Genomic DNA, 72,089 nt, shown 5'->3' with positions numbered 1-72,089 from the left:
AGATTGCGTTGGCGGAAGAAGGAAGAGGAGATCAAAGGTGGGTGATATTTTATTTATCTTTTTGTGATTTAAGGGCCACATATGTGGGACCTATCTTGATATATGCATGTGTAGGGAGGGCCCATAATAGCGGGGTCCCTCCTCTCTCACGATTCTCTCCCTCTCTCTCTCTCTCTTTCTCTCTCTTTTTCCTCTCCCTCTTGATGTGTGGCCCACCCGATACATGTGACATATCCATGTCATACATCACCGTGGAGCCCACCATGATGCGTGTGTTGCATCCAAACCATCCAACGGTGGGACCCAAACCAGCTGACTGACGTCAGTAAGTTTTGTGGGTCCCATGTGATACATGTGTTATATCTAAACCATCCAAATGGTGGGACCCATCTGCTGACGACAGTCAGCAAGTTTTGCGGGTCCCACCTAATTCTATGTGTTGTATTACCATGCTATCCAGCAGCTAAGGACCCCACTGTGATGTACGTGTATATCCACACTTTCCGTCCATTTTCCTCGGATGTGGGCCACCTCACACGCGTGGCTCGTGTGAGGGTGGGGCCCACCTACATGTATGTATTATATCCAGCTGTCCATCAAGGGATGCTGGACGTGGCTAACAGTGGCGTGCGTGAATTGGCAGTGGGTGTGGCTAACAGTGTAGTGTGAACTGACGGTGGAGTGTACTAGCAGGCTAATAAAAAGAAACAAAAATTAATATTGTATTAATGTATATGTATTATATACAATATATGGTGGTGGGCCCTACGTGGGACCCACCTGCACTGCCTGGCGTAGGCAGCTACTAGCTGCCATATTGACGTCAGTAGGGTCTGTGGGACCCCATCCTCATCGTCCACCCATTTGGATGGGCAACACGTGGGGACCCACCTGCTATGATATTATATATATATATAATATAATATATATAATACTATATATGGTGGGTCCCACATGGGGACCCACCTACAGCTGTGATATATATATATATAATGTAATATATATTACAAATATGAATGGTGTGGTGGGCCCTACGTGGGACCCACCTCTGCCCTTCATCTGCAGCAGGGCTGCACGTGTAGCAGCCGTATAACTGCACTCTATTGACGTCAGTAAGGTATGCAGGATCTGCTGCACGTGTGGGTGTAATCCACACCGTCCAGCTATGTGGACCCCACCGCTAGTTGTTGTAATTGGCAGCAAGTTCCGTGGGTCCCGCTATTCCATCCACACCATCTATCTATGGGACCCACCATGATGTATGTGTTGTATCCAACCGGCCAACCATTTGAGATATCATTTTATGGCATGAGTACAAGGATGAGTCACATCTAAAGTTCAAGTGAACCCCACCATTTAAATAGTGGATAGTCACATCCAGCGTCCAAACTTCTAAGGGCCACAGTGGTTTCCAATTAAGCTGATATTTATTTTCACTTCATTTATCTCTATGTTAACTTATAAATAGGTCGGATCTCAAAAAAATACATAAGGGTGGGCCCGATTTGATACATATGAGGCCTATTGGTGTGACCCGTTGATGCGGCCCACTTGATGTTTATGAGGCCCATTGGTGCAACCCGTTAATGTGGTCCACTTGATGTTTATGAGGCCCATTAGTGCGACTCGTTGATGCGGCCCACTTGACGTTTATGAGACCCATTGGTGCGACCCATTGATGTGGCCCACTTGATTTTATGAGGCCCATTGGTGCTACCCGTTGATGCGGCCCACTTGATGTTTATGAGGCCCATTGGTGCGACCAATTGATGCGACCCACTTGATGTATATGAGGCCTATTTGGTAAGGCCCATTGTGATATACTTCTGGCCCATATGATGAGGCCCATTGTGATGTATTTTCGGCCAATTTAGTAAGGCCCAATGAGATGTATTTTTTGGCCCATATATCGTGGCCCATTTGACACATATGGGGCCCATGTATTACGGCCCATTGTGATGTACATGAGGACCATGAGTGAGGCCTATGGCGATGTATATTAGGCCCTAATGTGACACCATGGGCCACTATTTGTATGGCGCTATGTGGGCCACTCCTTGGGAGCAATGTTGGTTAGATGTCCACATTGATGGGCAATGATGGTTGGATGTCCACATTGTGACCTTCCCTTAGGCCTTGTTAGGCCCATTCTCATCATTCTCTTAGTGGGTTAACCCTAATTAATGGGCCCCATTCACTATAGACAGATGGCTCCGTACTATCGGATTTGATATAACCACGACTGAGGGCCGATCTTTATATTATGATTAAACGATTGTTCATCTATTGACCCCGCCTTATTTATAGGACGATTGTGTAGGCTGATTCCGATTGTCGAGGCTGAGTGTCGGGGCCGATTCTGATTTGTTGAGGCCAATTGTATAGGCCGATTCTGATTTGTCGAGGCCGATTGTATAGGCTGATTCTGATTATTGAGGCCGAGTATTGAGACTGATTCTGATTTGTTGAGGTTGATTGTATAGCCTGATTTCGTTTGTCGAGGCCAAGTATCGGGGCCGATTATGATTTGTCGAGGCCGATTGTATAGGCCAATTCTGATTGTTGAGGCCAAGTATTGAGGCCAATTCTGATTTGTTAAGGCTGATTGTATAGGCCGATTATGATTTGTCGAGGTCGATTTTATAGGCCGATTCTGATTATCGAAGCCGAGTATCGAGGCCAATTCTGATTTATCAAGGCCGATTATATAAGCCAATTTCGATTGTCAAGGCCGAGTATTGAGGCCGATTCTGATTTGTCAATGCCAATTGTATAGGCCGATTCCGATTGTCAAGGCCAAGTATCAAGGCCGATTCTAATTGTCGAGGTCGAGTATCGAGACTGATTTCGATTGTCGATTTCGATTGTCGAGGTCGAGTATCGAGACCTATTCTGAGTGTCGATTCCGATTGTTGAGGCCGATTTCGATTGTCGAGGCCGATTTTGATTATCGAGGTTAATTGTCGAGACCTATGTGATGTATATGCGACCCGTGGTTGAGCCCATTGTGATGTGTATTCGGCCTGTGTGATGTATATGTGGCCTATATTTGAGGCCCATTGTGATGTGTATTCAGCTCGTGTTTAATGTGATGTATGTAAGGCCTATATGATGAGGCCCATTGTGATGCATTTGAGGGTTAGGCGATGGATCCCATTGTGATGTATGTTAGGCCCATGTGAAAGGCCCATCGTGATGTGTATTAAGCTCCTAAGTGAGGTCCATGGTGTTGTATATCAGGTCCTTTGTAAGGCTATGGGTCCACTAAATGTTTGACCCTATGTGGGCCACTCCTTGGGGGCAATGTTGGTTAAATGTCCACATTGTGGAGGCCGATTGTCGGTGTCAGTTATTGATACCGATTATGAGTATGTGATAGCATAGTATCACGATACATGCCCATATGCATCATCTGCATGTTTGTTATGGGATATAGTTGACCATTGCATATGTCATTAGGCATGTTGTTATGAGACTCCCTGATAGGTGGAGATTGTCTCACATGAGTGCACGGTATGCGCAGGATTGATGCATGACTGGATTGTATGACTCATGCATCTTGCATTGTGTGTTGTGATTACTGTATGCCCTAACGACATCACGGTCGTAGCCTCCACAGGTATTTCATGGATGGTTAGACGGGACACCAAAAATCTTTTCTACATGGGGTACTATAGATATCCCTGGGTGAAAGTCCTTAAACCCTCTTGGTTCTAGAGGTTGCTCCAACGTCTAGACCGAGTGGATGCATGAGTGCATGAGGGTCGCATACCGTTAGGCTGCATCTCCCACTATGTCATGGTCAGTTGGAAGGGGGTACGACCTTACCTGCTCGAGAGGAGGGGGCAATGCTAGGCTGAGTCTGACTAGCTCAAGGAATGGTTCCACTATTGACGAGCGAGGCCCGATATTGCTAGGTGGATAGTGAAGTCTCTTCCACTCACTTTGTTACGCGTGATCGGGCGGCAATCTGGTTTGGAGTGTAATAGACCCCGGTGATTTCCCAGAGAGGAACCGTACTGATATGTGGACTATTGAGTAGGAGTTGCATACTCATGCATTTATTTCATTGACTATCCACTCAAGCTGGTGGTGCACAACTAATTATTGTGTACCTTGCCAGGATTTTGGTTGGGCGCGCGACTAACCTGAGACCAGGAGTTTACCACATTGAGTCTGACTATCCAAATTTAGGTATGGGACTGGTTTGGATAGAAGTCCCTTGTGGTGGACCCCGTAGCCTACGATACTACGTACTATCATCCCGACTTCACACTCTAGCTTGGTCATTTCATTCGCATCACATATTGCATTACATCCTCAGCACATAGCATTTGGCTTACTATGTCTTCGCATTGCATAGCTGATCTACATTGCTTCCTCAGTATATGATAGTGGTTATTATATTTTTGCATCGCATAGCCTGGATAAGGCTAATGGTATTAATGGGCTATCAGCATGTTTTTGCATTATTCTGATTTTGTGTGATTTATGGGCCTGTCAGTATTTTCGCTTACTCTGATTACTCTGATATTACTTACTTGGCACTTACCTTGTGTACACACTTTCACCACCCACTAAGCTTTCTATAAGCTTATGCATGATAGATGCACGCAGGTGGCATTAGGTTGCAATAACATTAAGCTTGAAGCATGCAGCGGACTTATGGAGCTTTGATTTTTGACATATGTATTTCCCTTTCAGCATTGTATTCAACTATTTATATTAGTGGATATGTGATGATGATGTTGTCTTTATGATTTGGGTATACTTGTGGTTATGCTTATTACGAGATAAATGTACACTGAAAAATCCTCCTTGTAGTCCCAGGATCGGAATCTGGCGTATAGGTGTTGAGAGTCAAGAATGGGGTACTACGGAGGCTTGTCGGCACCGGATTCGATGATTGGGGTTCTTGTGAGTCCGATCTTCGGGTTTAAGGTGTGATAGAAGTTGGTATCAAAGTATAACTTGAAAATACTTGATGATAACATCACATATCTGCTGATAGCTATCCTGTACTCTATGATTGTTGAGAACTTAGAATGGTTAGATCCACGGTTCGAATAACCTAGAGGTTTTCTTATATAACTCCCTACTGTTGAGATTATGAGGCTGCATAGTATTCTAGCTTTGATAGTTTCTGATCCAGGATCCGAGGTTCAGTAGAGTCACCAAAGTGTTGATGATGCATCTTGGGAAGGCGAGGTGGATATTAGAGAGCGCTATCTTCATCTTTTTGTAAATTGATTGAGCCTTGACACAAGTACTTGATGATGTTTTATCTTCCCTTATCTGTTCTGTAAATTTTGAGGATGAAATTTTTATTAGGTGGGGAGAGCTGTAAGGCCTGTATCCTAGACTATACCATTCCGTAGGCTTTCGCAGTCCTTCCGGTCGAATTCCTGCGACCCACGATCTGTTACCGGTATTTATGCGTGATCGTAAGTCATGTCCTGTATATTAATGTCGACGTGACCCGAGACTTGTACCCTTGCGATCGCGCCGTCGCCGCGGTTTCGATGTCGTGTCTCGCGCGCTGAGGCGATACCTGGGCCAGAAGATGTGAGCCCGCATTAAGTTCGAGGAAAACACCACACATTCCAATCCCAAGAGAATATCCAATCAATAAATCCCATCATCACCTCTCATGTCAAATATAAAACCCCATCCCCAAGCAACCCCAAAGTCAAAGCAACCCATCCCTCACATGTCAAAGTACACATCACCCGTCACTCACCTTTTCACCCATCACCCTCTTACATTACTCACACCTCTCTCTCTCATCTCTCTCTCTCTCTCTCATTTCCTCCCAAGCAACCCACATCCAAGCAAGCTCCATGAGAGAGAGCTTTGTGTGGCCACTTTCTACCTCCCATCTCCACCATCCAAAGTCCATCTCAACCGTTAAATCGCACCCCTTTAAGCTCTAGATCACATTTACGGAAGAAGGAAGAGGAGATCAAAGGTGGGTGATCTTTTATTTGCCTTTTTGTGATTTAAGGGCCACATATGTGAGACCCATCTTGATATATGCATGTGTAGGGAGGCCCCATAGTGGCGGGGTCCCTCCCCTCTCACGATTGTCTCTCTCTCTCTCTCTCTCTCTCTCTCTCTCTCTCTCTCTCTCTCTCTCTCTTTTCCCTCTCCCTCTTGATGTGCGGCCCACCCGATGCATGTGACATATCCCCGCCATCCATCACCATGGAGCCCACCATGATACGTGTGTTGCATCCAAACCATCCAACTGTGGGACCCCAACCGGCTGACTGACATCAGTAAGTTTTGTGGGTCCCATGTGATACATGTGTTATATCTAAACCGTCCAAATGGTGGGACCCATCTGTTGACAACAGTCAGCAAGTTCTGTGGGTCCCACATGATTGTATGTGTTGTATTACCATGCTATCCAACAGTTGAGGACCCCACTGTGATGTATGTGTATATCCACACTTTTCGTCCATTTTCCTCGGACGTGGGCCACCTCACACATGTGGCTCGTGTGAGGGTGGGGCCCACCTACATGTATGTATTATATCTAGTCGTCCATCAAGGGAGGCTGGACGTGGCTAACAGTGGAGTGCGTGAACTGGCAGTGGGTGTGGCTAACAGTGTAGTGTGAACTGACGGTGGAGTGTACTAGCAGGCTAACAAAAAGAAACAAAAATTAATATTATATTAATGTATATATATATATATTATATACAATATATGGTGGTGGGCCCTACGTGGGAGCCACCTGCACTGCCTGATGTAGGCAGCTACTAGCTGCCATATTGACGTCAGCAGGGTCTGTGGGACCCCATCCTCATTGTCCACCCATTTGGATGGGCAACACCATGATGCATGTGTATGATCCAGGTTGTTCAAGGCCTGGATGTTGTTGGGACCCACCCCACATGTGGGGCCACACCTTGATGTACGTAACTGTCCAGGACATGGATGGCTTGGACGTTGATATTATAAATATATTATTATATTAATATATATATATATATAATAGTATATATGGTGGGTTCCCACGTGGGGACCCACCTGCTGTGGTATTATATATATATATATAATATAATATATATAATACTATATATGGTGGGTCCCACGTGGGGACCTGCCTGCTGCTGTGATATATATATATATATATATATATATATATATATATAATGTAATGTAATATATATTACAAATATAAATGGTGTGGTGGGCCCTACTTGGGACCCACCTCTGCCCTTCATCTACAGCATGTTGCACGTGCAGTAGCTATATAACTGCACTCTATTAACGTCAGCAAGGTCTGTAGGACCTGCTGCACGTGTGGGTGTAATCCACACTATCCAGCTTGTGGACCCCACCTCTAGCTGCTGTACATACGACAGTAAGTTCCGTGGGTCCCGCCTGTTCCATCCACGCTGTCTATCTATGGGACCCACCATGATGTTTTTGTTGTATCCAACCAGCCAACCATTTGAGATATCATTTTATGGCATGAGTATAAGGATGAGTCAGATCTAAAGTTCTAGTGGACCCCACCATTTAAATAGTGGATAGTCACATCCACCGTCCAAACTTCTAAGGGCCATAGTGGTTTCCAATTAAGCTGATAATTGTTTTCACTTCTTTTATATCTATGTTAACTTATGAATAGGTCGGATCCCCAAAAAATACATAAGGGTGGGCCCGATTTGATACATATGAGGCCTATTGGTGCGACCCATTGATGCAGCCCACTTGATGTTTATGAGGCCCATTGGTGCGACCCATTAATGTGGCCCACTTGATGTTTATGAGGCTCATTGGTGCGACCCGTTGATGCGGCCCACTTAACGTTTATGAGGCCCATTAGTGCGACCCGTTGATGCAGCCTACTTGATGTTTACGAGGCCCCTTGGTGCGACCCATTGATGCAGCCCACTTGATGTTTATGAGGCCCATTGGTACGACCCGTTGATGCAGCCCACTTGATGTATACGAGGCCCATTTGGTAAGGCCCATTATGATATACTTCTGGCCCATATGATGAGGCCCATTGTGAGGTATTTCTGGCCCACTTAGTAAGGCCTAATGAGATGTATTTTCTGGCCCATATATTGCAGCCCATTTGACACATACGAGGCCCATGTATTACGGCCCATTGTGATGTACATGAGGACCATGAGTGAGGCCCTTATGTGAGGCCCTTGAGTGAGGCCCATGGCGATGTATATTTGACGCCATGGGCCACTATTCGTATGGGTCTATGTGGGCCACTCCTTGAGAGCAATGTTAGTTAGATGTCCACATTAATAGGTAATGATGGTTGGATGTCAACATTGTGACCTTCCCTTAGGCCTTGTTAGGCCCATTCTCATCATTCTCTTAGTGGGGTAACCTTAATCAGTGGGCCCCATTCACTATAGATGGATGGCTCCGTGCTATCGGATTTGATATAACCACGGCAAAGGGCCGATCTTCATATTATGGTTGAACAACTGTTCATCTATTGACCCCGCCTTATTTATAGGCTGATTGTATAGGCTGATTCTGATTGTCGAGGCTGAGTATCGGGGCCGATTCTGATTTGTCGAGGCCGATTGTATAGGTCGATTCCGATTGTCGAGGCCGAGTATTAGGGCCGATTCTGATTTGTCAAGGCCAATTGTATAGGCCAGTTCCGATTGTCGAGGCCGATTGTATAGGCCGATTCCGATTGTCGAGGCCGAGTATTGGGGCCGATTCTAATTTGTCAAGGCCAATTGTATAAGCCGGTTCTGATTGTCGAGGCCGAGTATCAAGGCCGATTATGATTTGTCGAGGCTGATTGTATAGGCCGATTCCGATTGTCGAGGCCGAGTATGGAGGCCAATTCTGATTTGTTGAGGCTGATTATATAGGCCGATTCTGATTTGTCAAGGCCGATTGTATAGGCCGATTCCGATTGTCAAGGCCGAGTATCGAGGCTGATTTTGATTTGTTAAGGCTGATTATATAGGCCGATTCCGATTGTCGAGGCCAAGTATTGAGGCTGATTCTGATTTGTCGAGGCCGATTGTATAGGCCAATTCCGATTGTCGAGGCCGATTTTGAGTGTCGATTCCAATTGTCGAGGCCGATTTCGATTGCCGAGGCCGATTGTCGAGACCTATGTTATATATATGCGACCCATAGTTGAGGCCCATTGTGATGTGTATTCGGCCTGTGTGATGTATATGTGATCTGTATTTGAGGCCCATTGTGATGTGTATTTAGCCCGTGTTTAATGTGATGCATATGAGGCCTATGTGATGAGGCCCATTGTGATGTATGTTAGGCCCATCGTGATGTGTATTAAGCTTTTGAGTGAGGCACATGGTGTTGTATATCAGGCCCTTTGTAAGGCCATGGGTCCACTATATGTTTGACCCTATGTGAGCCACTCTTTGGGGGCAATGTTGGTTAAATGTCCACATTGTCGAGGCCGATTGTCGATGCAGATTATTAGTGCCTGTTATTGATACCGATTATGAGTATATGATAGCATAGCATCACGATACATGCCCATACGCATCATCTGCATGTTTGTTATGAGATGCGGTTGACCATTGCATATGTTATTGGGCATGTTGTTATGAGACTCCCTAATAGGCGGAGATTGTCTCACATGAGTATGCGGTATGCGCTGGATTGATGCATGACTGGATTGTATGACTTATGCATCTTGCATTGTATGTTGTGATTACTGTACGCCCTAGCGACATCAGGGTTGTAGCCTCTACAGGTAATTCATGGATAGCCAGACGGGATACCAAAAATTTGTTCTATATGGGGTGCTATAGATATCCTTGGGTGAAAGTCCCTAAACCCTCTTGGTTCCAGAGGTTGCTCCAACGTCTAGACCAAGTGAATGCATGAGCGTATGAGGGTCGCATACCATTAAGCCGCATCTCCCACTGTGTTGTGGTCGGTTGGAAGGGGGTACGACCTTACCTGCCCGAGAGGAGGGGGTAATGCAAGGCTGAGTTTGACCAACTCGAGGAATGGTTCCACTATCAACGAGATGGGCCCGATATTGGCAGGTGGATAGTGAGGTCTCTTCCACTCAACTGTTACGCGCGATGGGGCTGCAATCTGGTTTGGAGTGTAATAGACCCCGGTGATTTCCCAGAGAGGAACTGTACTGATATGTGGACTTATTGAGTAGGAGTTGCACACTTATGCATTTATTTCATTCACTATCCACACGGGCTAGTGGTGTGCAACTAATTGTTGTGTATCTTCGCATGGCCAGGATTTCGGTTGGGCAAGCGACTAACTTGAGACCAGGAGTTTACCACATTAAGTTTGAGTATCCAAATTTAGGTATGGGACTGGTTTGGATAGAAGTCCCTTGTGGTGGACCCTGTAGCCTGCAATACTACGTACTATCATCCCGACTTCACACTCTAGCTTGGTCATTTCATTCGCATCGCATATTGCATTGCATCCTTAGCACATAGCATTTGGCTTACTATGTCTTCGCATTGCATAGCTGATCTACATTGCTTCTTCAGTATATGATAGTGGTTATTATATTTTTGCATCGCATAGCCTGGATAAGGCTAATGGTATTTATGGGCTATCGGCATGTTTTCGCATTATTCTGATACTGTATGATTTATGGGCCTGTTAGTATTTCCACTTAATCTGATTACTCTGATATTACTTACTTGGCACTTACCTTGTGCACACACTTTCACCACCCACTAAGCTTTCTATAAGCTTATGCACGATAGATGCGTGCAAGTGGCGTTAGGTTGCAGCAACATTGAGCTTGGAGCGTGCAGCGAACTTATGGAGCTTTGATTTTTGACATATGTATTTTCCTTTCAGCACTGTATTCAACTGTTTATATTAGTAGATATGTGATGATGATGTTGCGTTTATGATTTGGGTATACTTATGGTTATGCTTATTAAGAGATAAATGTACACTAAAAAATCCTCCTTGTAGGATCCCAGGATCGGAATCTGGCGTATAGGCGCTGGGAGCGGAGAATGGGGTATTACAGAGGCTGTCGGCACCGGATTCGGCGATCGGGGTTCTTGTGAGTCCGATCTTCGGGTTTGGGGCGTGACAAAAACCATATAGAGTCTCTTATGGGAGCCGGTCCTTTTATAGGATTGTAAATGTCATGCCCCAAACTCGAAAACTGAGCTCATAGAATTTTTAATCGCCGAATCCGGCGCCGACAGCCTCCATAGTACCCCATTCTTGGCTTCCAAGGCCCATACGCTAGATTTCGATCATGGGATCTTACAAGGAGGATTTTTGGTTTGAATTTTTTTTTGTGTAAAGGATCATAACCACAAGCATAGCCAAGTCACAAATGGTAATGTAACGCCCTGAAATTTGGGGGTCGAGCATAACTCAGCTCCCGAGTTTCAAAACATCACTTATGCAACATATTTAATGATGGATGTATGTTGTCTGTATGAGTACATAAAACATGGAATAGATTAAGCTAAATTGCAAGCATAATTCAGGGATAAGTGAAGGAACGCCAGCGGAAGACTTAAAGAAACATATGTGTACATGTGCAAGTCCCTGAACTACGTATACAAACCAGGTCATACTTACAAGTGTTACTATCAAAATACAAGCATTAAATGATATCATCTATTACAATAACCCAGAATTCCCGCGCATCAGGATATGGCTCACATGAACCCGCCTGAAAACTGCATAAAAGAAAATACGGCCTCATCATCCTCAAACTCCTGCTCTGCCTCAGGGGTCGCATCAATATCTGCATCTAAGACAGAGTCTGGTTGGTGTTTAAACACCGTCCCAGAACATGGGAGTGAGTGATCAACTCAGTGGAACAATAAAGCAAAGGTTAACATGTTATCAATTCAATCAAGCAGCAATGATAAAGCAGAATAAACAAACATGTCCTAATTGCTCTTGTTAGTGCAAGGATGTATGTAGAATGATGCATGCCCTCACCTTACTCCCTCGACGTATTCATCTCACGTTACGCATGACATCCTCCCGCAGTGCCAACGACTACCACGCACATGCAAATGCCATGCATGAACATGATTACAAGTTGTTATTAGTCCTTTTCATACAGCAGGATTGGGAAGCCAAGGTACCTTCCTCATATCAATTTCCACACAGTGATCCATTCTAGGGTCGTCAGTCCTAGGCATCTCATACAATCATATGGTTTTAGGTCATTATAAAGGGCTCGTTACCAATCAATGCATGCCTATCATACCTTGATTACTACTCTAAGGCTCGTCGCCTAATTGTAATGTCAATGTATGCTCGAGGTCACTACAAAGCACCAATCAATGTAGGCCGACAGCACGAATATAGTGTCCCATACCAATATAATCGGCTCACGAGTTTGGTGTGCTCACTGGTCACTACGGGGAGGCTCGTCACCCCAGCGTAGGCCGACAACTCGACCATGGTGTCCCATACCACCATGCCCGGCTCATGAGTCTTAGTGGATCAAGGTACAACAGTTAACGGGATTTCATCGGTAAGTTTGGTACCCTAGATTCAAACAATAACGTCCATACATGGTGAACATACATCGAACAATCGGGTTACTTGACGAACTCGACTAGCACGAGCGCACGTTGGGTTGAATGACATAGAGTGCGCAAACACTCCGTGTGGCCAAACCACTGCCGACAACTCTAATACGACTCGGGTTCGTCAAATCACGTCCTTCGTGGCGAAAACAACCTCAGCCACAAACTCAAGGCCGATTACCGATTTCCTGGACTATTTCATAGTCCCAAACACATTCCATTATGACAGATATTCATATCAATACTTAAAAGAGTAATGGAACAACAATTCAAATCATACAGTATGTGAGCATTTAAAGAATATCAACTCAACATGGATTTACACATAGATACTGCTTGAAGTTAAACAACAAAGAATGTGACTTGCATGTAGGAAATCATACACACTAATAGGAGTGTTGAGAATCGCTTCTCAACGCCCGCAATTAGAATAATATATTACAGTTTAGACCATTCAGACATTTCTACAAACACTTAGACTACATAGTTCAACATACATGACGTATGTTGGAATACACGCATTTGGACAATTCCTTTTGCTAAGGAGTTGACACACATACAATTAGCACAAGTACATGACAAATAATCATGGCAAACACATGTTCATATTTTATACGTATACGATACTTCCTACATACACATAGAATACACAAATCTCAATATAACACATGGATATCAGGAACGCAAAATAAACATAGCATTTGGTATGTGAAATTGCATCCATAACAACAATAAACCATTATCTGACATTGAAAGCCTTGAAAACCATAACCTATATGAATATAGTCCGCACCTTAAACCAGAAATAGCACATCGAACTGATTCAGACGATATGTCTTCGTCAACGGCGACAAGATAACCTAAGGCAAGAATAGAAATGAGCTACAACAACACATAAACTATTCTAACCTCTAAAACAGATTATGATTAGGTTAACTTACCCAAGAAGGAACTTAGAATCGCCGGAATAACGATTCTAAAGTGATAGTTCAAGGATGAAAAGTAACAGGAAAGAATCTAAAGCTGATTCACCAACTTCTCTCTCACTTTCTCTCTCTTTTCCTCTCTCTTTCTTAGCTAGGGTTAGGAAATTCGTATGGCATAGAGAGTGAGGGTTTTAAGTTCTATATATAGGCCTAACGTTGATGAAAATAGCCCCAAGGCCAAGGTATACTTAGGTTATAACCAAATCAGGCCTCTCTCGATCCAACGGAGCACTTCCGGTGGTCCTTTTTCCAGGTGCGGTTAGACTTAAGCTCACTGACCATGGATCTAGGTCAGGCTGAGTTTTCGTACCGATCGAATTTACAAATCAGCCGTGGCGGACCACACTCATTTCAACGGTCACCGAAACTCGATCAGGTCCACAAGCATTATGACATGCCTGGGCCATCTTCCCTGATCCGAGGGTAAAATTGGGTCAGAATCCAACGGTCAGATTGCTTAAAATCGTCGTGCAAGCGACACGACTCAGATTTCATAAAATCATATATAATTTCTCACCGTTCTCACACTCTTCACTCCGGACTCAATCAAATCGACCCAGGACATCATCTGGACATGATTTTTGAGGTGATGGTCAAGTCTAACATGGTGACCATAACTGTCTAAGATTATCGCTATCGGACTTTCGACTCGCGGTCCAGGTCCGATCTAAAGCTTCTAAAAATTTCCAAGAGCAACTAGATTTGGCGTTGAATCCTAGATTTCAGAGTAACATAGCGCTAACGATTCTACAGGTTTTGAGTCCTGCAGATCAAATTTAAAGTGATTGATGCTAATTTCATAAGCAATCAAGATTAGTGCTAATTAACCCACAAATAGCTTCTAAGGAAAATAGAGGTAATACTCGGGTCTTAGCACAAAATTTTTCGGGTCATTACAGGTAACATCAACACCACATGTCCATTAATATAAACATTTGAGTATAATGCTGAAAGGGAAATACGTAAATAACAAAATCTCCAAGGTGATCTGCCACAAGCTCATGCCTCAATATTGTTGCGACTTAACGTCACCTGGACGCAATGGTCATGCATAAGCTTATAGAAAGCTTAGAGGGTGGTGTAAGTGTGTGGGCAAGATAAGTGCTAAGCACATAAATATCAGAGTAAGTGGAAATACTAGCAAATCCATAAGTCATACAATATTAAAGTATGCAATGCAGATTGGCTATGTTAATGCGGAGTCATAGAGAGCCAAATATCAGATGCCGAGGATGCAATGCAATATACAATTCTTGATGAACCACGATTACCATCAGCCTCATCTAGGCCATATAAATGCAGAAACATAGTAACTCAAAAGCCATATACTGCGGATGTAATGCAATATGCAGATCCTAGCGAGTCCATAATACCATTAACCTTATTCAGGATATATAATACAGAAGCATAGTAAACCAAATACTTGTGCTGAGGATGCAATGTAATATGCGGAGCGGATGAAATAACCAAGCTAGAGTGTGAAGTTGGTATGATAATATGTAGTATCACGAGTTGTGGGTTTCATCACAAGGGACTTCTATCCAAACTAGCCCATACATGATTTGGATAGCTAGACAAAATGTGATAAACTCCTGATATCAGGTTAGTCACATACCCAACTAAAATCATGGCCATTGCAAGGGTACACATAATGATCCAGTTGCACACAGCCCGAGTGGATAGTGAATGAATGAATGAGATGATGAGTACATAACTCCTACTTAGTAAGTCCACATATCATTACTGTACATCTCTGGGATCATCACCGGGGTCTAGTACACTCCACAAAAGCCGTCGCCTCCCTAGCCGTGCAACTAAGTGAGTGAAAGAGACCTCACTACCTGCCTACCAATATTGGTCCGGCTCATCGGTAGCGGACCCACTCATGAGTTGGTCAAACTCAACCTAGCTTAAAACCCCCTCACTTGGGCGGATAAGGCCACACCTTCTTCCAACCGACCACGACACAGTAGAAGATGCGGCCTAATGGTATACGTCCCTCATGCGCTCATATATATCCACTCGGTCTAGACGTTGGAGCGTCCCTGGTACCAAGTGGTTAAGGACTTTCACCCACGGACATATTAAATGTCCATATGCTAGAACCAAATATTTCTAGTGTCCCAACTGGCCATCCATGATATACCTGTAGAGGCCATGGCCTTGATGTCACTAGGGCATATAGTGATCATGTCACACAAATGTAAGATGCATGAGTCATACTATCTAGTCATGCATCAAACCTACATGCACCGCACGCTCATGTGGGTCCACTCTGTCTCACAAGGAGTCCCATAATAAACCAACCCAACAACACATACTATAATCAGTCACTCCTTATAATAAGCATACATATGATGTGTATGGGCATGTATCATGATGTAATAAAGTACATAGGCATGATTATCTAATAAGGCAGACAACAATAATCCACAATCGACCTTCACCGGCATGTCACATACCAAGAGTATAAACTAAACAACATACTCCTTCTACAACTATAGGAGTCCATGCGACATGTCCCACGTTATACTAACATTTCCAAGGTACTGATATATCATATGTTCCAAGACGGGGTCTACTGGAAGGATGACAGATCTTGCCCATACATCGAGATAGGCTCTATGTGGTGGATATACCAAACCTGATACTACATATTTTTCCATCTACAGAAAGGGGGTGATGATGATGTACTAATGTCAAAGATAGGCCTCACACTCGTCCTAAGAAGGTAAATGGATAGTGTGGATGATATATACATAACACGAGGTCCTGGCAATCAATTATAAAATACATCTCACGGGATGAGCCAAGCCGGTGTACAACAAGTGGGCTTCCTCACTCCCTTTATCATGAACCGAGCCTCCTTATGAGGGTTCGATATGAATATAAGGCGGGCCTTGGTAGGATCCACACATCCAGGACTATGTAACCCTACAAACGGTCCTGCTCATTATCTAAGTGGGCTTCGGGTTTAGGTTACTAAGCTTGGACAAACACATGCAATTAGGTGGGCCACATTCCCTATGGAAGGCCCGATACGAAGACAAGATGGGCCCTAAGGCTCCTACAGGGTATGGTGGAAAGCATCATTTATCAAATGGGGGCCAAACGGTTTGGGGTATCCCAACAAGAGAAAGATGGGTATTACTAGCATCAATGGGGTCTAAGGATTTGGGATAGCCTAATAAGGGAAGGTGGGTAATGCAATCATCAATGGGGGCCTAACAATTTGGGGTAAGCCCAATAAGAGGAGATGAGAATGGGCCTAATAATGGGCCGTAGGGAGAATATAACGTGGACATTTAACCAACATTGCTCCCAAGGTAATGTGCTTAACAACGGGCCCTAGGGAGGATTTCAACAGTGGACTTTTAACCATTATTGTCTTTTAGTGTGTGGTCCACTTGGGATTTGAATTTAACTTTCTATAAGGCCTAGGAGCCTTATACAAATCGGGAAAAGGATGGACATCGTGTATGAAACACATACAACATGATGGGCCTCATAAGGCAGCCCCCATGATGGGCATATAATCCATAAATCAGGGTGGGTCTCTTAAGGCAATGGGGCCCACGGCCTTAGAGAAATGGATGAACGGTGTGAATATAACACATACATCATGGTGGAATCACTCATCATAATTGGGCCTCATATCCTCCACATTGGGCCTCACTATCTGGGCCTCAAATACATCACAATGGGCCTCACTATCTGGGCCTCACATACATCACACTGAGCCTCACTCATGGGCCTCATACACATCACATTAGGCCTCACCCATGGGCCTCAAATACATTATAGTGGGCCTCATACTTAGGCCTCAAATACATCACAATGGGCCGCATCACATGGGCCTAATACACATCACATGGGCCTAATACGTCCAGTAGGTGGGCCCTACCTATGGCAGACGGGCCCCACCGAGCGAGGATAGCATGGATATGAAACACATATATCCTAGTGGGTCACACGCCCCAGAAAACGGACGGATGGCGTGGATATACAACACATACCTCCAAGTGGGCCGCACGTCCTGGCAGTCTGGACGGCGTGACTAAAACACATACATCAAGGTGTGCCCACCCCACACGTGTAACACGTGTGAGTGGGTCCCCACGCCCCAAAAAGGGACGGACAGTTTGGATATAACACATACCTCAACGGTGGGTCCCACTGTCCAGTAATCTGGACGGTGTGGACATACATACCTCATGATCAGACCCACACATCTTGCTGATGTCAATACAACAACTATATAGCTGTGCAATGTACACTAGCCAATCTTCTCATTGTGGGTGGGGCCCACCACACACACACACACACACATATATATTTAAATCCAACATCTAGGTCCTAGATGACCTGGATACAAATGCATACATTGAGGTGGGTCACACCATCTAGGAGGTTGGACGGTGTGGATAAATCACATACATCACGGTGGTCCCACGTAGGTGGGCCACACATGTTTGGATTAAGCTGTTATTTGTGATTTCCCTTCAAACAGGGCCTCCCCCAATTAGGTAGCAAGGTGGACAACGAGGTGGCTGCCACTGATGGACGGTGTGGATCTAATCCATTCATCAAGGTGGGCCGCAACAGGGAAGAGAGAGAGAGAGAGAGAGAGATGCGCGATGGAGGGGAGGGGCTCCGCCACTATGAGCCCTCCCTAGGTGGGCCATGGAAATACAATACATACATCAAAATGGTCCCAAATCATGTGGGCCTTAAACCATAAAAATCAACAGTGGAGATCCCTTTCCATCATACAATGCAAGGTCTAGATGACCTTTTTCTCAAATAGAAAAATAAACATCATGATGGGGTCCATGGAGAATGGCCCCATCATGGAAGGAACATATGAATCATGGTGGGCCATCGGCCACACCTAGGGTCCAAAGTGAGATCCATACCATTAATCAGTAGGCCCCACTTAGCCCATCATCAAACACACCATCTAATCCTACAAATCACCTACCGATTGCTAATCTTCTTAGCTATATGGCTTCCTTAGCTCCTTGGCTTCAACTTAGACGTAGGATGATGGAGATTGAAGGGCTAGGATGAGAGATGAGGGGGTAGGAAGTGGGCCACACTTGGCTCTCTTAGAAGAGCTTGGACAGTCACTCTCTTGGTTGCTTGGAAAATGGTGGAGAGAATGAGAGGGAGAGAAGGTGTGATGGGATGAAAGGGATGGTGTGTGTAAGAAAGAGATGGGTGAGAGTTGATTTTTGGATGAGAGAGGGATGAGTGTCATGCCTTGTTCGTAAGAGAGGGATGGGCTAGGTATGGGTTGTGATGGGATGTACTTGACTTGTGATTGATTGATTGATGTGATGGATTAGGTAGAGATTCTCTCAGGATTCACAACACGCGGCGTTTTTCTCAAAATAAATAGGGGCCCACAACTCCTGGCCTGGGTATCACATTGGTGCATAAGACGCAGCATTGGAATCTCGACAACGCCGCAGTCGTAATGGTATAAGTCTCGGGTCGAATCGACTCAGATCTATAGGATATGACTTAAGGTTGCGTGCAAATGCCAATTACAGGTCATCGGTTGTCAGAATTCGACGGGGAGGATCACGAAAGTCTAATGAATGATACCGACTAGGATATGGGCCTTACAGTAAAGGTGAGAGGTGAACCTGCTTTAAAACCTCCGATTTGAAGAACAAGTGTATGAGGTGCCTTAGTGACCCTAACCTTGACCTAAAACAACCCTTGAACCTCTAAATAATCATGACCTAATAGGTAAACCTTTTTTTTAAAATCATCCATCAACCTTAAAAATCCCATTTGAATATGCTTAGATAGGCTATAAAGGTCTTGAGCTACTATTAAACCAAATTGTCTAAAAATAATAGACTTATAGGTGTCATCGATCAATCTTTGATCAGTTGATCAATCAGTCTCAAAGGATCAAATATGGCCCAAATTGTCCAACAACAAATTCATTAAAATGTTGGATTTACAATGATCAATTAATGTATCATTTGATCGATCAATCGAAGGGGAGTTTGATCGATCTCATATCGATCGATCAAACCTGCCGATTTCTGTCCTTTTTTTTAACTTTTGGAACTTGATTCTCACACACACACACGTGCGTACACACACACACACATACATGAATCAAGTTCCAATGGTAAAAAAAAAAGGACAGAAATCGACAGGTTTGATCGATAGGGCATTCAATATTTCAGCATTTTGAGGATTTTTTGGTGTAATAGAAGGCCAGGTGTTTTCCCACTGAAACCACAGATCCTAGCCCTCTAATCCCAATAGTTTGAAATCATCTTCATTGAAATTCTCACTCTAATGAGGATTCCAACATCCACCTTGAAGATGATCTTAAACTCCATCATTTTCTAGAGTTTAGACCCAATCTTATTAGCATACCTTTTGTATAAATCCTCTATAAGACCCTTCTAGGTAAATCCCCTAGGATTTTAATTATCTCATTAGTTTTAAGAGATTTTACCACCCTCCCATCACCTTGGTCACCTAAATAGAGCATTGCATGCAAGGTGTTTGATCTTGGTTCTAAAGTACTATCAAGCATTGACATCAACAATTAGGGGACTAATTGAGGAGCAAATTTAAGCACGGGAGAGCTTTAAAGAAGAGAATCGAGCATGACGCATCAAAGTAGCTCAATTCAGTGAGTGAGTGTCAATTAGTGAGTCCATAAATAAGAGTTTGTGACCTAAACTTGATAGGTTCTTGTATAGGACCTATTCTCTTATGTAGGGCCAAATTCACCGGACATGAGTGCTTACATGTTAATCTCAATGGAAGCCTCTTACGGGAGTAAACATAGGTCCTTAGACTAGGACTGAGGTTGTTGGTTAGCCGATAGAAAATGAATTAAAGTCTCTTGTGGGAGCATTCGGCGGGAGTGTATGTTAGGTCCTTGTGTAGGGCTGTAAAGGTTAAAGGTGAACCTGATTTAAAACCTCTGATAGTGAATACACTTACACTCGGGGAGAGTGTGTCCGCCGAGAGTGGAAAAGGGAAACTGAACCATTATACATGTTTGTATGTTAGGATTGTGAATTGGGTATATGCTTAATTCATGCTTATGTGTTTGATTAGGTAAATCATTTAAATGCTTCAATTAAATTATATGCTAGGAACTTAACTTGTAAAGCATACACAAGCACACTATCGATTATAAACTAGTTGTTTCAATGGCATATCTATTGTAGTCTATGTAATTGGACCCACTATTGGCTTGGAAGCCTTAGTGTTAAATTGTCTTACTTAGTTTAATTGGTAAATTAGTTTAAGTTAGGCAATTGTGTTTTAATTGGTAAAATTTTTAAGTGGTCCTATTCACCCCCTCCCCTCTAGGACATAGCCATTCATTTTTTAACTCTACTAAGCTTTTGTGTGTCATAATAGACAATACATGCAATTTCAATTGGTATCAAAGAGGGTTCCTCTTAAAAGGCTTAACCACTTAGAGTGAGATCCGTAGGAGCCTTAGAACGATGTCTTCCTATAAGGGGAAAGCTAAAGTTACTCAAGATCATGAAAAAATTTATAAATCTAGTATACATAAGCCTTTTAGGGATAATAGAGGATTTAAAATTGATTCACATCTTTACCACTACCCCTCTGGTAATCCAAAAGGACTCATCTACTTTGGGAAGTCGTTTAAGAGCCTTTTTTATGTGCCATGCTTGTGGAGATTTAGGGCACTTAGATTTGAATGTTTAATATTAAAAAGGGCCAAAACCACCTCAGTCATAAACGGTGAAATTGCGGTTTATACCACTGATACTGAAGAATGAATATGAGATAATGTCCTGGAGGGGGGTGTAGGACTTTTCAATTGCCTAACTTAAACAATCATTCAGTTTAAAGCAAAGTAATATACCCCTAAAGGCTTCCAAGCCAATAGAGGGTCTACTGACAAAGGCTATTCAAGATATACAAATAAAACAACTAGCCTAGTGATGTGAGCTTATGTGTGGAATGTGCTTCCTATCAATCTTAAGCATTCATCAAATCATGCATAAACAATCAAGTGTTCAAACTTAAATAATCATGATAAATGTGTAAATGATCATTCCAAACACAAGCATGTATAGTGGTTCGGCTACATGCCTACTCCACTCTCGGCATCCACACTCAATCCCAAAGTGCACCGGATTTCACTATTAATGGTTTTAAAACATGTTCACTAAAAACCTTTATAATCCTAAACTTAATGACACAAATTTATGCTCTCTGTAAGAGCAAAGGTCCATCGGCCAAGGTCCTACACTAAGAACCCATATTTAGGCCCACCGGCCAAGGTCCCACACTAGGCACCTCCATTTAGGCCCACCGGCCAAGGTCCCACATAAGGTACCTACGTTTAGGCCCATCGGACAAGGTCCCACACTAAGAACCTAATTGAATTTTTTGATAGCAAACTCTTAGTCTCAATCCTACACGAGGAAAGAGACTAAACTGTGAACTCTTAATATTGACACTTACTTGTCAAATTGAGTTCTCTTTTGTAGCTCATCTTGGGTTGCTTGATCTTCATGCTTTCGTGCTTGAATCAGCTTCCCAGTGCTCCCCGATTCCATAGCTTAGATTTTCCTGTTGGTTTAGCTTCACGATCAAGAACCTTGCATAAGATATACCTATAAAGGTAACCAAGGTAATGAGAGTTGGTTGAATCTCCTATCTAGGATAATGAGTGAATTTCCTAAGGGATTCAACGTATGGATGCTCTAGAGTATTAAAATGATAAAGGGTTTTCCTATTGGTTTGGTCTTTGTACTCTAGAGAAGGCACGAGTTCATGTTCTTCATTCATAGGAGCTTTGAATGCTCATAGAAGTGAGAGATCACAATGAAAAGAGCATAAAACTCATATAAATAGAGTCTAGATAGGGTAGGATAAGCTTTAGATACAATAGAGACTCTATGATGCCTATTTTCACTAATTTTGCAAGTTTCTACAAGCCGCTTTTATAGATAAAAGGTTCCAACGGATAGAAAATGGCTAGTTTATGGTGCTACCGAAGCCAACTTTAGTATCACCGAACTTGCTTCGGTGGTACCGAAATATCATTCGATAGTACCGAATTAATTCCTCAAGTTGTTAAATTAAAAATGTCCTTTCGGTGGCATCAAAATTTGTTCGTCGGTGGCAGTTGGTGTCACTGAAATATCCAGTCGGTGACATCGAATTATTTATGTAATGTTGCTAGATGTTTTGAGTCCCTTCGATAACACTAGAGGTATCTTCGGTGATACCGAAGGTGCTATTCAGTGGCACCTTTTTTCTACCGAAAGTGCATAGATTTTCCTTTTTGTCCATTTAATCATTCATCAATTTGGGACTTGCAAAAGCCAAGACTAAAAGATAAAAAATGTGAACTCGGAATTGGCTTTGAATAGATGACCTAAGTAGGTTTTCCTATTTGGATTGGGATCATCTATTTGCAAGATCAAGATGAAATTGCTGTGAGGACCGCTTTAGTTGAAGTGGAAATAGCTCAAGGTGTCTTAGAGGGGGATGAATAGGACTTTATAAAATTTTATGCCTTAGTTTAAATCATATTACCTTAATCTTGATCTAATATACAACTATCAAGATATCCCCAATATAACTCTAATGGCTTCTAAGACAAGTAGAGGATCTAATCACAAGACTACTCAATATTAAACATGATTTAACAAATAGTCTAAGATGAAGGAGAAGTGTGAATGTGTGTGAGATGTGATTCAAATCAAAACATTCATATTATCAAGCTTGCATGTAAAATCATAATGAAAGATCAAGCAAGAATCAATCGCAAACACAGTCATTTATAGTGGTTCGGATATGTGCCTACTCTACTCCCGGCGGACACACTCATCCCATAAGTGTACCGAATTTCACTAATGGTGGTTTCAAATCAGGTTCATCTCAAACTGTTACAACCTACACATGGTTGACTCTAGGACCTACACAAGGTACTTAAAACGTACCTACACAAGACACAAGTTTATGCCCTAGACAAGAGCAAAGGTCAATACGAAGCACCTAAGTTTTATGCCCTACACAAGAGCAAAGGATCCACATAAGGAACCTCCATTTTAGGCCACATAAGCCAAGGATCCACATAAGGAACCAAGGTTTTATGCCACACAGGCTAAGGATGCACATAAGGAACCTAGGTTTAGGCCACACAGGCCAAGGACCGACATAAAGGACCTAAGTTTATGCCCTACACAAGAGCAAGGGGTCAACACACAGCACTTAGACGTACTCTCCCATCAAAGGCCTTATATGTACCTGTGACCCAATCCTACAGAAGGAATGATCAACAGGGTCTCTGGACTCTAATGACTTACAACTAAGTAGATGAGCCCCGTTAAGCACGTTGATGAAGATCTCCCTCTTGATAATAAAGATTCTTTAGCTCCCTTGATTCGCAACACTTGATGACGTTCCAATAAAGGTGACAGGTTGGATCAAGGTTTTGTTAGAATCCTACTCTAATAAATGTTTTCCTATTTTAGAGGAGTAATTTCAAGCATTCAAGCATTCAAGGTATCTCAGCTCAATGATTTGCCATTAAGATAGTAGCTGGATGATCCTTGAATGGGGAAGTTCATTCCTGAATCCACTCTATTGAATATCAATCATGAAGGTGGATTGACGGATGAACTTCCTTGAGAAAATGTGCTTGGGGTAGGTGATATGCAATTACTCTCTCAAAGCTCTCTTTATTTTTCTCTCTAGCAACCAAGAACAAGCTTTCCTTATATAGCTAAAAGTTCCAACGAAAATAAAATTGTCAGAATCTGACTGAGTTCGATATCATCGATCCTAATTCAATGTCATCAAATGTATACTTTTGATGCCATTGAATCATATTTCGATGATACGAACTCTCTTAAAAATTATTCTGGGAACTTTTTGATAGAATATCGATGATATTGAAACTGATTCGATTTCATCGATATTTGAATTTTGATGTCATCAATTCATGTTTCGATTCCTCGACATTATAACACAAGATTTTTTTGGACATTTCAGAGTTGACCACGATGATATTGATACTATTTCGATGTCATCGAAATTCAAATTCCGATATCATTGAACCCAATTTTGATTCCTTGATCGTTTTGGAATATATTCCTTAAAAGCTTGCTAGACATATTTTGTCTAGATTCGATATCATTGAGACGTCCTCGATATCATCGACGTTTGAATATTGACCTTATTAAGGTTATCTCGATTCCTTGATCATTTCCATTTAATTTTCTTGTTAAGCTCGCTGGACACAATCTGTCTAGATTCAATATCATCGATCAACTCTCGATGTCATCGAAGTTTGAATTCCGATGATATCGAGGATGATTCGATTCCTCGAGTAATGTCAAAATATTTTCCAAGAAATTTCAATGGACAGTACTCTAAGACCTTTGATATCATCAACTAACCTTTGATGTCATCGAATTTTGAAATTTGATGTTATCAAAGATCCTTTTGATTTATCGAACATTTTGTCCAAAATACTTTGTGGTTGTTAGACATAAATCAGCCTAATTCGATGTCATCGAGTACGGTTCGATGTCATCGAACATAGGTGTTCGATGTTAATGTTATAGACTGATGTCATCGAACTCAGCTGAAAAACTTAAAAGATTTTTCCTCTTTAAAACTTAAGCTTTCAGACTTTTTCATCCTATGTTGTTCTAAGTTTTTTAAGGCTTTTGTTTACCTGGGTGTTTTGGGATTCGGGATGTGAGGCTAATTTACCTGTGATGAGCTTGGAACACACATTCGGTTGAGACGATAGCTTGATAAATCTTCATACGGGGCTTACCTGACTCGCCGACTCAATCTTCATGCTAATTGACAAACCAAGGCACTTTCAATCTCCCCCTTAGTCAATTACATGACAAAACACAAAACATCTAGAACAACATTCTAAATTGTGTGTATATGAACTTTACACAATTTTACATATGATCTATTGGAGTTCATACAAACAACTGAAACTTTATGTAGCTGCTCCCCCTATCTTCTTATAGCTTCTTCCCCTATCACCTACATCACCATGCATATAATCCATACAAACAATTGTTCTCATGGTGGGATTTGTTCTCCCCCGTTTTGTTAGTCATTGGCAAAGATTAGTATATACCTATGGTAGATTTGACTGAAGTTTGAATTTGAAGAACATGGGAGAATTAAAGTAATCATACTTCCAAAAATGCATAAAGAGGTGGCAGAATATTCAACATTTAGAAGAGCACATTTGCATTTGAATTTAAGGTACTAAAATCATCAATGAGCATTGGCAATTAAACACTTTCACGGGCATGTAATAAATAGTAGTCAGCCTATCATCATGTTATATATAGCATGTATCCCATATACACTCAATACTAAGCTCACATAAAAAATCATCACTCATCCATAAGAGCATTCAAAAGAACTATCCAAGCTTGAAAGTTATAAGTTGTTTAAATCATCAAAATGGAACATCTAGTCCATCCATGGGCACATCAAAATTCCAAAAATACTTTACCCATTCAGGGGGATTGTCACGCCCCAAACCTAGAAATCGGGTTCACAAAATTCCCGATCGACGAATCCGGTGCCAACAGCCTCCGTAGTACCTCATTCTCGGCTCCCAACGCCCATTCACCAGGTTCCGATCCTGGGATCCTACAAGGAGGATTTTCCAACATACATTTATCTCATAAGAAACATAACCACAAGTTTACCCAAATCACAAAGGCAACATCATTATCACATATCCACTAATATAAACAGTTGAATACAATGCTGAAAGAGAAATATATATATATATATATATATATATATATATATATATATATATATATATATATATATATATATATATATATATATATATCGAAATCAAAGCTCCAGGAGTTCGCTGCGTGCTCCAAGCTCCACGCTGCTGAAACCTAATGCCACCTGCACGCATCTATTGTGCATAAGCTTATAAAAAGCTTAGAGGGTGGTGAAAGTGTGTACGATGCACGTGCCAAGCATATAGATATCAGAGTAAGCAGAAATACTGGCAATCCATAAATCATACAATATCAAAGTAATGCGAAAATATGCTGGTAAGTCCATAAACACCATCAGCCTTATCCAGGCTAAGCGATGTAAAAATATAATATGCCAATATCATATACTAAGGAAGCAATATAGATCAATTATGCAATCGGAGACTGAAAGTGCCCTGGTTTGTCAATTAGCGTGAGTGTTAAGTTAGCTAGACTGTAGAGCCTTATAGGAAGATCGATCAAAGTGTCTGCCTCAACCGGATGTGTGCACGAACTCACCACAGGTAAATCTAAGCCTCACATCTCATGTCCCAAAACACCAGGTAAATAAAACCCTTAAAATTGGTTAGAATATTATAGGGTTTTGGGGTTAGAAAACTTTCTTACAAATTCAAAAAATTTCTAAGTTTTCTACCTCTGTCAATTTATCGATAGAATGATTGATATAATCAAGAAGTTCTGTCAATGTCCTCGATGATAAATCGATACCATCGAAGTAAGGATAAAAGATGTCTAGCAACCACATATTCATCTGGATGGAATTATCGATGTATCGTGCCCCTATCGATATCGTCGATATTTGAAACTCGAGTCTATCGAAGTTGACTCGATAAAATCGACAGCAGAGCGTTTGTGTCCCTGTTTTTTATAAGAAAATCATGAAGACTTTCAATATATAGAAGTACTCCTCGATATCCTTGGAATTCAAAAACCGATGATATCAAAAGACCTTCGATGATATCGATCATAAACACAGTTTACCAGCAATATTTTCAAGTGGTTTTTATCTTGTATTGGGGGTCACTCGATAGAATCGATATTCAAATATCGATGATATCGAGGCTGAGTTGATTGCATCGAGAATGGACATAAACTGTCCAGCAAGCTTGACTGGAAAATCCTTTGGATTTATCGATGCATCGACCCGACTACCGATATCATCGACATTCAAATTCTGATGATATCGAGTGTACCTCGATCATATCCTTGACTTGATATATTTTTAAGGCAAGTCTCTCTCATTTTCATGTGTCGAGGAATCGAACCTCGTATCAATGATATCGGAGTTCGAAATCCAATGATATCGATGCATGTTCGATTTCCTCAACCAGTTGGCAAAATGTTTCAAAAGCGTATGACATTTGAGTTTGTGTCATCGAGCAGGCAGTCGATGCAATCGAGAGTATATGCTCGATGATATCGACTCTGCTCGATGATATCAAACTCTTTCATAAATGTGACCGTTTATTATCCGTTGGAACTTTTTGCCTATATATAGGGAGCTTGTCTTTAGTTGCTGGTTGAGAAAGAAGAGTGCTTTTGAGTTTTTAACATTAGATCATTTTCCCAAAGCCCTTTCTCTCAAGGGAGTTCATCCTCCAATCCACCCTCATCATTGATATTCAATAGAGTGGATTGGGGAATAAACTTCTGCATTCAAGGATCATCTAGCTACCATCTTAATGGAAAATCATTGAGCTGGGATACCTTGAATGCATAGATGATTGGAATCACTCTATCTCCTTTATAGGAAAATATTTAAGAGTAGAATTCCATCATAACCTTGACCCAACCCGTCGCCATGCATTGGTATATCTTCTGAGTTGTAGTTCAAGGAAGCAGAAAACTCTTCATCAACAGAGGAGGAGATCTTTGACAACGAGCTAAAGGGGACTCATCTTCTTATCTATAAGTTATCAGAGTCCAGAGGACCCTTGTGATCATTCCTTTGTAGGATTGGGTCTAAGGTGTTTCTCACTCCTTGAAAGTCCTTTAGGAGGCCTCCGGTGGAAGTGTACGTAGTGGGTGCGTTGTGTTGACCCTTGCTCTGTGGAGAGCATAAACAGTTAGGGTCTTGTGAAAGATCCTTGGCCAGTGTGCCTAAAAGTGGGTGCGTTGTGTTAACCCTTGCTCGTGAGAGCATAAACAGTGAGGTTCCTTATATGGATCCTTGGCCAGTGTGCCTAAAATCGGGTGCTATGTGTTGACCCTTGCTCGTGGGAGCATAAACAATCAGCCTAGGTGTAGGTTGTAAAGGTTAAAGATGAACCTGATTTAAAACCATGGGTTTAAGGTGAACCGTGGGAAACCTCCTAAGTGAAATCTGGCACACTCAAGGATTGAGTGTGTCCACTGGGAGTGGAGTAGACAAGTAGTCGAACTACTATAAAAATGATTGTGTTTGAGATTGCTATTGTCTTATATATTGTGTGATTTCCTTTAATACTTTCATCTTTGATTATCTGATATCACATCTCACACACACCCACAGTCATATCCATTATAAACTAATTTGCATATTGTTCATCTCTTAAATGCTTATGATTGAATCCTCTATCGAGCTTGGAAGCCAGTAAAGTTACTCTTGAGTAATCCTAAATATATGCTTGTTGTTAGGATTAGAGTGATAGGATTTTAAATTGATATAAAATTATTAAAAAGTCCTATTCACCCCGCTCTAGGACATATTGGCATATTCCTACTTCAACTAAAGCGGTCATTACCACAATTTCAGAGACATAGTAAGCCAAATATCAGATACCGAGTCCATAAATACCGTCAACCTTTATTAGGTTATGCAATACAGAAGTACAGTAAACCAAGTACTATGTGCTGAGGATGCAATGCAATATGCAATGCGAATGAAATGACCAAGCTCGAGTGTGAAGTCGGGATGATAGTACGTAGTATCGCAGGCTACAGGGTCCACCACAAGGGACTTCTATCCAAACCAGTCCCATACCTAAATTTGGATAGTCAGACTGAATGTGGTAAACTCCTGATCTTAGGTTAGTCGTGCGCCCCAACCGAAATTCTGGCCATTGCGAAGGTACACGTAACAAATAGTTACGCACCACCAGCCCGAGTGGATAGTGAATGAATGAATGAATGAGTAAAACACTGAGTATACAACTCCTCCTCAATAAGTCCACATATCAGTACTATACATCTCTGGGATCATCACCGAGGTCTAGTACACTCCAAACCAGATTGTCGCCCCATCATGCACAACCAGGTGAGTGGAAGAGACCTCACTATCCACCTGGCCAGTAGTCAGCCAATACCTACCCAGCACGTCGATAGCAGACCCATTTATGAGCTGGTCAAAATTAGCCTAGTGTTGTTCACTACAAATCGGGCAGATAAGGCCACACCCCCTTCTAATTGACCGTGACATAGCGGGAGACGCGGCTTACTGGTATTCGAAACTCGGGCGCTCATGTAATCCACTCGATCTAGACGTTGGAGCATCCTCTGGTCCAAGAGGGTTTAGGGATTTTCACCTAGGGCCATCTATGATGGCCTGATGCTAGTAACAGATTTTCGGTGTCCCATCTAGTCATCCAAGACATGACTATGGAGGCTACGTCCTGATGTCGCTAAGGCATACATTAATCACAACATACAATGCAAGATGCATGAATCATACAATCCAGTCATGCATTAATCATGTGCATATCATGCGCTCATGTGAGACAATCTCTGCCTATCAGGGAGTCTCATAACAACCTGCTCAATGACATATGCAATGGTCAGCCACATCTCATAACAAACATGCAGATGATGCATATAGGTATGTATCATAATGCTATGCTGTCACATACTCATAATCGATATCAATAACCGGCCTCGATAATCAGCATCGATAATCAGCATCGTCCTTGACAGTCGGCACTGATAATCAACATCGATAATTGGCCTCGATAATCAGCATTGATGATCAGCATCGGCCTCAACAGTCGGTACCGATAATCATCATCAATAATCAGCTTCAACAATTGGCCTCGATAATCGGATTTGGCCTTGACAATCAGCCTAAAGAAAGGTCACAATGTGGATATTCAACCATCAATGTGGACATTTAACCAACATTGCTCCCAAGGAGTGGCCTACATAGAGCCAAATGTATAGTGGGCTCATGGCCTCACTCAATGGCCCAATATACATCACCATGGGCCTCTCTCAAGGGCCTAATACAAATCACGAAGGGCCTCACTCATGGGCTACATATGCATCACATTGGGCCTCAAATACAGGCTGCATATACATCACAATGGGCCACAATACATGGGCTTCAAACACATCACAATGTGCCACAACCCATGGGCCTCGAATACATCATAATAGGCTGCAATACATGGGCTTCAAACACATCACAATGGGCCACAACCCATAGGCCCCGAATACATCACAATGGGCCACAACCCATGGGCCCCGAATACATCATAATGGGTCTCTCTTACGAGCCCAATACACATCACATCAAGGTGGGATCCACACACTATATTATATCTACACCATCCATCTATTTTTAAAGATCATTTTAGAGCATTACCCAATCATATCAAAAGATCAACTGGACCATACCACAAATAGTAGTGGAGATAATGATTTCCACCCTTATAATTACCAGGTCCCACCATAACGTTTATTTTCCATCCAATCTATCCATATGGTCACAAAGATCGGAATCAAGAGGGAAAAAAATTTCATATTGATCCAAAATGTTTGTGACCCTAGATGGTTCAATGGTAAAAATTTAATCCCCCACTAATTTGCAGTGTGGTCCACCTGATAGATGGTTGTCTTACTTTTGGTCTCAAGCCTTAAGACGAGCTCGTACAGTGGATGAACGGTTTGGACCTAACACAAAACTCATGATCAGGCCCACAGATGCTGACTTCACTACAACAGCTATGTAGCTAGTGTGACCCAACAGATGGACGGTTGGATGAAACACATCCATCAAGGTGGGCTCGGCAGATGGATGGCGTGGACATAAAATTCATACATCATGGTATGCCCCATGCAGTAGCGTCCAGACGGACGGTGCAAATAAAACAAATACATTACTGTGGTCCCCACCGTCCAGATGGATGGTGGGAATAAGATACATACATCATGGTGGGTCACACCGTCCCACGTGCAGGGACGGTGTGGATGTGATCAGGCTCACGGAACTTGCTGATTCAATACAGCAACTATATAGTGGGAGTGAGGTACTCCAGTTAATCAGCTTCCCAGATGAGTGGGTCCCACATGGGGCCCACCATAATATATTATATTATATATGATATAATATATGTATAGTTATCATTTTATTTTATTATATATATATATATATATATATATATATTTTGTTTTACAAATCAACAGTGTCCAGCATCTAGTGATGGACGGCTGGATGAAATACATGCATCGAGTGGCCCACCGTCCATGGATTGGATGGTGTAGATTCAACGCATCATGACAAGGTGGGCCCCACACGCGACTACAGCAGCTAAATAGCTGGTTTGCACCAGCCAACCAACCACGTCCAGATGAATGGACGGTTCAACATACAGATTGAGGAGGCAACTGAACTTGAGCTACACTATTAGATTTATATATATATATATATATATATATATATATATATATATATATATATATATATATCAAGGTGGGCTCCACCGTCCAAGGGTCTGGACGGTGGATGGTATGAATGAGACACATACTTCATAGGTGGGTCCACACATGTGGCCCACCACAACTTTGGAAACAAGCTGATATATGTGATTTTCACTCATCAAGGTCTTTCCCTATGGACAGGCAACAGGGTGGGCCCCACAAGTGGACAGTGGTGTGGTCCACTAAATGGATAACAAGGATAAAATATGTAAACCATTGGGTGGGCCACCAATAATGAAAGAGAGAGAGAGAGAGAGAGAGAGAGAAACGGTGTGATGGAGGGGCCCCACCACTATGGGCCCCTCATAAGATTACAACACATACATCAAATTTGGTCCCATCACAAGTGGGCCATCAAATTGAAAATCAGTGGTGGGTCACCCACCATTTTCGTTTCTTCTTAGTCTGATAAAATCCCTAGCTCCTCGACTTCGACTTTAACGGAGGATGATGGAGATTGGACAGTTGGATTGGGTGGTAGGGAGTGGGCCACACCTAGCTTCTCTTCTTTCGACGTTGGAGTTTTTCCTCTCCTTGGGGTTGCTTGAAAATGGAGAGAGAATGAGAGAGAGAGAGAGAGGAGATGGGAGAGAAGTGATGGGAGAGAGGATGGGTGAAAGGTGATGGATGTACTTGACATAGTTGACTTTGGGGATGGGTATTATACTTGGGGATGGGTGTGAGTGATGGGAGTGATGGGATGTGTACTTGACATTTGATGTGATGGATTCTCTTGGGTTTGTAAATGCACGACGCTTTCCTCGAACTGAACACGAGCCCACATCTCTTGGCCTGGGTATCACCTCGGCACGCGAGATGCGGCATCGGAACCACAGTGACGGCACAGTCGCAAGGATACAAGTCTCGGGTCGAGCCGACTCTGGAATACGGGATACGACTCAGGGTCACGCACAACTGCTATCTAAGCATCGCGGGTCACCGGAATTCGACCAGGAGGACCGCGGAAGCCTACAAAACAGTATGGGCTAGGATACGGGTCTCACAGGCATAACTAGAGATATTCAATATTTAGCCCTTTCAATGGCACAACACACAAAATGTTAATCTATCTAAGTCAGTAAGTCATCACATACATACATGTATATACTTAGGGCACCCAAAAAGATATTCATGCCCTAAGTTCTCCATAGATAATCTAGTGTACGTGATGAGGGAAAAGAAAAGCTCCTATGAATCATGAAAGCTTGCGTCTGCACGGTGATAGGGTAGTGAATCTAGAATTTGTTGTGCCATATGTTGCAGAACTGTCAGCATCTGCTCTATTTTGAGAGACGGGCTTCACAGGTGTCAAGACGCTCCGTCATGTGTGATTGCCCATCGAGGAGATGTTGCACGGGATCATTTTCTCTGAACATCTTGTTTATATTGACAGAGTCGGGGCTGTACACTGGATTTCCCTCACCTGAGATCTGACCAGTCGGATGGCCATGAAAAATGTTGTTAGTTATATTCAGTTTGTAAATGGTTTTGTAATTGAATCCGGCACAAGGGTGTGGGGAATCATTTTTTGGTGGCAATCTAACAAGTCGGGAGAGCTTAGACATAAGACACGGGAATGGAAGTGTACTGAGATTTTCTCCTGTTACAACACGAATTAACTATTGTAGGAGAAGAGTGGGTAGACACACTTGAATCCCTTGGTGAACATTATATAGGACGCTAAGAATGTAGGGAGAGAGCTTGTTGCCGAAAACTTCACAGGGGTAGACATTTGTGCTAAAGATGTTGTGAAGTATTTTATAGGCAAGATCGAGATGCCTAACATGGAGAAATTTCTTGCATATCTAGATATTGTCACACAATTACATAAGGCTCAAGTAACTTCTCCTCATACTTCAAACACATTCATATTTCGTTCAGTTACCGGTATGCGAGTAACTTCTACACCTACCAGACGACCAATTAACACAGGGGTGATGTGTTTGGTCTAGTTCATGATGGTGATCGAAATGAGTAGGCGGTTATTCTAAACATTGTAAATTGAGTTCAGAAACTGATATATAAGATCATACTGAAACTCCCCACCCAAATTTACTATATTGATCCACCCAATCATTCTTAGGAGATTAACAATCCCAAAGGGTTCGATACACTTACTTTGGACAGCATGTTCTATCACGGGTTCTATGTCTAAAGATGAAGATGGGACAGGTGAGTGCTTCTTACTTTTCTTGCATTTAGATGACTCATCTTGTGGAGAGACTGGATCCTTGTCTTTAGACATTTGTGCTGGAGAAGGAAGAAGAAGAAAAATGAGCACAAGAACCATGGATAGAAGAGGATAAATTTATAGAATGGATCCTCTTGTATATTTAAGCATAAGTACACGTCTTTCAATGACATTGGAGTTCAGCAAGACTACGAGCATTACGAAGGCATTCAAGGAAGATGGCAAGGAAGACGAAGCGACAACCCGATTTGGGTTTTTCATGACCATTCGATTTATACAAGTCAAAATACTTCAATGACATCGAGTCTGATTTGATGACATCAAAGTTCAATTTTTGATTTCATCAAAAGAATGGTTCGATGACATTGAAGGCATGTTTGACGGTTCAGCTTCCTTATGTACTTTGATAGTCCTGAAGTACATTCGATGTCATCAAAGAGTCATTCGATTCATCGATTGACTTATCAAAGTGAAGAATATGACATTGATCTGAGTACTTCGATAATCTTTCATATATGCATATCATAAAATATTTTCTTATCAACATATAAACACAATAAAATTTGGTACAAAAAGCTATGAAACTCAAAATTATGAACATTTGTTATGTTCATTGTCAAAAAGAAATTTTGAGGTATAGAAACCTCGGATATAACATAGTAATCACAAAAGTGCATCATTTCACACACATGTCCGGGCCTAGATGCCATGGCCTGAACTTATTATCTATGCTCTGGTGATATTAGGCAAAGGGATCATCCTTGCTCTTGCCTTTGACAACATAGTAGTGATCATTAGTGCGAGGACCCTTCATAATTAATTTTCCTGATAGGTCTAAGAACCTACACTCTTGTTTGGAGAATGTCACCACATGCTTGTTGTCACATATTTGAGAGATTCTTAGAAGGTTGTGTGTCAGTCCTTCTACACAAAAAATATTCTCACTTTTGAGCATCTCTAATCCAATGATAGTCCCAAGCCCCAGTACCTTAGCAGTGCTTCCATCGCCAAAGGTGACCTTCTTATCATCAAGATTTGAATAGTTGGAGAGAAGAGTTTTGTCACCCATGACATGTTTTGAGCACCCGCTATCTAAGTACCACTTAGCATTATTGCCTGTTTTTGGACTTGAATGAGTTACTAGGCAAATTTTCTTTTCTTTCACTACCCATTTTGTGACAAGTTTCTTTGATGATGTTATTTTTACTTTATTGTGAACTTGACTAGGTATGTTAGGTGACTCAATCACTTTTCCTTGTTTCATTAATTCATTTATTTTCTAATTCAGTTGAGCCACCTGACTTAGTAGCTCCTCCTCTTAGTCATTCTAGGTGGAGGTGGATGGATTCCTTTTACCATATAACTTGGTGGACTCATGATATTTTGCATTATTTTTCCGGTTGGTTTACATTTGCCAGCAATGTTTAACTCAGAATTAGGTTGAGTCCCCCCAGAGGTAATACATTCAAATTTATAATAGCCCGAATCTCCACATGAATGACAAATAGGAGTAGCCCTTGTGTTACTTCCTGATGTAGCACTTTTTCCTACCCTTGGTGCTGCAAGAGAGAGGCTTGGTTTGAATTTTTTCATATCCCAGTCCTCTCTTATCTTTTTGTGGTCTCCCCATCCCTAAGAGTCTTTCTAATTTTTCACTGCTTTGGGAGAATTTGTAACTAAGATCAACAGATTTTTTGGATTTTTCTACATCAAACATAAGTGTGTGATTTTCATTCTTAAGACACATGTTTTCATCTTTTAATGACTCAATCTATTTGTTTAGTTTCATCGACTTAGATTTCAAAAAGGAGTTGATTCTTTCCAGCCTATCATTCTCTGAGTGGTATTGCTGAAGATTGTTAATCAAGTGTGTATTGATTTCCAAGATTTTATCTAGATCCATTTGTAGCAATTTATTTTTATTTTCATTCATCCCAAGCCTTTTAAGGATATTGATGCTATGTATGTAAAGTTGATTATAGGCATCCTGTAAATTATCCTTTTCTTCCTCTTCTTCTTGTTTCTCCTCATCTGATGGAAGTGTCCCTTCGACTTGTGGTTCATCAATTTCCTCAGTTATCAATGGAATGTTTATAGGTGTGGAGGCCATGAGTATTTTTAGGGACTTCTGGTCTCCATCACTCTCTGAATCACTGAAGTTTGAGTTTGATTCTTCAGTGTCATCCCAAGTGGCTATCATAGCCTTTCCTTTGGTTTTTCTGTTGGGGCATTCAGTGGACAAGTGCCCAAAATTTTGGCACGTGTAACATTGTGGCTCTTTGGACTTTTTAATAGGCTTACCTGTATAACACTTGTTGTCTAACTGTTTCCCTTCGGTCAACCACGATTTTTGTGGAAGAATTTTTTGAACCGTTGAGCCAAGAGGGCCACTTCCTCATCTTCATCTTCCCTTTCACTTTCCTCCTCCTCATTACTATTGATATGTTTTCCAGCTTTGAGGACATTACTTTTGGATTTGATGGTTGGTTTGAAGTGTAGTTCAAATGTTTGTAGGGAACCTACTAGTTCTTCTACTTTCATTTCATCCAAGTTTCTACATTCTTCAATGGTTGTTACTTTAGAGATGAACCATTCCATTAGGGATCTTAGAATTTTTCTACAGATTTTAGATGCCAGAACTTTTTCTCCTAATCCACCCATGAAATTACAAATGATGTTCAGTTTTGTAAAGAATTTCATGAATGTCTCATGTTTCTCCATTCTGAGATGTTCGATTGAGATGTTAGAAGTTGCAGCTTAGATCTTTTCACTATGTTGGTTCCCTCATAGGCTGTTTCCAACAAATCCCATGCTTCTTTAGAAGTGCCACACATGCTAATTTGATAAAGACTTCTTGGGACACAGCACAGTAATTGACATTCATTGCTTTCGCTTCAGTAGTCTGTTTCTCTTTGTCATATGTAGTCCACATCTCTTTAGATTTAGGTTTAGAGATAGTTGTGCCATTTTCAAGTACCACTTAATCGATTGGGGGAAAATATCCATTTTCAACGATGTCGCAAACATCATGATCCAAAGATCTCAGAAAGTAGTGCATCCTAGCCTTCTAGTAAGCATAATTTAAACCATCAAATACATGAGGTCTAGTTACAGATGAGCCCTCTCCTTTGGCCATGATTCCAACTTTAGTCAAGATCACTCTCTAGGCAGTGAGGACCACTATAAGCCCTTAAGAGAGACCCGCTTTGATACCAATTGAAATTGCGATGAAGACCTCTTTAGTTGAAGTGAAAATAGCTCAAGGTGTCCTACAGGGGGGGGGGGGGGTAAATAGGACTTTATAAAATTTTATGCCTTATTTTAAATCCTATTACCTTAATCTTGATCTAATATATAGCTATCAAGATATCCCCAATATAACTCTAATGGCTTCCAAGCCAAGTAGAGGATCCAATCACAAGACTACTCAATATTAAACATGACTCAATAAATAATCTAAGATGGATGAGAAGTGTGAATGTGTGTGAGATGTGATTCAAATCAAAACATTCATAATATCAAGCTTGCATGTAAAATCATAATGAAAGATCAAGTAAGAATCAATCTCAAACACAGTCATTTATAATGGTTCGGCTATGTGCCTACTCTACTCTCGGAGGACGCACTCATCCCATGAGTGTACCGGATTTCACTAACGGAGGTTTTAAATCAGGTTCACCTCAAACCGTTACAACCTACACAAGGTTGACTCCAGGACCTACACAAGGTACCTAAAATGTGCCTACATAAGACACAAGTTTATGCCCTACACAAGAGCAAAGGATCCACATAAGGAACCTCCGTTTTAGGCCACACAGGCTAAGGATCCACACAAGGAACCAAGGTTTTAGGCCACAAAGGCCAAGGATCCATACAAGGAACCGAGGTTTTAGGCCACACAGGCCAAGGATCCAAACAAGGAACCTAGGTCTAGGCCACACAGGCCAAGGACCTAGACAAAGGACCTAAGTTTATGCCCTACACAAGAGCAAGGGTTAACACACAACACCCAAATGTGTAAGGCCCATATCCTAGTCTGTACCATTCCCTAGACTCCCGCGATCCTCCCCATCGAATTCTGACAAACTGCGACCTGTAATCGGCATTTGCACGTGACCCTAAGTCGCATCCTATAGATCTGAGTCGGCTTGACTTGAAACTTGTACCATAGCGACCGCGTCGTCGCCGCAGTTCTAATACGGCGTCTTGCGCACCGATGTGGTACCCAGGCCAAGAGATGTAGGCACGCGTTTATCTCAAAGAATGCTGCACATTTTGGAAATCCTGAGAGAATCTCTATAACCCATCTCATCAATCAATCAAGTCTAGTCAAGTACCCAACCCATCACTCAACCCATCACACCCATACCTCACAAGTCACCTCTCTTACACAACCCATACCTCTCTTATACAAGCTACCCCCAAAGTCAACATTTCTCTTACACAACTCATACCTCTCTTACACAACCATCCCTCTCATCCCATCCTTCTTACACACATCACTCCTCTCTCATTTCACTCCATCCTATGTCATTCTTAACCATTTCCAAGCAACTAAGGAGAGAAAGAACCCAAGATCAAGGCCCACTTCCGACCCCCAAATTTCACCATCCAACCCTTCAATCTTCATCATCCTCCATCAAAGAGTGAGCTTAGGAGCTTAGCATTCCAAGGAGCTAAAGAAGAGGACCTTAGGTGGGTGTTTTGTAGGGTTAGGATTTTATTCTTGATGATGGGGTAAGTGGGGCCTACCAATCAATGGTAGGGATCCCATTTTGGACCCAAGGTGTGGCCTATGGCCCACCATGATATGCATGTGTTACTCATGAGGGGTCCATTCTCCATGGACCCCACCATGATGTTATTTGTTATCTGTCTTATATTAAGTCATGTAGACCTTAAAATTTGTGGTGGAAATGGGATTTTCACCCTAGATTTTTGATTTGAGGCCCACCTATTTTGGGACCCATCTTGATGTATGTATTGCAATATCTAGGGTAGCTCATAATGGCGGAGCTCCCCCACCTCATGTCTCTCTCTCTCTCTCTCTCTCTCTCTCTCTCTCTCTCTCTCTCTCTCTCTCTCTCTCTATGGCCCATCTGATGAATGTATGAGTATCATCCGTGCTGTCCAAGCAGCGGACCAGCTTGCTGTCTAGCCAGTGGCCCACCCGTGCTGCCTGTCTTGGGCATGTATGGCCAGACGGCCACACAGGCCCAAACGGCATGGAAAACACAAATATTAGCCTGATTTCAAGCTGGTGGGCCACATGTATGGAACCCACCCTAGTGTATGCATCTCATCCTAGCCGTCCAGCGAGTGGACCACCACAAACCGTTGTGGGCCTGCATGACCGACCGGTCGTGCAGGCCTGCCTATTGGAAAACATAAATATCAGCTTGATCTTCTTATTTGTGGGGTGTCCCACCTGTGTGGACTCCACCTTGATGTATGTGTGTTATGTCCACATCGTCCATTTGAAATCCATCCAAACCATCTGTCCAAGATCGGACAGATCCAGCCGTAGGAAAACTGCCAGAAGGCCCATCTAATGGAAGGACACCAACATCAGCTTTGTTTGGAGTGGGGTGACCCACTTGCGTGGCCCCACCTTGATGTATGGATTTGATCCACACCGTCCATGCATGTGGGACCTACCTGCTATGGCACGTGTGTGCAGTCCACACTGTCCAACGTGGGACAGTGCTGGACGCACCATGCTGCACTTGTTGTATCCATACCGTCCAACCATTTGAAGAGATCATTTTATAGCATTGCAAGAGAATGAGACAGATCTAAATTTCAAGTGGGACCCACCCTGCATGTGCTGCACAGGTGGTGGGACCCCACTTGAATATATGGATTTTATCTGCACCGTCCGTCCAGTCTTTGGACGTGTGAGAACCCACCATGATAAATGTGTTCTATTCACACCATCCGTCCATCTGGACCTGTGGGGCCTGCTGATGCATGTGTTTTAACTCCACCATCCAAATGGGATGGTGGGCCCACCATGATATGTGTTATATCCTCACCGTCCAATGCACGGGACGGTGGGATCCACCATGTTATATGCGTTGTATATCCAGGCTGTCCATCTGGTGGGGCCCATCATGACGTGCAAGGCCCACCTATTGTATGCAGGGCCCACTTGTTGCATGTGAGGCCCACCAGCAGTATGTGTAGACCACCCTAAGGCCCACTGATGTATAGGCCCACCGTGAGGCCCATGTGAACTGCAGGCCCACATGATGAGGCCCACTTGATGTGTATGAGGCCCTTATGCGAGGCCCGTTGTCATTATATGTGAGGCCCATTGGGAATATAAGAGGCCCACCATAATGTATGTGTGACATACACATCGTTCATCCATTTTTAGGGTCATGGGCCCCATTGTCTTGAGAGGCCCACCATGATGTATGTGTTATATGCCCAATTATGGGTTGCCTCATGAGGCCCGCTTTGATGTATGTACTATACACGTTGTCCATCCATTTCCGAGATAATTGGAGGGTCGAGAGCCCCGTTATGATTCTGATTCCGATCCCAAATGGACCGCACCTTAGGACAATGGTGGTTAAATGTCCACTGTTGTAAGTTTTCCTAGGGCCCTTTGTTAAGCCCATGTCCACCCTTAACCTCCTGGGCTAACCCAAACCGTTGGGCCCCCATTAATGATGATACTTTCTACCGTCCTTATAGGGGACCCCGCCTTAGAATATATGATATGCCAGTACCTCAAATAGGTTATGATAGTCTACCATGGACCATTCCATATAAACTTCTATACGTCTAGTGGGGCATATCGTTCAGCCCTTACTCTTGTAAGTGACATATCGGTTAAGGTCGATCATTGCCTGTTATATCTGATAATCATGCTAGTTTACTTTGTCTAGTAGGACGCACTGAGAATATGCTTAGTATAACATCATGATACATGCCCATACGCATCATTTGTATACCTGTTATGAGGAGTGTTTGATCATAGCATACGTCGTTGGGCTAAGACATTTATGGGACTCCTTATGAGACGAAGTGCCCCACATGATTGTCCGGTACACACAGGACTGATGCATGACTGGATGATATGACTCATGCATCTCACATTTGTGTGACATAATCACTATACGCCCTAGCGACATCTGGGCCGTGGCCTCCATAGGCACATCACTGATGGCTGGATTGGATATCGAAAATATTAGCTTTAGCACTGTGGGCACATAGGATGTCCTTGGGTGAAAGTCGTAGAACCTTTTTGGTACTAGGAGATGCTCTAACGACTAGACTGAGTGGATACATGAATGCACGAGTGCCGAATACTAGTAGGTCGCGTCTCTTACTGTGTCGTGGTCAGTTGGGAGGGGGTGTGGCCTTATCCACCCGAGTGAGGGGGATGTAACCTAGGCTGAGTTTGACCTGCTCACAAATGGGTCTACTATCAATGAACCAAGTAAGTATTGACAGACTACTGGTCAGGAGATAGCGTGGTCTCTATCACTCGCTGGGCTGTGCGGATAGGGAGGCGACAGTCAACGTGGAGTTTAGTAGACCCCAGTGATATCCCAGAGAGGAACTGTACTGATATATGTACTTGATACGAGGACTGGCATGCTTGCGTTACATCTCGCATATGACATTTGGCTACATAGGCCTCGCATCGCATGGCCTTGGTATGGCCGATAGCATTCATGTCTTGCATCGCATATCCTTGGTACGACTAATAGTATTCATGGACTTGCTAGCATTCGCAATATTCTGATATCGCATACTTGACATATACCTTGCGCACACACTTACACCACCCTCTAAGCTTTCTATAAGCTTATGCACGACCGTTGCGTGCAGGTGACGCTTAGACGCAGCAGCAGCACTAAGGCAAGAGAGTGCAGCTGAGCTTTTGGAGTTCCGATATCTATCTTTATATTTCCCTTTTCGCATTGTACTCAAATGTTTTATTATAGTGGATATGTGGTGATGTTGTTTTGTGACTTGGTTATGCTTGTGGTTATGCTCCTTTACAAAAAAAAAAATCAGATTGAAAATTCTCCTTGTGGGATCCCAGGATCAAAATCTGGTATATGTGTGCCGGAAGCTAAGAATGGGGTACTACGGAGGCAGTCAACATTGGATTTGGCAAACGGGAATTCTGTGAGCCCGGTTTTTGAGTTTGGAGCATGACAAAATGTACTCTCCCGTCGGAGGCCTCCTATGAGGACTTGTAAGGGTGAGATGTACCTGAGATCCAATCCTACAGAAGGAATGATCAACAAGGCCTCTGGACTCTAATGACTTGCAGATAAGTAGATGGGCCCCGTTAAGCACGTTAATGAAGATCTCCTCCTTGATGATGAAGATTCTTCAACTCCCTTGATCCGCAACACTTGATGATGTTCCAAAAAAGGCAACGGGTTATGTGACGCCCCGTCACTGTTACACATGTGGGCGGGCGCATGTGGGTGGATGCTGATGTAGGCAGGGCTTAAGGGCCCGAGTGAGCTACCATTTATTGACAGCTACTGTGCTGGCAAGCTACTATGTATGCAGTGGGAGTTGAACTTGTCCCACATCAAAAGAGTCGTAGGAAGTTGTGGTGGTTATAGTGGGATTCGCACCTTAAGGATACAATGCATTTTGGGGGCAACCCAAAGAATAAAGTCGTGAGCCCTCTGGGCAAAGCGGACAATATCATGTCCTTAGGTGGGGCGTTTCAGGTTGGGTCAAGGTTATGTTAGAATCCTACTCTAATAAATGTCTTCCTATTTTAGAGGAGTGATTCCAAACATTCAAGCATTCAAGGTATCCCAGCTTAATGATTTGTCATTAAGATAGTAGCTAGATGATCCTTGAATGGGGAAGTTCATTCCTCAATCCACTCTATTGAATATCAATGATGAGGGTGGATTGAAGGATGAACTTCCATGAGAAAATGAGCTTGGGGTATGTGATATGCAATTACTCTCTCAAAGCTCTCTCTGTTTTTCTCTCTAGCAACTAAGAATAAGCTCTCCTTATATAGCCAAAAAGTTCCAACAAAAATAAAATTGTCAGAATCTGACTGAGTTCGATATCATCGATCCTTATTCGATGTCATCGAACGTATACTTTTGATGCCATAGAAGCATAGTTCGATGATATGAACTCTCTTAAAAATTATTCCGGGAACTTTTTGATGGACTATCAATGATATCGAAACTAATTCGATTTCATTGATATTTGAATTTTGATGTCATCGATTCATGTTTCAATTCCTCGACATTATAACACAAGAGCATGCTAGACATTTCAGAGTTGACCGCGATGATATCGATACTGTTTCGATGTCATTGAAATTCAAATTCTGATATCATCGAAACCAATTTTGATTCCTTGATAGTTTTAGAATATGTTCCTTGAAAGCTCACTGGACATACTTTGTCCAGATTCGATATCATCAAGACGTCCTCGATATCATCAACATTTGAATATCAAGGTTATCGAGGTTGTCTCGATTCCTTGATCATTTCCATTTGATTTTCCTATTAAGCTCGTTAGACACAATCTGTCCAGATTCGATATCATCAATCAGCTCTCGATGTCATCGAAGTTTGAATTCCGATGATATCGAGGATGATTCGATTCCTCGAGTAATGTCAGAATATTTTCCAAGAAAGTTCAATGGACAGTACTCTAAGACCTTCGATATCATCGACTAACCTTTGATGTCATCGATATTTGAAATTCGATGTTATCGAAGATCCTTTTGATTTATCAAACATTTTGTCCAATATACTTTTTAGTTGCTGGACATAAATCGGCTTAATTTAATGTCATCGAACTCAGCTGAAAAACTTAGAAGATTTTTCCTTTTTAAAACTCAAGTTTTCAGACTTTTTCATCTTATGTTGTTCTAAGTCTTTTAAGGCTTTTGTTTACCTGGGTGTTTTGAGATTTGGGATGTGAGGCTGATTTACCTGTGATGAGCTCATAACAAACATCTGCTTGATGCGATAGCTTGATCAATCTTCATACGGGGTTTACCTAACTCACCGACTCAACCTTCACGTTAATGACAAACCAGGGCACTTCCACAAGATCGTAGAAGCGGTTCTTTGTCTTCAATGTAGCTTTGATGTTTCTGATTCAGTTGCGTCATCGATCTTCATTTACTAAGAACTCATCCGACTACTAGACACAACTAGTCACGTGATTGACAAACAAGTGTGCAAAGGTGGGTGCACATTCAAACGGAAGAGGTAGTTGTACCACTTATAAGGAGAAATCCACTAAGGGATCACAGGTTACCATTATGATACAAGGTTGACTCAAACATTGTATTTACTCTCATTACAGATAAGGGTGATCTATCTTCTTTTCAAGAAGCGTTTGAAGATAAAGATATAGAGAAGTAGATGGTGGCAATGCATGATGATATGGATTCTTTATACAAAAATCAAACGTGGGAGCTAGTAGAGCTGCTCATTGTATAAATTTACATCTAATCCCGGAAGTGATGTAACACGCATTTTGAATTACTTACATCGATTTGTGCATCACTACCCAAAATTCATGAAATTACACATCGACTAAGAGGGTCACTACCTAGAGCGCATTACGTCCACGATAAAATATATAAATCACTAGATGTGAAACCTCTAACACATCACTTACACCAAAAGGAAAATAAATTGAACCATGAGAGTTTTGAAATTCCAAGACACATGCCAAAGCCATAAAGGGAGGTAGCACAAGGCTGACCTAATAAAGGAGAAGAGTAGTAATAAGCTAACTCAATAAAAGAGAAGAGTGGTAAATAAGCTAACTCAATAAAAGAGAAGAGTAGCAAATAGGGTAACTCAACAAAAATAAGGGGAGAAGAGGAAAAGGCCAACTCAATATAGAGTGGAAGCACACATCACTCTTAAAATTGGCAAAGGGCAAGGCTTTTATCCATCACCCCACATAAATTCATAAACATAACGCATAATTAAAATCATACCTTAACCATAATTCTCAAAAGGATAAATAATTGATTATGGTAATTCAGTTAATTGCATGGAAAATCACAGTAATATGAAAGTATGCAAAAACAGGATAAATTATATCAACTCAAATTAGTGTAAGCTTTAAAGGGATCCCTCGCCTTAGCCTTAAATCTAAACCCTAGGTAGATCTCTATGTAGGAAGGCATTTAGATGAATCACAACATCACTTGAACAAGAGGGAGACACCACACGTGTGGAGGAGGAGGATGATGGGCGACTAGGCTTTCACTTTCTCTTTCTCTTTCTTTCTCTTTCTCATTCTCTCTCTTTCTCTTTCTCATTCTCTTTCCCTTTCCCTTTTCCTTTAATTTTCCTTTTCCTTTCTCTTTCTCTTTATTGGACATGGAATTATGGGCGTGTGAGAGGACAAAGGGACGCACTCCTCCTTTTATAAAGGAGTGGGCATATGAGAGGGGGTGTGTTTCACATCCCATTTGGATTGAGTTTCTCCAATTTGAGCCTTTTTAGCAATCTTTCTTTAAATCCAATTCATCCAGTATGTCGGGGTCGTCGAATAGGGATGGGGTATATGATTTTCTTGGTGATCTAAAATTTAGATTGGCCTATCTTGAAAATTCTCCTAACGGGTGCCAAAATGAACGTGATCTCAATTAAAGGTCCATACTTAATGATCATGTCCCAAATTTGGGAGAAATGTGTATTCAGGATAGACAAATGGTTGGATGAAATTTGGTGGTTGATCGATGGTCGAAAAAGCCTAAATCTAAAATTTCACCTTTTATACCAAAAGGAATGAACTAGCTTCAACATTCAATGGTATAGGATCATAGATCGGGGTCAAAATTTTGTATAACCTCATAATCATATGAGACCAAAGCGTAGTCCAAATTTGAGTTACGATGGATGGCAGGAAGTAGTTAAATCGAAAAATCTAGATTTATAAGGAGTTGATAAACCTCGAAAAGATAACTTCGTCCTTAAGGAAAAGCCTACCAAAGTGGGGTCTTCATATTTCACACTTAGTCCATATTATGGGAATCCAAGTCGTTTATATAAAGAGAAATTACCTACTACGACTACCCACGAAGTTTCTTCAATCGATGGACACTAAAAGTGACAGTTAAGGGACTAATTTGTCAATTGGATCACTTTTACAATGATCTAAGGGTTGAAATTTAACATGTATTGTTAATTTATGTTACATAGGCATGGTATAAAATTTCATATCAAATAGATTGTGAGAACCATGTGATCTAGAATTCAAGGGTCTAAGTTAATGGCATTTTCGGAATTATTGTTGATATGAGAGTTTTGAAAAATCTAATGGTTCTACATGATTATAGGCACGTTTCTAAGTAATTCTTACAAAAGAACTTATATCTAAATCATTATGAATATAGAATTATTCACAAAATTAATTAAGGGAATGTACACATATTAACAAACATAATAGATGGTCAGATGACATGTTAAAAATAGAAAAACTTGATGGTTAGTACTCCAATCATGTATGTAAGTGGGTGTACGGTCAGTTTTGTAAACAGATGATCACAAGTGAGTTTTTGGAGTGATAAAGAGGCAGAACATGTAAACCTTTAGATTCAATTGACTTGTTCACATGTGTAAGTTTCTCAGATTGTAGTTTTGATGGTGGGTTAAGCATATTCATAGGTGGTGAATGTTCACAACCCCAAGTATAGGGTCACGATGTAGTAATAACTCGATAAGACCGAGGTCAAATCTATAGGGACTAAACTTGTACGTATTCTGAAAATAACTAGAACTAGAACTAAAAGAAGATCTAAATCTAAATCTGAATAATTGAGAGTAATGGTGAATAATGTTGATTAAAACTTGTGAATTTAAATATGAAAACTAGGGTGCTAATGATCCACTTATAGCTATCAGGATGCTACTTTGCTTGATTCAATAAACACAATTGGAATTAGAGTCATAGACTATCCAATTGGAAAATAAAGCAATTTAAACAAAATCTGAACTTTTCATTGACTTAATTCTCAATGGATGAGAATTGTGATGATTGGAAGGGATTCCATCACCCTACAATGCCCAGGAGATGATAGTGAACAATGGGATTTACCAATTTCACAACCTCAAAACAGGAAAAAAAGATATCCAAAGCTATCATAGCATCTATTGTAATTTAAGTCACAATTAATCATAGAAAACTGAAAATATTCCTTTAATATCAAACTAGAAATCAATGAAGTTCAACATAAACAGTAATCAAAGCAAGATAAACATCCTAACACGCTACAAGCTTTACCTCTTAGCCATAGCTAAGAGCTTAGCTAGTCATAGCTAACTCAAAACTATAAGAAAAACAAGAAAATCTACTAGAACCCATAAAGAAATTGAAGTAGAAAAACGTCGTCGGTGCTCCACCTAGGTCTTTAATCCCTTTCCAAATCCTAAAAGATACTTTGGAGCATCCTAGGAACTCCTATTTATAGTTGGGGAACTCTAACTTTCATATGAGTTAGAAAAATTCAGAAACCGCCTCAAATTTACATAATCCACACAAATCTGCATAATCTTCAACTAGTCGAGCGCGAACTCAGGCTAGTCGAAGCAAAACTCGGGCTTGTCGAACCAAAACTTGGGCTAGTCGAATTTCACACGAATTTAAAAGCATTGTTGTTGGAGTTTCACCTGAAGTTTCTCGGGTTGGCCGAATTTCAAGCTTAGGCTAGTTAAACTAAAACTCGGGCTAGTCGAATTTCATACAAAATTTCAGGATTTTTTTTCTTCACGTCAAATCTTCGATTCTCTTCATTCCTCACTTGGTTTCCTTAGATCTTTGGCAAGTGAATTCTTCAATCTTGGTCTCGTAAGAACCATCTCTTGCCTTGATGATTCTTGAGCATCAAATCATGCTTATAACATTCTTTTTAATCCAAGCTCTCAGATTCATCTCACAATAAAAACTTATATAAAATATACCCATTAAGCATTATCATGTTCATAAAACCAGGATATAAATAGGGGAAATATGCAACATTTGCAACTCAAGACACCTCCAACCGGCATTTTGCTAGTCCCGAGCAAAACATGCGTGACATAATATTCAATTCTTAATGTTTAAAGCTCTTCCAGAAAATAATCTTTTGAGTAAACAAGTATGAATGGGTATAATCGAAAGAAACGAGAGTGAAAATTTAAAAATTTAGAGCTGAATCAAATGAGCAATCAATCAAATAGGTTTTTCATCAATCAATTAAAAGGATAAGTTCATATATCAAGTTTTCCCAATGTGCTTAGTGAATTTCAATGTACTTTCCATAAAAGTACTATTATTTCATAATGTTAGCGATGCTCATCACCTCAGGATTACTTGAATAATCAAGTACTAATTCTGAATTTATCCCCTTTTCCTTCTTTTTTCAGTTTTTGATTTTATATCAATTGTCTCTTTTCATTCTGAAAGGACGAATTATAGATGTCCTAGAGGGGGGGCTGAATAGGACAATGCCAAATAATTCGATACAATGAAGAATAATGAATCAATTAAATATAATATTGCAAAGTATTGAATCCTTGATACCAAATAGTTGTAAGACAGCCTTTCACCTAAAAGATTTAGGTAAGAAAACCTTATGTCACAACATTTTTGAAATCAAAAACTCAAATCAATGTAAAGAATAAGAAAAGCACAATAGCACAATTAATAATATCCAATCACCACAATGCACGAAAAAGTTGTAGTGGTTCAGTGCCTCAATGCAGCCTACTCTACTCCCAAAATTACTACCCTCGCAATTTTAGCTTTCACTATTTCAAGGTTTTCCAGGGTCACCTTAACAACCTTATACAGTTATTGCGATTTTCATGGCTATTACAATCAAACCCACTTTGTGATTTTACGGGGTCACCACAAACAAACCCGCTTTGTAATTTTACGGGGTTGCCACAAACAAACCCGCTGAGATTTTTGGGCTATCTCAGAAAAACCCAAACTGAAATAATTAAAAATAAACAGTACTTATCTTCGATTTGGCAAGTCGAAGTCATAGTTGTAGCTTGAGTGCAGCGATCTCCTTCTTAGGATATTGATGAAGTCGATGTATGAGTTCAACCTAAAGAGATATAAAGGGATCTAATAGATTTTCAATGAAATGAATGAAGCCATATTGCTAAAGATTCGATTCTCCTTCTTTTCAAAGTAGAGTATGGATTACTCTTATTAAAACAATTTAATCTAACTTTGAAAAGGAGAATAGAATAAGCTAACAATAAAATATGAATTACAACACAAATAGCTTAAAGAAGCTTGAAGGATCTTTCTTTACAACACAATAAAAGAATATGAATTTTTGTGATTTAAAGAGTAAGAGAAAGTCTCTATTTATAGCTAAGGATCTGTGTAGTTCTGTTGTCCTAAGATTCAGTTCGGCTGGCCGAACTCCAAAGATAACGTTCCAATCAAAATCTGGAAGTCGTGGGATAAAATATTTCAAAACTTCACCTAGCCTAAGCCCAGGTTCGGCTGGCCTAAGCCTAGTTCGGCTGGCCTAAGCTCAAGTTCGGCTGGCTTAACTGGCCTGAATTCTAAAATTGTTCCATTGCTAGAAACTTAACCGAACTTCCTTGGGTTGGCCGAAGTTAGGTTTGGCTGGCCGAACCCCACCTTGGGCTGGCCGAACCTACTGTAAAAGAAGATCTTATGAGATTTGAATTTTGTTCGAATTTTGCATGGTTGATCCAAGTAGTTAGGTTGGCCGAACCAGTCATCAGGCTTGCCTAACTAGAATGTATTTAACATAAAATGTGTTTCAAAATATGCATGAGTGAAATACACCTAACCTATGGCCCAACTAGCTTTATACCACCTGTAGGTTGACTCATACGAAGTGTGCTGAACTTCGAACCATGAATGATCTTACATTAAGATGTTGAATCTTCTTTCCAGGTACTTGATCGAGCTGATAGATTGTCTTTAGTCGAGCTTGCGATCATAACAGGACTACAAAATTTGACAAACTAATATGTGCTTTGAGTATAAGCACTTACAATCTCCCCCTTTGTTAATTTCGTGACAAAACAACAATACAACTCAACATAACATATTACAACATCTCAAACAACAAAAATATTTTAAGTCGACACTATTAATCTTGTTACTCCCCCTGAGATCATGTATTTGTATCACTCCCCCTAAGCACTTAGTCATATCTGTAAAAATATAGTTCATAGAGTGCATGCAAATTGTGTGTGCTTATAAACGAGAGATATTGATCTCATATCCATGTCATAAAAATATAACATATTTCTCCCCCTTTTTGTCAGAAGTTGATAAAGGAAGAAGCAATCATTAAAGCATAATGAATATAAGGAGCAAAAAACATAAGGATTTATTAGCATAAAATATGCATAGCATAGTGTCATATCCAGATGTATGTCAGTAAAAGTAAAAATATATCAAGTTATTACAGACTAAGAGTATTTAATCAATCAGAACTAGAGAAGGATGGTGTCGGCATGTCAAGGTCATTAATTCTCAAACTCCTGTTGAAGCGATGAAAGTATTTTTTCATATACTTCATCTATTGTTTCTGAGTCTGAAGTAATGTTTCCTGAGAAACATGTAGGTCATCCACCTTCTTCTCTAAACTCTCCAACCTCGCTGAGAACTGAGAGGGCTAGAAATCAGAGTCATCGATATCATCAGTTTCTTCTAGATCTGCAAAGATATCATCCATATTGACATCTTCTTCAGGAACACCTTCCTGATGTCCTCATTACTCAGGTCTTAGTTCAAGTCGTATCATGTTGATATTAGCATTACCTAATGGGAGCTGAGACTTTGGTGCTTCAGTTGCAGGGATTTGAACATTATAGCGCAATGCGATGCAAGTCATGAGATATGCAAAAGGATAGAGCTATGATGAGGATGAAGATGGTAATCAATAATCTGATAAGTGATCAAAGATGAAAGACAGATACGAATACCAGAAATGACCGAATGAAGAATATACATCATATAGGGAGGAAGGTCTGTTTTATTCCCATCGTGAGGATAAATATCTAAAGTGAAAATACGATGCAGGACATGGTAATTTGGAAGAAGATTGTAGGTGGGGGCGAGTTATGGTTACGCCAGGTTGCATTAAAACTGCATAACTCCCTAATGAGAGATTGTCGTTCCGTTTCATACATATCTTCAAAGATCGGTGGAATAGAGATTCCCTCTTCCGCCATATCAATACCTAAGATTGATGATATGATGGAGGGGTTAATAGTAACTGTGTCTTCCATAAGGTGAATCGAAAATGTTAATTGTTCTAGAGATGCAGTATTTATAGATGCAAAAAACCCTCTTGCGATAGACCGATATGTCGCACCACCCCACACAAAAATCTTATCCCATCCTACCGCAGACAGAATTTTTATAAGACCGAATCAGGCAACATGATTTGAATTAACGGTTTGCTCAATGACAATGTTACGGGTATGAAAATCTCACACATTTCCCGGATCATTTTCAGGTAAACGAATAGAGTGCACAACCCGATTAGCGGATCGAGAGGAAGAACCAGTTTGAGGGCTGACAAGGCCGAGCTTAAAATCCTAGAGGGGGGGTGAATAGGACTAGGACTATGCCAAATTAAAAAACAAATGTGAAATACAAAGATAGATAGCACAATCAAATAATAAAATAACACAAGTAAATAGCAACCTCAAATGTACTAGTCTTGAGAGGTTGATACAAACTGAGTTATAAGGATAACCTAACACCAAAAACCAAAGGCTTATGGTAGGACAACCTTACTAGAACGTTTGTAAGTATCAAAAACCCAAACCAATAAAGAGATAAAGGAAATAAACTAAGTTATTACTACATTCACCACAAGTGCTTAAGTAAATTACAACATTCACCACAAGTGCATAACGTAAATTACAACAGTCACACACATAAGCAAATATTATCATCCACCACAACTCCAGGAATTATAGCGGTTCGTTTGTGTGTACACCAACTGTTAGAAAACAGCCACACAACTTCTCCACTCCCAATATTCACTCCCTCAGGATATTAGCTTTCACTATGAAAAAGGTTTTCCAAGGTTCACCGTAAAACCTTCACAATTGTGTCTTTAAATGGGCCTACACAATTACAAAAACCCCACACTCTGAGATTTTATGAATTACCTCAGACAAAACTAAAAATGAGATTTTTCTAGCACAACTTCACAAACCACAAAAGATACAAAAAGATTAAATGGTACTTACCTAAAAATTCTCCCTTTGATGAAGCCCGGTAGAACCAATCCAACGTAGACAAAGATGTTCACTGTCCAGTCTCACAAATGAAAGGTTCTAAATCTAAATGATTTTTAGATTAATTTAGCTTGGGCTAGCTTGATTTGATTTTGATCTCTAAAAGGGTAAAATCACGATTCCCTTCTTTAATAAAATAGAGTTGAATGGAGATCACAAAATCAAATACAAAAAGCTATTTAAGAGAATTTAAAATGAACATAATATAGCTTAAGAAATGCAGGAACTTATCTTTCAAAGTGATAGTTTGATATAGCTTGGAATGAATGAAAAACTCTGAGATTCGTCCTCAATTTATAGGTGAAAATACTGTTAACTCGACTGGTCTAAGGGTCGGTTCGACTGGTCGAAGGACCAACCAAATTTCAAAATTTCTAGTGCGATAAGATAAGGTCGTTACTTGACTAGTCGAATGGCCTACTCGACTGGTCGAGTGAGACCAAAAAACGTTGCTGGACTTCGAGTCGAGCCTGCACGACTAGTCGAGCACTGTTCACTCAACTGGTCGAGCAGTCTCCATGACTGGTCTAGGGTCCAACAGAAAATTTTGAAAATGCACAACAAATCTTAGACTAGTCAAGCTAGATCTTGGACTAGTCAAACAAAGACTAGGACTAGTCGAGGAAATGACTTATAAACTTATGAAATGACCCACATAGCATATACAATGGATATGACTCAACCTATGGTCAATCTAGGGTCATCCATACCATGTTTGTGAGTTTGAATAATTGAAACATCGTTCGCTCTACTAACTCATACACTTGAAAATACTTGAAGCTTGTCTTCAAATCTTGAACTTGAGCTTAAGTAAAACTTGAGTTCTTGAGATTGTTTAAGGTACTGATCTTGAAGATTAAACTCAAACTTGAGCCTTGAACTTGTACTTGTACTTGAGCTTGAAATCTTGGACTTCGACACCACTTCTTCAACTTGAATACATAGAGAAGTTCGACAAAAATTTGGACAACTTTAAAGTGCATAAAGTCGATCAATTCATCTCATCAAACATGATACAGATTCTAAATGATTTGGCATAACAAAATTTGACAACTCTGGTTGCTAGATTTATAATATAGCATTTACAATCTCCCCCTGCACTAGTTACCATAAAAAAATTATGCACAATAAAGAATCATGCACCAAATGTGCAACAATTACTCTCCCCGTCAATCCATTACTCCCCCTCAATGTAGGCGAGGTGATATGTAGAACCTGTTTTAAAAAATAAAAAATACACCATATTTTCTTTTCCACTTCCACAAATCACACATCCCCAACAATCATCATAAAGCATTAAAGTCTCATTCCACATTTTCTCTCCCTTTTTGTCATAATATGACAAAGGAAAGAAAAATAATCTGATGATATAATCAAAGAGATATGAGAAGTTTAAGAAATAAGAGAGTAAATAACATAAACATGTTCAGCAAAACATATTCAGGAATCATAAAGTCATATTCACAAATAAAATATAAGTCCAAACATTATCCAAGAACAAATAAAGATAATACATGCCCAAAATGAAAAGATTCTAATTAGAACCAAAAGATGAAGCAGGAATAGATGGATCAATCTGATGTAATCCATTGTTAATGCGCCTAAGGTATTTGCTTATATATTTAAATTGAGTCTCTTAGGATACGGAAGACATATTTGAACACCAGAAACAACTGAGTGAAGTATGCAAGCCATGAAAGAAGTTAACTCAGTTTTGTTACGAGACCAAGGATACACATTAAAAATGAATATATGATGAAGAATCCTATATCTGGGTAACATATTTTTGGAACTGAGCGCAATACCAGAATTCCATTCCGCATTCATGTTGCACAACACTCTAGTTAGCATACGTTTTTCAGATTCAGACGGTCTTGCAACTAATGTAGAGATAGGTATTCCTTCATCATTCACAAGAATATCCATCAAACCAGTGATTAAATGACAGTCGACATCAACTAGACCTTCCCTAGTTGTCACAGTAAAAGTTAAGTTTTCAACAGAGAAGTCACTTATACAAGCAAACATGGCCTGTGCAATGGATCGGTATGCAGGACCACCCCAATTCAATATGTTAGCCCATCCTACAGCTTCAAGGAGGGGAACGATATTGAAAGGACTCAAATGATTGAAGTTAATAGTCCGCTCAACAATAACATTGCGGAGACAAATATCCCTCACATATTTAGGGTCCTCTTCGGGTGGTTGAAGAGTACGCACTGTAATCTGTGCGGAACGGAAAGAAGAGTGACCACGAGAGGATCTCTTCTTGTATCTATTCTCCATTACTGTAACGTCTCAAAAAAAATCTATACAAAGACCCGAGTACCACCTCAGGCGGAAATCACTAAGGACCGAATCCTTTAGAAATTAAACGAAGATGACCTAAGTACTAAACTAAATTAATTAGTAGATTAGCTTGAATCACTTTCTATACAAACTGTAAGACCCAAAACTATCAAAATCACTAGCTCTACATTACTTAAAAACCTAGGATTAATCTCAAAACCCAGTTGCTCTCGGGAGCATCTTGAAACTCTGTATCAGACCTGAACCACGCATCGAAAGTCTGATTAACTTGAAGCTATACAATTATGACCACCTTACTGGGCTTGACAACCATCTCGAGAATCAAGTCCAAATAGTATCCGAAAATGCACAACTTGAGCTCGGAGCGAAGCGTGTGAGAAACGCGAATATCTTTAGAAAATGAACTCAAACTTAAGTAAATTAGGTCGTTCGCTTACAAGTAAGATTTAAGGTTTTAGACTGTCAGATTCTGACCCAACTACACCCTTGGATCAGGAAAATTTTCCTACACATAACAATGTACTTGTGGCCCTGATCGAGTGACGATAGCCGTTGAACTGAAACTGGTCCTCCATGGTCGATCCACAAGTCCGATCAGACTGAAACTTTAACTTGGCATAGATCCACTACCAAGGAACTTTCTTCAGACCGTATATGAGCAATGGACCTCCAGATGAGCTTCGTTGGCCCAAAACAAACAACTTTTGACTATAACCTAAGTATACCATGGCCCTAGGGCCACTGACATCAGTTCTGGGCCTATATAAGGGCCTTAACCCACCCCACTCTCATTCCATACGAATTTCCTAAACCCTAGGAGAGAGAAGAGAGAAAAGAGAAGGAGAAGGTGAGGGGAAGTGAGAGAGAGTAGTGGTTTGTTGCTGGGATTCATTCCCGCCACTCCACATGTTGAATCCCCTCTTCCATGTCACTATATAGGCGATTTCAACTCCATTTTTGGGTAAGAAATCCTAACCCTAATCTGTTTTAGGTATCCAAATAGGTAGATCGGTGAAATAGCTAACCTATTTCATGTTATAGGTAGCCATTGTGCCGTAAATAAAGGCGTAGTGTACGAACCGAGTTCGTAATCGGTGTACCGACGAAAGGTGTGAACTATAAATGTTTATGTTATGGTTTTCAAGGCTTTCAATGTCAGTTAATGATTTATGACTGACTTGATTGCTGTCACATGCACTTAGATGTGATGTTTTCCGTGTATTATACATGTAGATGAACTATGTTGAATATAATGCATTTCATGTGTTTGTTGAAATGTTTGAATGAATACGGAATCATGATTTGTACTTGCCATGATTATTGATTGGGAATACATGATTATTGTATGTGTGGCAACTCCTTTATGAAAGGATTTGCTACAATATATTTTATGACAAATTTATTACATGTATGTTGATATGTGTAGTATAAGTGTTTGATAAAATGCCTGAATGAGAAAATGCTGATTAAAATGTATTTTATAAGGGTGTTGAGATAAGATTCTCAAATACCTTAGCTACAGGTATAGATTCCTTCTTGTAACCTAAATCCAATAACGTGCTTTATGTATGAAATGCATAGTATGATGTCATGTTCACCATGTGTTTTATAAAATGCTCAAATGGTTGTAATGCTTAGAGTGTTTTTTCAATACTGTTATGACTACCATATGTGAATGCTATTATTTTGGAGTGTGATTGGGCCTACGATGTAGTCCAGGCAATCGGTAACAACTTTCGATCGAGTGGCTGAATCAGTTTTGCCACCACAGATATGTTCGATGAATCCAAGTCGTACGGTGATTACCGATAGTAGTTAGGCCACGAGGAGTGCATACGCGCTCTATGTCGATTAATTTAATGTGCGCTCGAACCAGTTAAGCTTATCAAGTAACCTGATTGACCTAATGTATGTTCACCATGTATGGACGCTACTGCCTGAATCTAAGGTACCACTTACCATTAAAAATCCTGTTTAACCTTGGTACCATGATCCGCTAAGACTCATGAGCCAGGCATGGTGGTATGGGACACTGTGGTCGAGTTGTCGGCTTATGCTGGGGTGCCGAGCCTCCCCGTAGTGTCTAGTGAGTAAACCTAAACTCATGAGCCGAATACGGTAGTATGGGACACTGTATTCGAGTTGTCAGCCTATGCTAAGGTGACGAACCTTTCCCGTAGTGACCTCGAGTATAAACTAGGCCTACGCCGACATGACAAGCCTCCCATAGCGACCTGAACTTGCCTGTCCATTGTTTTTAAATCAGGGGTGATGTTGCCCTATAACTTGCCTATCGTATATGATTAACTAAGATTGATGACCCTATATGGATCATAGTTTGGGCAAATGATATAAAGGGAGGTACCTTAGCTTTCTAAATCTTCTGTATGAATAGGTCTAATTAAGAACTTGGCTAACACAACCATGCACCGCATTGCATGTGCCTTTAGCGTGGGAGTTGAGCACAGTGGGAGTTTAGCATGCGCGACTATGAGATGATGTCATAGAGGGAGTGCATGCGAGGGCATCATCATTAATACATATCATCCTTGTATTAACAAGAGCACTTAAGACATGATTGTTATATTACTTTATCATTACTGCTTGACTGAATTGATAACATGTCAACCTTTGCCTTATAGCTCCACTGAGTTGATCACTCACTCCCACTCTGGGATGGTGTTGGCGAGGCTTACGAGTTGGAGCCGGCCTTCTATGATGATGAGGAGTTTTTCTATATGCAACTCTCTAGCGGGTCTATGTAGACCTGGAGTTGCATCGAAGGGGCTACAGGGATATGAATTAGTTGAACATCACACTTTTCATTTTATATATTTTGGAACTATACATGTAATTATTTAACCAGGTATCATGTTCATACTCTAGGGACTTACAACTACTTATATGCTTTCTACATCTATCACAGTCTTCCGCTTGCGTAATCTAATTATCTCTGGAGTATGATATGCTGATTTAGTGTAATCCCATTCATGTTTAATGCACTAATACAGAAAACATTTAATCATCATAATCTATGTTGCATAAGTGATACGTTGGAAGTCAGAAGCCGAGCTTCAGCTCGACCCCTGATTTTCAGGGCATTACAAGTTGGTATTAGAGCATGATTTGGATTAAACTAGACCTGGGTTATGGACACACGATGCACACTGACGGACTTTGACTTAGAAGGGGGTGATGAAATGGAGAAACAGTTGTAGGATTCTAAGTTTCACCGACGAGCGAAACTGACCATTGAAATCGAACCAGTAGGCATCTGTGATCATGCAAGGTGATCCCAGTTCTTTTCTAAACTGTCAATCGACGGGTTTAGATGAGGATTCAGCCTATTCCACACTCAAATGACCGGAACACATGAATATACGTGAGATGGACTCTAAAAAAGTCTCAAACAGACCCGGGGCCCTAAATGGTGCAAAATGGGGGGAACCAAGGTGGACCCCATGCATTTTCGGCACCCTGGGAGGGGGATGCCATCGCCCCTGGGGTGAGCTATTGCCCAAAGGTCCAGTGGACCACGATGGCATCAACCCTACTGCGAGGCCTCGCGGTCCACGGACAGTGGGCCGCAGCGGGCTGGGCGGGCCAATCGATGTACATGCATGTGGGGCCCACGAAACATGTGTGGGACCCCTCTATATGTTCTCTTTTGCTTCATCCTTCCATTTTCAAGTTTCCAAAACCCTCCAAGCTCTCAAAAAATTAATTTTTCACCTCAAATCCACCCCTCCATTCTCATATCTTCTCTTCTTCAACAATACATACTCACCTCTCACCATTCCTTTCAAATCCATCTCCTATCTCCCTCATTTCCCCCCGTTTGAGCACACAAACCCTCTCTTATGTCTCAAAAATCTCAGGTTCCAACAACCCATCCTATCCATCCATTTTATTTCAATCTCATGGCTCTTTTTGAGCTAGTGGCAGCCATATTTTCATTTTCCACACTTCTTTCTCTCATGGGAAAGAAGAGGGTGTAAGTGCTATAGTTTCTATCCCTCTTTGTTGTCAAATTTGTAGTGCCAAAATCACTATTATACTCTGTTATATATAACTTGCATAAGTGAAGCTCTCTCAAGGATTAACATTCATGAACAAGCTAAGCTCACAACAAGCAAAGCTCTCAAGTACAAGACTTAAGATCTTGAATGAAAGAACTGCTCACAAGACAAGACTCTGGAATGAAAGAACTGCTCACAAGACAAGACTCAAGCTGAACTCAAGACTCAAGCTAAAACTCAAGCCACTTTCAAGATTGAGTTACATGAAGAGTTCAACTGCATCAAGACTTCAAGACTGATACTTCAAGGTCACTTGTTCCTAATGCTTCAATGCCCATACTTCATGATTGAGGTTTGTTTGACCATATGATGACTTTAGAAGTAGGTCATTTCGGATACATAAGTCGAATGTTTATTTTATATGTGATTGGTTTGTTCTTCGACTAGTCCTAGGCCTTCTTCGACTAGTCCTAGACTTGCTTCGACCAGTCTAAGAAATTCCTCGACCAGTCGTAAGTTTGTTACAAATTTCGGATAAAATCTGTTAGCCTTCGACTAGTCCTGGAATCTGTTCGACCAGTCGTAGGAACAGTGTTGACTGATCTTCGACCAGTCGTACATTCTTCGACTCGAAGTCCAGCGAAGATTTACAGGACCTACGACCAGTCGAAGGAAACCTACGACCAGTCGTAGAACGGTCATAGTATATCCCGCCGAATTTTTTAAATATCTGTTAGAGCTTCGACTAGTCGAAGAGCACTCTAGACCAGTCGAAGACCTGATCTTCTCACCTATAAATAGTGCACGAATCTCAGAAGAAATTATCGATTTAATTAAAGTATTCAAGCCAATCTTCGTCGAACTTCTGAGAGATAATTCTGTGCTCTATCTAAGCTAAGTGTGCTTATTTAATATTCTCTTTCCTTAGCTTTATTTTAATTGATTTTGTTTCTGCTATTCCAATCTGATTTGAAAAGAGGAATTATTATTCCCTTTCTTTGGAATCAAAATCAATTAAGGCAAGCCCTATTTGGTTTAATTTAAAATCTATTAGAATTAGAACCATTGTAATCGAGTACTGGACATTGAACTTGGACATTCAATCATCTACTTTGATTTGGTTCTACCGGGCTGCTACAACGAAGAAGATATTCAGGTATTTTACATATTGTAAATTCCTTTCTATTATTTTGATTTCTTTCAAGATTTGCCAGAAAAATCTTGTTGTATTGGTTATCTGAGGAGAGCCAGGAAAACTCAGAACTGGGGTTTTTTTAATTGTGTAAGCCCACATACAAAGACACAATTGTAAGGGTTTTGGGTGAACCTGGGAAAACCTATTTTTAGTGAACGCTAATATCCCCTGTGTGAGGATATTAGGAGTGGAGTAGCTTTTTGTGTGGCTGTTGTATAACAGTTGGTGAACACACAGGTGAACCACTATAATCCCTTGAGTTGTGGTTGGTTGATTTATTCTTTTAATCTTTTAATTAATTTTTGTGGGATGTATGTATGGTGGTGAATGTTGTAATTATTTCAAGCTTTGTGAGAATGTTGTAATAGCTTAGAATTTACTTTCTGCTATTCCTTTATAAGCTTGATTTTCAATTTCATTTGAAAGTTGTTCCAGCAAGGTTGCCCTGCCATTTTTATGGTGTATGGCTGCCCCTAGAACAATACATTTTTAATTACAAGTTATTTCATTTCAGTTTGTATTTAATTCTGTATTCCTCTTCGATTTGAGACTTGATACAAAGACCTTTCTAGAAATAAGGTTGTCCTACCATAAACTCTGTTTTTGGTGTAAGGTTGTCCTTAGAACAACGTTTGTATCAACCTCTCAAGATCTGAATTTTGAGGTTATTTTAATTTACTGCATTGTGATTTACTTTGGCTATCATTTCCTTTTATTTCCGTTGTTATTAGTTTTATTTGGCATTGTCCTATTCACCCCCCCCCCCCCCCCCTCTAGGACATATAGCTTGGCCTTTTCAAGTGGTATCAAAGCCTAATAGCTCTTTTTTTTATTCTTGGATTTAATTCCTGAGCTAACGATTTAAGCTATTTAAGATGTCAAATTTTGATAGCCTTTTAGTCACTAGGCCTCCACCCTTTGATGGCTCCAACTATGCTTATTGGAAAGCCAGAATGAGGATCTTCCTCAAATCAATGGATGAAAATGTGTGGCAAGCCACGGTGGTGAATGGAATCCTCCTATCATGGAAGTTACTGGGGTTGATGGTTCAAAATCTATGAAAACCACACCATATTACCAATGGACCACCCTTCAGAAAAGTGAGAGTAGTGCAAATGCTAAAGCATTAAATGCAATTACTTGCGCACTATCACCGGATGAGTTCAAAAGAATCATTTCTTGTGATACTGCAAAGCAAGCTTGGGATATATTAGAAATGACACACGAGGGTACTACAATTGTCAAAAAATCTAAAGTCCAACTCCTCATAACCATATTTGAAGAAATTCATATGGAGGAAAATGAAATGTTTATGGACTTCTACACTAGATTGAATGACATTGTAAACTCAATGTGGGGTCTTGGCGATAAAATCCCAGAAAGTAAAGTGTGTGCAAAAATACTACGCTCACTTCCTGAACGGTTCAATTCTAAAGTAACCGCAATCCAGGAACTTCGTGATACGGATAATATGAGGGTTGAAGAACTAGTTGGTTCTCTACAAACCTACGAGTTAAACTTTAAAGCTCCTAAAGGTAAATCTATCGCTCTAAAATCATTTAAATGTAATTCAGAAGAAAATTCTGATTTAGAAGATGATATGGCTCTTTTAGCTAAAAAAATTTTACAAAATTTTCAAAAGCAAGAAAAGAGTTGATTTTCAAAAATCAAATGATAAAAAGAAGTTTAGACCCAAATCTAGAAAATCTTTAAAAGATAGTCAATGTTACAACTGTCAAGAATATGGGCACTTAGCAAATAGATGTCCTAAAAGGGACAAACCCAAGAAGAAGGGTATGTTGGCTACATGGGATGAATCATCTGATTCTGAAGGTTCTTCTGAATCAGAAGATTCTGAAACTGAGTCGGGCAATGAGATTAAAGCTCTTATGACTCTAGCCAAATTCACATTTTCAGATAATGACTCTACAAGTGAAGAAAATCTGAATAGTGAATGTGAAAATGAAGATGATCTTCAAGACGCTTACAATGCCCTATATAAGGAAAGTTGTAAAATTGTTATCAAACTTAAAATTCATAAAGAAAAGTTTTCTAAACTCAAAAATTGTTTTGATTCACTTGTCTTAGAAAAATCACAAATTTCAGATAGTTTTGAAAAATCAAAATGTGATTTGGAATTCAAAAACTCACTAATTGTTGATTTAAAATCTGAAATTGAGAATCTTAAAATTGAAGTATCTTCTCTTCTAAGTTTAAAGGACACATGGAAATATGCCCAAGGTGATCCAAAGTTAGAAAAACTTTTATCCAGATCAAGAAAATGTGGCGATCGATCCGGGTTGGGCTATGATAAAAATCTACCTCCTAAACAAAAGTATACTCCTCCTATGTTTGTTAAAGGAGAGTCCTCAAACTCAAAAGGGAAAAGTACTTATCAAGATTTTTCTAAAAATTCAAAAACTTTTCAAAAACCTAGAAACAGCCATGTCAACTTTAATCAGAATCGAAATCCACTAGCTGAAAAGATAGTTGATTTACTCAAGGAGCTATTAAAATCTAACTCTATAGGTCATTCCGACCAACTATGTTCCTAAACCCAAAACAGTTATGAAATGGGTTCCTAAAGTCACCTGCTTGGTTGCTCACACTGCTTTCAAAGCAACAAGTCATTCAAAGTGGTACCTAGATAGTGGATGCTCCAGGCATATGACAGGTGACAAAGCCTTATTCACCGATCTGAAAGATATGACTGATGGTTCAGTCACATTTGGTGATGGTAGCAACTGCAAGATTATAGGCCAAGGTACGGTTCAACTTTTTAATCTGCCTGTGTTTAAAAATGTTTTATACGTTGAAGGCCTAAAGCACAACTTGCTTAGTATATCACAAATATGTGATAATAATCATAATGTTCGGTTTTCTAATCAAAGCTGTGAGATAATAAACAATAAGGGTTCTGTAATATTAACTGGACGTAGAACATCTGAAAATTGCTATATTATTAGTGAATCCAGCTCATTTAATCAAACATGTTACATGGTTCATACAGACGAGACTGATTTATGGCACAAACGTCTTGGACATGTACATTATCGAAATTTATATCGATTGAGCAAACGAGAACTTGTAAGAGGTTTACCCAAACTTCAGAAATTAGATAAAATATGTGGTGAGTGCCAGATAGGCAAACAAACAAAGAACTCACACAAAAAGGTGAATTCAAATACCACATCAAGACCACTCAAACTTCTCCACATGGACCTGATAGGACCTACCAGAATGGAAAGTCGTGGTGGTAAAAAGTACATCTTGGTAATAGTTGATGACTTTACCAGATTCACTTGGGTAGTCTTCTTAAGAGATAAATCTGAAACCCTTGAAGAAGTAAGAAAAGTTCTCAAAAGGATTCAAACTGAAAAATCTTCTCAAATCAGTAAAATTCGTAGTGATTATGGATCTGAATTTGAGAATAGCAATTTCGAGAAGTCTGTACCGACCAAGGAATATTACATGAATTCTCTGCTCCCAAAACTCCACAACAAAATGGAATTGTAGAAAGAAAGAATAGGGTGCTTCAAGAAATGGCTAACGTCATGTTGAATAGCATGAAGCTCTCTAAAAATCTTTGGGCTGAAGCAGTCAACACAGCTTGCTATATTATTAACCGAGTCTACACTAGAAAAGATAATAATAAAACGGCTTACGAATTGTGGTTCAATAAAAAGCCTACTGTTAAATACTTTCGAGTTTTTAGCAGCAAGTGATATATTTTACGTGATCGTGAAAATTTGGAAAAGTTCGATACGAAGAGTGATGAAGGTATTTTTCTAGGATACTCTTTAAACAGTCGAGCTTATAGAGTTCTGAACAAAAGGACTGGTGTGATTCAAGAATCCATTAATGTTGTCATTGATGATCACTTAAACACACCAATCTCTAATTCAGATAATGATGAAGTACTAATCATTGATAAACCCGATACTTCATCGAATCAAACTGATTCTGAGTTAAGGACTGTTAAAGATCATCCAACCACACAAATTCTTGGAAACCCTCTCACCGGTGTTCGCACCCGTAGACAACTTGAGGATATATGTAATTATGTATGTTTTACATCCCAAATTGAACCATCTAACGTAAAAGAAGCTCTGGCTGATGAAAACTGGATTGTTGCAATGCAAGATGAACTCAACCAATTCGTAAGAAATGATGTTTGGTATCTCGTACCAAGACCTAAAGATAAACACATCATTGGAACAAAATGGATTTTCAAAAATAAGTCTGACGAATGTGGAAATATAATTAGAAACAAGGCTAGACTGGTGGTACAAGGTTATACTCAAATTGAAGGAATTGATTTCGATGAAACCTTTGCACCAGTAGCACGTCTTGAATCTATCAGACTATTTATATCCATTGCATGTTTTAGAAAGATAAAGATCTATCAAATGGATGTGAAAAGTGCTTTTCTAAATGACGATTTACATGAAAAAGTCTATGTTGAACAGCCAATGGGATTTAAAGATTCCAAAAATACTGATCATGTATATCGGCTTAAAAAGGCTCTTTATGGATTAAAACAAGCACCTAGGGCATGGTATGAGAAACTAACAAAATTTCTTTTAACTCATAATTTTCAAATGGGATCTGTTGATAAAACTCTGTTTGTTAAGAAACATAATGATCATATCCTAATGGTACAGATTTATGTTGATGATATCATTTATGGATCAACTTGTACTGACTTGACTACTGAGTTTGCAGATTTGATGAAATCTCAGTTCGAAATGAGCATGGTTGGGGAATTGACTTATTTCCTTGGATTACAAGTAAAGCAACAACCTGAAGGAATATTCATTTCTCAATCTAAGTATGCCTTGAATCTAATCAAGAGATTTGAATTTGAGAATGGCAAGAATTTTGATACTCCTATGAGTACTACCCTAAAACTATCAAAAGACTCTAATGGTAAAAATATTGACTCAAAACTTTATCGGAGTATGATTGGTAGTTTGTTATATTTAACTGCTAGTAGACCTGATATTTCTCTAAGTGTTGGTATTTGCGCAAGATATCAATCTGATCCAAAAGAATCTCACTTGATTGCTGTCAAGCGAATTATTAGATATGTCGCAAGTACTGTAAATCTTGGTCTCTGGTATCCTCATGAAACCAATGTCCAATTAGCTGGATACTCGGATGCTGACTGGGCTGGCAATCTAGATGATAGAAAATCAACCAGTGGTGGTTGTTTTTTCATTAGAAATTGTCTAGTTTCCTGGTTTAGTAAGAAACAAAATTCTATATCACTTTCAACAGCTGAAGCTGAGTATATTGCAGCTGGTAATGCATGTACACAGCTTGTTTGGATGCAACGAATGCTAAGTGATTATGGAATTAAACAGGATTCTATGTTATTACATTGTGATAATTCCAGTGCGATAAATATTTCAAAAAATCCTATTCAGCATTCTCGTACTAAGCATATTGACATTAGATTTCATTATATAAGGGAATTAGTAGAAGAAAAAGTTATATCTCTAAAATATATTCCTACTGAAGATCAACGTGCTGATATTTTCACAAAACCTCTTGATAAAAGCAGGTTTAAAAAGATGAAATTTGATCTTGGCATGTGCATTTTAAATTGATAATTTATGCCTTCTTGTATAATAGTGTATATATTTGCTAGATTGAATTCTAATTTTTGTATAATTTGCAAGATATATGAATTAGTGTATATACATTTTTGAGGAACTGGATTCTGACTCAGCTAATGATCCAGATTTTATACCATCTGATGTTGATGCACGTCTGAGTGCATTAGAAGGTAAAGTTGAGAATATAAATGTTAAGTTGGAAAACATGTCTGTTGCTCATGATTTGCAATTCAAATACATGCGCAAATATCTTAGGCGCTTGAACAAAGGCATGCACCAACTTGATCCTTCTATTCCTGCTCCATCTTCAAGTTCGAGTTCTGACTAGTTTCTATGAGACTTTTGGTATGTAATAACTTTATTACTTAGCTCTTGTTTGCTTGAGTTTGAGTTGGATTTTATGCTGGATATTTGTTCTTACTGTAATATTTCTGCTGGGTATATGTGATGCTATCTTGAGTATCTCTATGACTCTTTTGCTATACTCTATTTCCTCCTCATGTTTACTCTCATTCCTTTATTTAGTTCTCCTTTGTCATATTGTGACAAAAAGGGGGAGAATGGTTTGTTGTTAATGTGATTGTGAGAGGAGTAGCATTGGTTATGTTACTCAGGGGGAGCGGGGTGTCAAGGAGAAAATATGTTTGATCTTGAATATATGTTTGATCTTGTTGAATGATAATGTTTGATCTTGAATATATGTTTGATCTTGTTGAATGATAATGATAATGGTTGAATGTTGAAACTGGTTGAATGTTGAATGTTGAATATTGATTTACAGGTATTAACCAGTTGTTTTACTCTTATTTATCTTGATTATGTGTTTTGTCACTAATTTGACAAAGGGGGAGATTGTAAGTGCTATAGTTTCTATCCCTCTTTGTTGTCAAATTTGTAGTGTCAAAATCACTATTATACTCTGTTATATATAACTTGCATAAGTGAAGCTCTCTCAAGGATTAACATTCATGAACAAGCTAAGCTCATAACAAGCAAAGCTCTCAAGTACAAGACTTAAGATCTTGAATGAAAGAACTGCTCACAAGACAAGACTCTGGAATGAAAGAACTGCTCACAAGACAAGACTCAAGCTGAAACTCAAGCCACTTTCAAGATTGAGTTACATGAAGAGTTCAACTACATCAAGACTTCAAGACTGATACTTCAAGGTCACTTGTTCCTAATGCTTCAATGTCCATACTTCATGATTGAGGTTTGTTTGACCATAGGATGACCTTAGAAGTAGGTCATTTCGGATACATAAGTCGAATGTTTATTTTATATGTGATTGGTCTGTTCTTCGACTAGTCCTAGGCCTTCTTCGACTAGTCCTAGACTTGCTTCGACCAGTCTAAGAAATTCCTCGACCAGTCGTAAGTTTGTTACAAATTCCGGATAAAATCTGTTAGCCTTTGACTAGTCCTGGAATCTGTTCGACCAGTCGTAGGAACAGTGTCGACTGATCTTCGACCAGTCGTACATTCTTCGACTCGAAGTCCAGCGAAGATTTACAGGACCTACGACCAGTCGAAGGAAACCTATGACCAGTCCTAAGTGACCTACGACCAGTCGTAGAACGGTCAAAGTATATCCCACCGGATTTTTCAAATATCTGTTAGAGCTTCGACTAGTCAAAGAGCACTCTAGACCAGTCGAAGACCTGATCTTCTCACCTATAAATAGTGCACGAATCTCAGAAGAAATTATCGATTTAATTAAAGTATTCAAGCCAATCTTCGTCAAACTTCTGAGAGATAATTCTGTGCTCCATCTAAGCTAAGTGTGCTTATTTAATATTCTCTTTCCTTAGCTTTATTTTAATTGATTTTGTTTCTGCTATTCCAATCCGATTTGAAAAGAGGAATTATTATTCCCTTTCTTTGGAATCAAAATCAATTAAGGCAAGCCTTATTTGGTTTAATTTAAAATCTATTAGAATTAGAACCATTGTAATCGAGTACTGGACATTGAACTTGGACATTCAATCATCTACTTTGATTTGGTTCTACCGGGCTGCTACAACGAAGGAGATATTCAGGTATTTTACATATTGTAAATTCCTTTCTATTATTTTGATTTCTTTCAAGATTTGTCAGAAAAATCTTGTTGTATTGGTTATCTGAGGAGAGCCAGGAAAACTCAGAACTGGGGTTTTTTTAATTGTATAAGCCCACATACAAAGACACAATTGTAAGGGTTTTGGGTGAACCTGGGAAAACCTATTTTTAGTGAACGCTAATATCCCCTGTGTGAGGATATTAGGAGTGGAGTAGCTTTTTGTGTGGCTGTTGTATAACAGTTGGTGAACACACAGGTAAACCACTATAATCCCTTGAGTTGTGGTTGATTGATTTATTCTTTTAATCTTTTAATTAATTTTTGTGGGATGTATGTATGGTGGTGAATGTTGTAATTATTTCAAGCTTTGTGAGAATGTTGTAATAGCTTAGAATTTACTTTCTGCTATTCCTTTATAAGCTTGATTTTCAATTTCATTTGAAAGTTGTTCCAGCAAGGTTGCCCTGCCATTTTTATGGTGTATGGCTGTCCCTAGAACAATACATTTTTAATTACAAGTTATTTCATTTCAATTTGTATTTAATTCTGTATTCCTCTTCGATTTGAGACTTGATACAAAGACCTTTCTAGAAATAAGGTTGTCCTACCATAAACTCTGTTTTTGGTGTAAGGTTGTCCTTAGAACAACGTTTGTATCAACCTCTCAAGATCTGAATTTTGAGGTTATTTTAATTTACTGCATTGTGATTTACTTTGGCTATCATTTCCTTTTATTTTCGCTGTTATTAGTTTTATTTGGCATTGTCCTATTCACCCCCCCCCCCCCCCTCTAGGACATATAGCTTGGCCTTTTCAGAGGGCTTCCATGAATGAAGTCGGGCCTAGCCGCCCTACCCGTTCAAGAAGGCAGAAAGGCGCCAAGGCTATCATAAGCGTCGATTGGGAGCTAAGGACAAAGCGGGATCTTAATCCGCAGATTCCTCTCGAAAGAGCTCTACTGGCGGATATGGCACATGGAAGGTTTCAAGGCCCTAGGGTTCTCTTTGAAGCACATGCGGACGAGAAACTATTTGGGCTTTATCCAGCAACGGATCTCCTGTTGGAGACGAGTGGGGTCCCATATTTGAGGGTAAGTCCCGTACAAATGAGAACACTGTCTGAGCCTTCTACACCCATATACGAGAGCCACTGTTGGAGCCTCTACAGTTCACTACCTCCGTGGGAAGGCGGGAAGCCATTGTCAATGTGGACTTGATAGCTCGAATCATGGTGATGCCACGTAGAGAGGTACATGCTAGTGAGAAAAATCTCAGGGGCGTGCGTGAAAGAGATCACGGCACACGATTTCTTTGTGGCCGACTGGTCCACTAGAATCAAGGTAATTGCCTCTTGGCATCTAAGATGACTCCTGATTTTCGCCTGCTTCACCACATCTTCACATACAATGTGATCCCAGGTGGAGCAATCGCAGTGAATGCACGCGTTTATGGTAGACTTCCTATACCGAGCTGGGCAAGGTGACAAGCTGTGCTTGCCTACGTATGTACTACTACAGATAGTTCAGATCACATGCTCTCCTAAGATAGACATTTTACTCCCATTCGGCTGACTTATATACAAGCTTGCTCGTGAATTCGGCTATAGACTTGGCTCAAAAAAGCTTGTGCTGATCCATTTCATTAACGATACTACTCTCAACAACATGAGTATTGGGCCACGACAACATCAAGCCCGAATCGATGAGAGTGAGGATGAGACAGGAAGTGAAGAGGAAGAAAGTGATGAAGAAGAGGACGAAAATGAAATAGAGGAAGGAAGCGAGGAAGAGGAAGAATAGGAAGAGGAAGAAGAGGAGGCCCAAGACACTAATGAGGGCTCTCCACCTGCTACACACGAGCCCCACCATGATCGCGCTGCTTTAGAAGCCCGCTTAGCTCAGATTGAGGAGGGCAAAGCCGTACTATGACAGGAGATCAGAGAGACTCGGGCCAAGCTTGAAGAGAATCAGGCCTTCGTGAAGTGAAAATTTAAGAAGGTGTCTCGCACCTTTAAGGCTCTCCTGTGCTGCATGCAGGACAAGGGTGCTCCTCCACCATCACCAGATTCTGACAACTAGTCCTATATTTTAGTCATCTTTAGGTCTTCTTTTCTTTCTTGTCCTCTATGTTATAGCCTTGATAGGCTTAGTAGTAGGGTGGATTTGATGGTGTGTTTGGTGTTTAAAGCTTTGATTAGATTAGCTCACATGCATCTTCAGTCATGATTCATGTAAAACTATATCTCATGTATTGTGACAAATTTTGTTAAATGAAATGCATACAACTCCTTTTGCTATGAAGTGTGTAGAATGCTTAAGAAATTGAGTGTTTTTATGCAAAAATCTTACATGTGTTGTACCCAATGTTGTGTATAGGAAATGCCTCTGAAAGTCACTCAGACTACAGCACGTCTTGCACTTGGCGGATCGTTTGACCGGGCATCTCCCCTAAGAGATAGCCACACGGACCCCAGTTTCGGGCCCTGATAGTGACACTATGCCAGATCCTCAGCCAGCCACTGGCCCCACAAATGGGCCAACACCTTTCCCACCACCGGTTCTAGAGCAGAACCGCACGTCTACCTCAACACCACACGTGCCTCAGGCGGCTCCTCCTCTTGATAGGCTGGAGCAGATGATGCTCCTTATGTAGCAGCAGAAGCAGATTTGGACCACCATCGTTGGGGCCCTTACCTAGAACATGAATGTGGTTCCGCCTGCACCACCTGTGCACCCTACTGGAAACATGGGTGTCAGCGGCTTGTTCGAGCGATTCCAACACTTCCAACCCGAGGAGGCCGAGTATTGGCTTGACCGCATCTCTAAGATGCTGAAGCCGCTATACTACACTGAGACAGAGCAAGTCGAGTTGGTAACGTACATGTTTAAGAAGGAGGCCAGTCTCTGGTGGGACAGCGTCCTACGGACAGTGCCTGTTATATATGTATAGACATGGGAGGCTTTTGAGACCCACTTCCATGAGAAGTACTTTCCCCTCACGTACCATAATGAGAAGGAAGGATATTTCCTTCTCCTCCGACAAGGAGGGATGACTGTGGCGGAATACGAGAATAGGCTCACAGAGTTGGCCAGATATGCTCCTTTGATCTTAGCGAATGAGCCAATGAAGATGCGATATTTTCTAAGGGTTTGCGGCCTGAGATCCGCTCAAAGATGTGTTGCGCTAACATTAACAACTATGCTGAACTAGTGAGCATGTCCCTACGAGCTGAGCAGGATGGGGATAGGCTATCCTGTACACGTGTACCCATGAGACCTAAGCCTCGACCAGATTTATCGAGCAGACTGTTCCTCGGTAAGAGGCCACGTGCAGATTCTCCTCCTCAGCTTACGACTCCATCGACACAGCCGAGGCGACCTGATGTATAGTGCACCTATTGTAAGAGGTCGGGCCATTCTAACACTTACTGCTTCACCATGATGAGGGACAATGGCTTCATGCTCCCTCAGAAGATTAATCGTCAGATGCCACCAGCTATCTCGACTCAACCTCTACGATCAGCACCGCCTGCACAGCCTTCTTACAGGCCACCTGCATCTCGATTTAGGCCGCCTTAGTGACCTATGGCACCGCAGCCGAACCATTCTCAACAAGCGCAAGTACATGCGCTTGTAGCTAAAGTATCTAAGTCAGCAGCTACAGTGCCTTTAGCCTTCGAGGTCACTGCCTACATCCAAGGTACACCCGTATTCCTATTAGTGGACACTAGGTCCACTATTTCGATGATATCATGTTCTACGGTCAAGCGCTTAGAGCTGAATACGACCCCTATGGTTGGGGTGAGAGTTATCGTAACAGCAGGAACTTTTTCAGATGCCACTAAGTTGTGTGGAGGATGCTTGATAGATTTAGGAAGCAGAATGATATGCATTGACCTGATTGTCACCACGATATACCATTACGACATCATCCTCGGCATGGATTGGCTTACTCAAATGAGGGCCGAGATCGACTGCGAGACCCGACTAGTGACAGCACGCAGACCCGAAAACACGACCTTCACATTCCCCATTCAGGTCAGTTGCCCCTTCCAGGTCCTTTATTATTCTGCCCTATTGAAAGATCGTAATGGTCCGACACTTGGAAACACACCCGTGGTCCAGGACTTTTGGGAAGTGTTTAAGACAATACCTAGATTACCTCTCCTGTGCGAGATTAACTTTACTATTGACCTTGTGCCTGGTGCGACACCCATTTCCTTGCCCACGTATCGCATACTTCCATGTGAAATGGAGGAATTGAGGAGACAGATTAATGACCTTTTGAATTTAGGTTTCATATAGCCTAGCGTATCTCCTTGGTGAGCACCCATGCTATTTGTGAAGAATAAAGATGGATCGCTGCGATTGTGTATTGACTATCTTAAATTGAACCA

This window comes from Magnolia sinica, chromosome 16 (genome assembly GCF_029962835.1).
Source record: "Magnolia sinica isolate HGM2019 chromosome 16, MsV1, whole genome shotgun sequence".
In the NCBI taxonomy this organism is placed as follows: Eukaryota; Viridiplantae; Streptophyta; class Magnoliopsida; order Magnoliales; family Magnoliaceae; genus Magnolia; species Magnolia sinica.
Note: the sequence above shows the minus strand (reverse complement) of the source record.